We start from the raw sequence: 72,089 nt of genomic DNA, 5'->3' as shown, positions 1-72,089 counted from the left end.
GGTGTGTCATGTATTGCACTGGGAGCAGTACTGACACAGTCCATTGAAGGGGACTTGGATCATCCTATAGTTTTTGCAAGTAGGAAGTTGTCCAAAGTCGAGAAAAATCATTCCACGACAGAGCGTGAACAATTAGTTATGGTGTATGTGCTTCAGAAGTTTAGGCATTATCTGTTGGGTGGGCATTTTAAGATGTATACAGACCATTGCATTGAAATAACTAGTCAACAAGCTTGTGTTGGGGGGGAAGATATGCAGGTGGTTGTTGTTGTTCCAGGAATATGATTTTGATTTATTGTGAAACTAGGACGATTGAATGCAGGACCGAATCATCTATCACACATTGAAACTAGAGAAGAGCCTACTAATTTGGAGGAAGGACTACCTGAAGTGCAGCTCTTTGTAGTGCACATTGCAGATAGTCACTTTGAATATATTATACACTTCCTGATGACAAGAACAGATCCGGAAGGATATACAAGTCAACAGAAGAATGAATTGGTGGTGTGTGCGGCAGACTTTTCTATCATTGCAAGGCACTTGTACAAAATGGGATCAGATGAAATATTGTGACGTTATGTGCTAGAGTTTGAACGAAACAGCATCCTTGGTGAGGCTCATGGCGGAGTCACGGGAGGTCATTATGCAGGAAAAGCAACAACACAAAAGATTCTACATGTTGGGTTGTGGTGGCCGACCTTGCATAAGGATTCAAAAGCATATTGTAGGGCATGTGATGCATGCCAAAGGACTGGCAGACCCTCGCGGAGGGATGAGCTACCATTGAATCCATAGATATCATTACAACCATTCGAGAATGGGGTGATTAACTTTGTGGGACCGATTGAGCCTCCGAGAAAGAAGACGAGTGCATAGTACATCATCACCGTAACTGAGTATTTAACCAGATGGGTAGAGACACAGCCTGTGAAGGACTATACAGGTGCAACAGTAGTATTCATTTTTGAGTATCTACTGAAAAGGTTTGGGTGTCCGCATATTTTGATGAGTGATTGCAATACGCATTTTCATAATGAAACGATCAGCATGCTAGCGGAGGAACTTCAGGTTTACCATCAGAAAATTATGTCTTATCATCCGTAGGCTAATGGGATGGTGGAAGCGTTTAATAAAATATTGGATAGCGCGCTAACAAAGGTTTGCAATGCTCAAAGAAATGACTAGAATGTGCACGTACCCGTGGTGCTATGGGCTTATAGAACGACTTGCAAGAAGCTGACTGGACAAACGTTGTTTAGGCTGGTTTATGGCGTAGAAGCTCTGATGCCGATGGAGTACATTGTACCTAGTCTTCATATAGTGGCATTCACATCAATGGTGAATCGCGGAGCCTTGGAGGAGAGGCTTGCGCAACTAATAGAGCTTGAAGAGGATAGATTTCTAGCTGGATTCCATCAACAAGTTCAAAAGGAGCATGAAAAGGCATGGCACGATCGGCACATCAAACTGTGCACCTTCAAGGTAAATGATTTAGTTTTATTATATGATAGCAAGTTTGATAAATTTCCAGGAAAATTTAGGATGCATTGGTTGGGGCCATATGTCATCAAGGAGATTACCGATGGTGGAGCAGTTCAGTTGGTAAAATTGAATGGAGAGCCATTCCCAGGGAAGGTGAATGGTAGCCGATTGAAGCCATACATCGGCAATCCAGCTGGATGTCTACATGATGGAATCACAGTCTTACCACTCCAGAAAGCTGAAAGGAGGAGCAGAACTATAAACTACACTACCCGGGTTGTGGAGCTGCACGATTGGGCAACTGCGTGGAACAAAGGAATGTCACAGTGTCAGCAGAAACGCGCGGGGAGCTACGCTATCGAAGAAGGGACCACGCAGGGCAACCAGAAAATGACTGTTATGGTCACTATTCATGATTTGACAATGAAAAAATGGTTAAATGGAGCAGGGGGCAGCGTTTAAGTCAGAATTTAAGGGCAAGATCCTTCAAAATATGCCACCAATCTAGAATTTATGAACGAAATTTGGGGGGAAAGTTGGATTTGAATTCAAAAATGCCTATAAATTACAGGTGGCTTCCCAACGAAAAACACTTCGCATTTTGAGAATTGAGGTGTTGAGCTCTCAGGTGCATATAAACCATGAGAACTTTGATGCTTTGATAGCGAGTTCAGCATTTAAGAGGTTTTCGAACGAAACATAGGAGTTTTTTACTAGCATCATGTCGATGCCCACAGAAATCGTGAGTGCTAGAGAAGCAATGGCCACTGAGGGAGTTACCCCGGAGGTAGAAATGGTAGCTGAGGAAGCTGCCCCAGAGATAGCAAGTGTCGAAGTACCTGCAGAGGTACGCAAATCATCAAGATCGCCCAGGTCAAGGCCTACGCCGACCAAATAGGGTCTGAAAATGGAGAAAGATAAGCAGAAAGTGACACCTCCGGTGCACGCGTCACCCAGAAAACACCTGCAGAAGGAAAAGCCCACCGCATAGGAGAAGGGAAAGGTATTTGACCTAGAACATGAAGAAGATAGTGAAGAAATCAATATGGGTGGGGAAGACATTGACATGCGGGCAAAGGATGTTGATGTTGAAGGGTCTGACCCTATCTCTAAACTGTGCGAATACATTCCTCCATGTTGAGGCAAGGCAAAGGTCCCAAAGGACATTGATGAGAGCAAAGTCACACTACATACACTGTTGTTGTCGGACAAGATCGCATTTGAAGGACCACGCCTGATGCGTGTGTTATGTGGAATTTTTCATCTACGGGTAAATACAATTTTCCTAGGTGGGTAGCTACACCTAGAACAACAGATTTAAAGCATTTATACTTTTTCTATAGAAGATAAATAAGACAAGGGACCTACTTGTTATCTTTTGCTTTCCCTTTGTCTCCTTTGTATGGCTCTCATCACTCCTTCTCGAACTTAATCCACTCGATAAGTACCTGCAATCATAAACAAAGTACAAAAACAAATCAAAGCAAGAGATTTATCTATAATAAGCAAATGGAATCAGAAGCATTTACACATATAATCATCATACATAAAGACAAGAATATGGGAAAAGGTGTAAATAGCTTTATTAAGTAGAAGGAAGAGTTACAACCATGGAGTCCGATCCAATGTCACTCCTCCAGCTTGAGTTCCATCCAACATCCCATCAAAAGCACAACACTCTGGTAGCATAACAATACTTGCTTATAACATCAAACCTCACACCAACAGTATCTCCTTACAAATTCTCAAAGTCCAGCCCCTAATCACTATGATGAGTGCTCAATTTATAGGGAAATGGAGGTGGTTTTGTCATAAATTGGGCATTGAATGGCTTTCCAATTTGGGAGTTAGTTTCCATGGAGGAAGGGATGACAGGATAGGAGGTTATTTGATTCATTACCTATCCAATTTCGAGCTCATAGGAGCGGATAAGAGGTGGGAATATTCTAGAATGGTCTAGAATGCAGGAATATTCCCAGAACCTGGTGGGCTCCAGTATTGTAGCAATAATGCTACAACTCCTGGAGCTTCCTATCTCTAATTTTATCAACCCGGTAGTTCGTAACAAACTTGGAAGCGACGGTGATGTATGCACAAGTACTAGCTCTTGTCGCAGCTGTCACTTGGTCAGCTGGCACAAGTCCGCTAGGGCTCAAGCCAACTTCTATATGTTCTCAGAAGAAGCTTTCTAAATGATGGACGAAGGCTATCTCAAAGGAAATTAACCTACTTTGCAATAATGAACTGAAAGCCAACAAAACATGGAAACCCTAGTAAACCCTGATCTGACTAGTCTAATCTCTATGATGCAATGGTGGGAGTGCAAACTTCTAGAAATGATGCCATTACTTCTAGTGATATGAGATGGATGAATTTAAACTACTTCTACTGAAAAGAACATTGTTTTTATATTTTTGCTTAAGTGGTTGGAGTTATTATGATTTTGTTTCTTATTAGGGTTTGACTGTGCAGGGGTAGTTCAAAGGGAAAGAAAGCTTGGGAAAGGTCAGGAGGGCTAGGAGAGGTTCCAAGGGATCCAAAACATCATTCCACAGAAGTCCACAATGTTCAGGTGCTCGGCAACCGAGTTTGCAGGCTTCTACAGGATGTCTGCAGGGGATCCTACAGGAAGCTCGGGATTTCTACAGGAAGTCTGCTAACTTCTACAGGATGTTCTGTGGTTGGAGTTTTGGGTGATGGAGGAGTGGAGGAGTTGTATGGGTGGATAGGTAGAATGGAAAGGGAGCTTATGATGGCTCAGGGACAGAGAGATCAGATGGAGAAAGAGTGGGTAAAGTTGGTTGGTGGATAGAAGGGTGGAAGCAATGAAAAGTCCAAAAAGATGGAGCTACGTTAACAGTGGAAGTGTTGGAAGGCAAACGATCTGAACAGAAGTTGGGTAGGTGGCTTTAGGCGCGGTTGAGAAGAAGAAGAAGATAACAGAGTGATGCAACGCAGTGTAAAGGAAACAAATCTGCACAAAACCGAGAATTCATCAACCTATCCTAACTGTGTTATTAAATCAACGAACAGCAATGTAAACTTCAGAGAAAAATCGTGCATGGAGTTGGAATGAAGAAGTACTGCTCAAGATCAGAATGCATGGATGGATCTACAATTGAAATGACTGTGTTGCAGCTTGAATGAAAGTATAAGACTGCGTTTTTTGGTGGTTGGTACGGTCTACACCCCCAATCTCTAAACAAAGATGGCAGTGAGTGCACTGTCAACCTTTTCTTAGAGCTCTAATGAATGTTGATCCTCCTACTCTAATCTAAGCAACTAAAAGCACTTGAACCGTAAACTAATCCTACTCAATCACATAAAAGAAATCAAATCAGCAGACTGTAATTTCCAAATGCATGTCAAAACAGAGGAATAAAGTGCTGAAAAGAAAGACAAGTAACAATACAAGGAAGAGGAGGTCTATTGCTCTCAGGTTGGGCCCTAACCTGAGAGCTATAGCTCACTTAAAAACTCAGAATTGAATCCAAAGCTGCCTGCCTTTATTGAATAATCATGAGTCTAACATCATGCCAAAACTGGCTTACAAAAAGCAAAAACCGAGCTGTAGCTCGTGCTTAGAAATTGCAACAGTAGTTCAAAAGTTCAAAAAGATCCTATCAAAGGCCACGGCCTTAATATTTATACATGATGAGGATCAAGCTGGCTTCCTTAATTAGTGGAGCTCGGCTGTCCAACTAAAAGTAAACTGCTGTAAACTGCTGTTCCTGTAGAATCCGTTGGCTGCCTTTAAGCTTAGTGGGGAAAGTTGTTGGAGCTCGGAGTTAGGGTGGAGATCACGAGGGAGGTCATTTAAGGCTGTAGACAACCTCCCTATAAACCTGCAATGCCACCTTTGTTGTCTCCTTGTCTCCTTCTGCGTGGTCTTTGCTCCCTTTAATGCCAAAAAACTTGAAATCATCATGTATTAGCCACATAGATATAATGCCTGCCCTTCTTCCTACAAATAACACGAATATACCAAGAAATGAATGCATAAGTGATAAAAGATGAAGGGTTGAGCCAGGTAAGTAGGCCAAATGAGCCCAAATTGTTACCAAAAATTGGGGCTCATCATCACCCCCCAGCTAAAATATTTGCTCATCCTTGAGCAATTTTGCTCCAGCTCCTTGTCCTTGGCCGAGAACTAGGCTCCGGTATACGCTCTTTCTTTCCTACCTTTGGTGGCTCTGCCTGTTCTGCCCTGGGTGGCGATGAGGATGCCGTTCCTTCCCTCTTCTCTGTTTTCTTGACCTTGGGCTGGGCTTTTGAAGCCGATTGGTCTAACCTTCCTTTCCAAGTAGTTGTTTTTGGGCTCCCCCTCTCGTAGGTGACCGATATCTTCGAGGGGGACTTCTCACTGGGTGAAGTAGGGGCATCCCCTGTAGTGATTTGGCTGCTGGATGGGGGCTATGGCTTGCCCGTCTTTATTCTCGCACTTCTTCGAGCTTCAAAGTATAGAGGGGTCTCCCTCTTTCTCTTCTCTTTTGGCTTAGGTGGCGTGCTGAGGGCGGCCAGCACAGCTGCTGCCTCCCTTTCACGAATATCAACTTTCTTCTCCTTGGGTTTTACTTTTTCAGGGCTTCCTGTAGAAGACCCTGTTTTAGCCAATTTCGGGCTTCCTGTAGAAGACCCTTTTTCTGTTTTCGGGCTTCCTGTAGAAGACCCTTTTTCTGTTTTCGGGCTTCCTGTAGAAGCCTGTTTCTGCTTTCCTGTAGACACAGGTGTCACCACCTTGGCTTGCTTTACTGCATGGGTTTTGCTTTTTGGTTTGGTTGCGGGTGCTGACGAGGTACTTGTGCTGATGTGGACCTTCTCAGCTTTGTCCGTTCTGCTCTGTAACCTTTTCTCTCTTGCTGACAAGATGGGTGTGTCACCTTTTTCCTCAGTATCCTTTTTCTCGTGCTTCCTCCTTTGTTCTTTCTTCTGCACTGTGGTCGAGGTCTTCTAGCCTGTTTCTTTCTTTCCCGCGGCCACTGATTCTTTTTCCTCACTGTTGGAGGAACCATTTTCTTCAGTCAACATCCTTATGTCTCCGTCTCTTGTCAAATTTCTGAATGCTTCCCATGAGAGGGGAACCTTATATGAATGAAGCGCATCCTCCACTAGAAGTTTGATCAATCCATGGTGGGCTACCTGATCTGGTATGCTTTCTTTTAACTTTGTGGCACACTCAATTAGAGACTGTAGCAGGAAATAAGGGATGCTCAGTTTCTTTTCTACAGGAAGATCAATCTGGTGTCTCAATTCAGTGAGCAACCTGAAGTGATACACGTACACAATGCCAAAACGACCTTCACAGGTTATATACTTCATGATTTGCAGGCTAACTTCATTCCATGGTGGCAGCAAACTGGTTCTACGCACCCCATTTTTGTCCTCCGAGAATTCCTCCTCAGGTGGAAAGAATTCTTTCTTTGCCTGCTAGCTCAACTTCCTTTCTTCCTTATCCCATGGCAAACCCATTGGAAGTTCAGTAATTCGACTGATATATTGCGGGGTGAGCTTGAGGCTTAGGCCCCTGAAGTTCACGGTGGCCAATGTTTTGGATTTCGGCCTCAAAGCTTGTAAAAATTCTTCTGCCACTTCGTCGTCATAACCCTGCAACTTGTCACAAAAGGATATCCATTGCACCCGCATGAAGAGCTCCACCACCTCCTGGTTTTCTCTTAATTTTGATGAATCAGTGGGTTCCCGTCTAATAAACCCAACCGGCATGATAAAAACTGTTGCTAGAGGTGGCGAATGCGGAAGACGTTTAGCTTATTGGGACAGAGTGTAGAATTACGCTTCCGTCGTGCAAATAATCCACAAAACTTATCCCTGAGGACCTTAACACAGTTTGATTATACTGACATCCTGTAGGACGACAGTCTATGCACAGCAGACAATACTTGCAACAACTTTCTACGACCAGACTGTAGACGACGATTCTGCCACCTTTAAAAACCAATTGCATGGAGAGTTCAGGGTTACTTTTTTCTCTGCCACCTTTTTACGTGAGGAACCCGCCTTCCTGTAGAAACAGCTTTCCTGTAGGAGCAGCGCGTGATTCCTGGGGAAGACTGCAGTTGGTCTGCGCTCTCGGTGTTGCTTCACAGTCGTTCTGATAGCCAAAGGCTCGGAGTTTCGAACTGCAGAGGGATCCGAATGTTCACTCGAGTTTCAAATGGTGAATGATAAATGCATGCGGCCAATCTAGCCGATTAGATTTGAATCGGCGGAATCCGTGGCAGGGGGTGAGCTGTCCCCGCCGGACCGTTGGATGACGTCGTTCCATCATTTTCCTGCGAGTTCACTTACTACCGCATCATCCCTCCAGCAGATCCGCCGCCGTTTCTTCTGCTAAATCTGTTTTTCCCGACGGGGATTGCTCTCACGTGTGTGCTGCCCATTCCTTTTGTCACGGCCGCCACCCAAACATCCGACTGGACCCTTAACCGGTCGACGTGGCCAGTCAACTGGCCATACAGCCGCTCAACCCATTCACTTCACACTTTGCAAACAATTCAAAGTAAACTCATGCAATCTGACGGAAGAAAGGGTCGAGACACTTACCTGCGCGGCTGCAACACGATTTTTCGGGTTTTGGACGATGATGAATGGATCTATCTGCTGCTGGTGAATTTGCACAGGCCCGGAGGTTCATGTTTACAGGCTGCCGATGATGGAGTTGATGCTTGGCTGCATGCGTCCGCGTTTTCATTGCATATGGCCAGCGCTGTGAATAGTATACACTCTAGCGGGCTTAACTGTTACAGGACTCCCGCGGGATGTCTTGTAACAGTTCTTCCTCCTTGGGTGCATGCTGCATGACGAAGGATCTGGCCTCCCGATCACGCTCCCAGGGCTTCTGGATGACTGGGATGGATATGGTATGAGATCTCAGCATTTTTTTTTATTTAAAAATTTCTTTTCTTGATAACTCATCGATCTGCTTTGCTGGTGCAGGTAACTTCGTTGCATGTCGACAAGGATGGCAGGACGAGGTGACACCAATGTGCAAGGGAGATAACAATAGCTTGCATGCATCCAAACCGATCCTTAGTCGTTAGATCTCCTCATAAAATGGATTTTGGGCCGTCCTGAACTTATACAGGAAGTTTCCTGTAGAAATACAGATCTTCCTGTAGAAAGTTTGCGTTTCCTGTAGAGAGTCTGCACCTTCCTGTAGAAAATCTGTGTCTTCCTGTAGAAGACTCAAGCCATGATAAAATTGCACATACCTTGGAGAAAATGAGTATTCTTGGAGGAGGTGCTGGTGAGGTCTCCTGACAGCATGATAAGGATCCTTAGCTTTGAGTTGAGAGGCTTCCTCTCCTCCATAGTACACCTGCAACCTGCATGCAACTTTACATTATGAATTTGCTGACCTTGTTTTTTTTTTCTTTTTTTTTCTTTTTTCTCTTTTTTCTCTTTTTTTTTTTGAAAGATAACAGGGGCACCTCAATGAGGTTTTCACCCTTGCCATCTGCCTTAAGCGCCTCAGAGAGGTTTTCACTCAAGGATCTTTTTCAAATCTCTTTTCTTTTTTTTTCTTTTTTGAAAGACAATAGGGGCGCCTCAATGAGGTTTTCACCCCTACCACCTACCTTGGGCGCCTCAGAAAGGTTTTCACCCAAGGATATTTATTATTATTATTATTATTATTATTTATTTTTTTTTAGATCTTTCAGGGTATGCCCAAAGGAGAGGCAGAACCCTTCTCTATGACCAACACTGATTTCTCCATAGTTTTGATGAACTCTTGTCTTGAGAGAGGCTTCCTGTAGATCTTCAATCGATGCCCATTGACAAGCATGGGGATGGCTTCCTCATCAATGGTCCGAATAAGAACAGATGCATTGTCATGACATTTTTCCACTGCATATGGTCCTAGCCATCTGGTTCTTAGCTTCCCCTTGAAATCTTTGTATATGGAGTCATACAACAAGGCCCAATCTCCCGGCTGAAATTGCTTGTCATGGAGATGTTGGTCATGCCACACCTTTCTCTGAAGTTGAACCACTTACGAGTGAAGGAGGGCCTGCATCCGGTGCTCGTCCAGTCCATTCAGCTGCAATAACCTTTCTTGTTGTGCATGGTTGAGATCTAGATCTAGCTGAGCTGCCATCCTCAAAGTGTTGTACTCGAACTCAATGGACAGCAAAGCTTTCTTCCCATAGACCAGATCATAAGGTGTGAAGCCGGTGGTGGTCTTCCAGGTTGTGTTGTAAGCCCATGTGGCCTCAACCAGGCGATCTGCCCAGTCCTTTCTGCTGCTGCTCACCACCTTAGTCAAGATCCCTTCTAATGCTCTATGGGTGACTTCCACTTGCCCATTTGCTTGAGGGTGATAGGGGGTGGAAGTCCTATGCTTGATCTTCTGATGAGCTAGTAAGTCTTCAACTAGGTTGGATGTGAACTGGCTCCCTTGATCGGTGACCAGCTCTCTTGGGTAGCCAAACTTGTAGAAGATGTTTTCTCTTAAGAACTCGGCCACCTTTTCTTTTGTTGTTGCTTTCATTGCTTTAGTCTCTACCCACTTTGTCAGGTAGTCAGTACACACAATGATGTAAGACCTTTGCCTCGAAGGAGGGTTGATTGGACCCACAAAGTCCATACCCCACTTCTCAAATGGCTCAAGAGTCACTTGAGGTTGGAGAGGCATCTCATCCCTTTGAGTCGGTTTCCCCATTCTTTGGCATTGGTCACATTGGCTGATATATCTTCTGACATCTTGATGAAGTGTGGGCCAATAGTAGCCTGCCTGCAGGATCTTGAAGGCAGTTCTCTTTGCTGCAAAATGTCCTCCACAAGGCCCATCATGACAGGTGAGGAGGATATCAAAGACTTCCTCCTCCCTTACACAACGCCTTAAGATCTGATCAGGGCCAAGCTTGAACAGATTGCCCCCGATCCAAGTAAATGAGGCACTTTTTCTGATGATTCTGCTCTTCTCTCTTGAAGATAGGTGCGGAGGGAAATGTGCTGAAACAAGGTAGTTTGCTATATCAGCAAACCATGGAGAGAGTGCTGAGATAGCAAACAGATGTTCATCGGGCATCTGGTCATCCACTGTCCCATCCTCATCTGCAGACAAATCCAATCTAGATAAAAAGTCAGCAACAACATTTTCTTTACCTGGTTTGTCAACAATGGTCAAATCAAACTGCTGCAACAAAAGTAACCATCTAATAATATGAGCATTCACATCTGGTTTATTCATTAAATATCTAATTGCAGCATGGTCAGTATGTACAAATGTTTGATAGCCAGTGATATAATGTCGGAACTTGTTCAGTGCATGGACCACAGCCAAAAACTCTTTCTCGATTATAGTGTAATTCAGCTCAGCTTTGGACAAGTTTTTACTAACAAAGTAAATGGCATATGGAAGTTTTTGTTCAACTTGTCCTAAAGCTGCACCTATGGCTTTGTTCGAGGCATCAGTGTGTATGTGGAAAGGTAGGGCCCAGTTTGGACCTCTCAAGATTGGGGCTGACACCAACTTGTCCTTCAATTCATTCAAAGCCCTCTGACAATCATCAGTCCACTTAAACTCCACATCTTTTGCCAACAGGCCAAACAATGGCGAGGCTAGCTTGCTGAAGTCCTTGATGAATCTCCTGTAATACCCTGCTAATCCTAAGAAACTCCAAACATCCCTTACCTTTTGAGGAGGTGGAACCTTCTTGATGAGAGCAATTTTGTTAGGATCCACCTGTAACCCTTGGCAAGAAATGGTATGGCCTAGCACGGTCCCTTCAGTCATCAGGAATTCACATTTTTCAGGACTAAGGGACAGGTTCATCTCAATGCATTTGGTTAGGACTTTTCCCAGATTGGACAATGCTTCCTGGAAATTGGCCCCATAAGGAGTGAAGTCATCCATATAGATTTCCACTGCATCATGGACCAGCTCCGAGAAGATGCTCAAGACAGCTCTCTGGAAGGTAGCAGGAGCATTGCATAGCCCAAAGGGAAGAACTCGGTAGGAAAAGGTACCCCAAGGACAAGTGAAGGTGGTCTTATCTTGGTCTTCCGGGCTGATTTGAATCTGGTTGTACCCGCTAAACCCATCCAGGAAAGAGAAGAACTTCTTTCCTGCCAGTCCATCCAACACTTGATCTATGAAAGGTAGAGGGAAATGGTCTTTCTTGGTAGCTTTGTTCAGTTCTCGGTAGTCCACACAGATTCTCCATTTCCCATTTTTCTTGGGAACCAACACCAGAGGGGACACCCATTCACTATCTGAGATGGGGTAAATGAATCCGGCATCCAACATTTTTTGCAATTCTTCCTTGACAATGTCCTTAAGGGCTGGATTCATTCTCCTCTGAGGTTGCCTAACCGGTTTACAATCCTCCTTGATGTATATGTGATGGGTACAAACCGAGGGATGGACTCCTTTCATCTCCTTATAGCTCCAAGCAAAAGCATCTAGGTGACTGGCCAACAGGCTACACAGCTCCTTTTCCTAGGAAGGAGATAGGGAGGAGCTGATCTTTAACGTTCTCTCAGGGCCGAACTCCACATTCTTGACTCTGGGAGTGACAGGGTTGGTTGTACAAAGATCCACTAAGGTGCTGGCTTGGGCATCCTCCACCAATTTTTCTAAGGATAGTGCACTGGAAGGTGGATTCTGGATCAAGGTCTCAATCAAGTCATCCTCGGTTGGGGGGTCTCTTCTAGTGGTATCTAGGATGCACAAAGATGTTGAGTACACCTCATCTTCTTCTCCTTCCTCCAACCAAAGTGGTAGGTCATGCTCTAAGGAAGGTTGGGCAGGAGGGTATAGGACTAGCTGCTTGGACATAGGACCATTTTTAATGGTCATATTTCCTGCACGACAACTTATGTAAGCATCTGCAGTGGCTAACCAAGGCCTTGCCAAAATAAGAGGATATCCGTAAGCTTTGCCTTGGGTTGCAGAACCAAGAAATTTGCAGGGTATTCCCAAGAGTCGACAGAGACCAAGACATCCTCCACAATCCCTTCGGGAGTCACAGTGGAGCGATCTGCAAATTGCAGAACTGTCGGGGTCTTCCTCAAGGAACCCTGAAGATTGAGTTTGAGCATGGTATCCCTGGTCATCACATTAATGGCAGCCCCCAAATCAATCAAAGTGTGAGGTATGATGATGCCATTGATGTGGACACTACTACAGGACTCCTAGGATCTAGATACTTTGGGCAGATGACTTGTCCTAACATAAGGTCAGACAGTTGTCCTAAGACATTGATGGTTGAAGCATCTCTCTTTCGCCTGCCTGGGTGTTTAAAACACTTTTCCTTAACCAGTTTTTTGTATATTGGCACATCCTTGATGGCTTGGAGAAGTGGTATTTTCACACACAACTGCTTGAGCTCACCCATGAGCTCATCCTCCTCTGGGTTGGGTTGTGTGGTGGTTGTTAGTCTCTTAGGAAAGGGTGGAATAGCCTTTGGTTCACTTTCCTGTTTATCTTCCTCATCCTCTGGGGGAGGAGGTTGACGATCCGGAAGAGTCTTTCCAGATCGAAGATTGATCTCCTGGATCTCCACAGCATAAGTAGGGCATGATGTTTCCCCAGTGTATACCTGCTGGGCCTGTCTATTGTTGGGGTTTGGGTTCGGTTGAGCAGGTATTTGAGGTGCCTCGGAGGAGCAGGAGGTAAGGGTTGAGGTTGAACTGGTGGTGGAGGAAAAATGGTAGGAGGAGTGTTGTACTGGTGCCTCCACCCCGACTGAGGTGCATTCCACTGAGACTGTGGCTGGGCATGTGAATGATAAGAATGAGTAGTGGGTTGAGTAGGGTACTGAGGTGGGTAAGACCATGGAGGAGGCATAGACCAAGAACGATGAGCAGGGGGACCCCAGGAAGGCATAGGAGTCGATTGGTTGGGGCTGTAATAAGCTTGAGGTGCCCCTTGCATCCCCTGCTGGTAAGGTCTAGGTCCTTGTGGCCTCCTTTGGTTGAGGTAATAGAGAGGTTTAGTGGGAGCTTCTGTCCCTTGGTACATGGCTTTAAATCCAGGTAAGGTTGGACATTGGTTTGTGGGATGGTCCTACTCACAAACGAAACACACTCCAACCGAATCCAATGGACATTCGTTCTTAGGGTGTCTCCTGGTACATCTAGGGCAGAAGGTAGTCAGTCCATGGAAGTGAGGTAAAGCAGAGGGGCTAATGTTCTTCATTTTCATCTCTCCATTGGTCTCCCAGATGGGGAAGGCACCTTCTATTCTCTCATCTTCTCTTCTATTGTCAGCCATAGCTTCAGATGGGATGGTCTCTAATTCTTCTTCTGCTATAGGATCTTCGTATATCTCAGGAGGTTCACATATAGGTTCTTCTGGATCACTGTCACCGAAGAAGAGAGAAGGGTGACTCAGTGATGTGGTGGGGGTTTTGGGTAGGAATTTGCCTATTTTATCTCGTTTCCTACGAGGCATGAAATGAAAAGACTTTTTTTGATTGCTTTTGTTTTTTTTTTCTTTGGTACCTGCAAAACTGAAACAGATTGATCTACAACTAACTATCTTACTGAAATAAAGATGCAGAATTAAATTGAAAGCAGGAAAGAACTAATCTACTTTGCTCAAATGAAATTGCAGGAATGGAAACACTAATCTACGCTTGCAGAAATGAAATGGCATAATTGAAATGCTAATCTATGAAAGCAGGAAATGCTAATCTATGAAAGCAGGAAATGTCTATGCTACTTTTGCAGAATGGAAATGAAATAAACTACTTAGCAGAAGGCAAGAGTAAGAAAATAGAATAAAAGCAACAATTACTAATACTCTGATGCTTCCCCGTCAACGGCGCCAAAAAGATGGTGGGCTCCAGTATTGTAGCAATAATGCTACAACTCCTGGAGCTTCCTATCTCTAATTTTATCAACCCGGTAGTTCGTAACAAACTTGGAAGCGACGGTGCTGTATGCACAAGTACTAGCTCTTGTCACAGCTGTCACTTGGTCAGCTGGCACAAGTCTGCTAGGGCTCAAGCCAACTTCTATATGTTCTCAGAAGAAGCTTTCTAAATTATGGACGAAGGCTATCTCAAAGGAAATTAACCTACTTTGCAATAATGAACTGAAAGCCAACAAAACATGGAAACCCTAGTAAACCCTGATTTGACTAGTCTAATCTCTATGATGCAATGGTGGGAGTGCAAACTTCTAGAAATGATGCCATTACTTCTAGTGATATGAGATGCATGAATTTAAACTACTTCTACTGAAAAGAACATTGTTTTTATATTTTTTCTTAAGTGGTTGGAGTTATTATGATTTTGTTTCTTATTAGGGTTTGACTGTGCAGGGGTAGTTCGAAGGGAAAGAAAGCTTGGGAAAGGTCAGGAGGGCTAGGAGAGGTTCCAGGGGATCCAAAACATCATTCCACAGAAGTCCACAATGTTCAGGTGCTCGACAACCGAGTTTGCAGGCTTCTACAGGATGTATGCAGGGGATCCTACAGGAAGCTCGGGATTTCTACAGGAAGTCTGCTAACTTCTACAGGATGTTCTGTGGTTGGAGTTTTGGGTGATGGAGGAGTGGAGGAGTTGTATGGGTGGATAGGTAGAATGGAAAGGGAGATTATGATGGCTCAAGGACAGAGAGATTAGATGGAGAAAAGTGGGTAAAGTTGGTTGGTGGATAGAAGGGTGGAAGCAATGAAAAGTCCAAAAAGATGGAGCTACGTGAACAGAAGAAGTGTTGGAAGGCAAACGAGCTGAACAGAGGTTGGGTAGGTGGATTTAGGCGCGGTTGAGAAGAAGAAGAAGATAACAGAGTGATGCAACGCAGTGTAAAGGAAACAAATCTGCACAAAACCGAGAATTCATCAACCTATCCTAACTATGTTATTAAATCAACGAACAACAATGTAAACTTCAGAGAAAAATCGTCCATGGAGTTGGAATGAAGAAGTACTGCTCAAGATCAGAATGCATGGATGGATCTACAATTGAAATGACTGTGTTGCAGCTTGAATGAAAGTATAAGACTGCGTTTTTTGGTGGTTGGTACGGTCTACACCCCCAATCTCTAAATAGAGATGGCAGTGAGTGCACTGTCAACCTTTTCTTGGAGCTCTAATGAATGCTGATCCTCCTACTCTAATCTAAGCAACTAAAAGCACTTGAACCGTAAACTAATCCTACTCAATCACATAAAAGAAATCAAATCAGCAGACTGTAATTTCCAAATGCATGTCAAAACAGAGGAATAAAGTGCTGAAAGGAAAGACAAGTAACAATACAAGGAAGAGGAGGTCTATTTCTCTCAGGTTGGGCCCTAACCTGAGAGCTATAGCTCACTTAAAAACTTAGAATTGAATCCAAAGCTGCCTGCCTTTATTGAATAATCATGAGTCTAACATCATGCCAAAACTGGCTTACAAAAAGCAAAAATCGAGCTGTAGCTCGTGCTTAGAAATTGCAACAGTAGTTCAAAAGTTCAAAAAGCTCCTATCAAAGGCCACGACCTTAATATTTATACATGATGAGGATCAAGCTGGCTTCCTCAATTAGTGGAGCTCGGCTGTCCAACTAAAAGTAAACTGTTGTTCCTGTAGAATCCATTGGCTGCCTTTAAGCTTGGTGGGGAAAGCTGTTGGAGCTCGGAGTTAGGGTGGAGATCACGAGGGAGGTCATTTAAGGTTGTAGACAACCTCCCTATAAACCTGCAATGCCACCTTTGCTGTCTCCTTCTGCGTGGTCTTTGCTCCCTTTAATGCCAAAAAACCTGAAATCATCATGTATTAGCCACATAGATATAATGCCTGCCCTTCTTCCTACAAATAACACGAATATACCAAGAAATGAATGCATAAGTGATAAAAGATGAAGGGTTGAGCCAGGTAAGTAGGCCAAATGAGCCCAAATTGTTACCAAAAATTGGGGCTCATCAGAACCTTATGAAGATTTTGCTCAATCTCCCTCAGCACAAGTCAAAGTGGGCCTAGGTGCTCTGTAGAGTAGGCTTGAATGGGCCTAAGTGCTCTGCAGTGCACTTACCGCTGACCAAGGCTGCGTCGGTCCCTCAAGGAGTCATTTCAGGACGTCTTCAGGCCATGAAACTCTTAGGAATGATGGCATTCAATGTGATGACTTGTCTAAGGCATGTAGCAACATAATTAGGGTTTGATGATCCCTAAAAGTACAGATCTGAATGATGGGAGTGATGTGCCCAAATAGACCTATAACATTTTCCCCCTAAAGCATGAAGTCGAAAATGATAATGTCGAGTGATATGCTTTACGATGTGATGAGGAGGTTCTGAAGCGGATGGTAACCTACATCAATTACAATACATAATATCATGATACTTTGGATTTTTTCATGAATCGCTAAGGGAAGGCATACCCATGCTCAGCATATAAACTTTTGTTACATGTACATAGGTAGTCATCTACAGATATAGACCCTTGATGGGATGACCATCAGTGTAAAGCCATCATACAGATGATTTGGTACTTTCCTGAGATCGCAGCCTGGATGGATGAAACTAGATTCGGGGCCTTCTATCTTGTCCTTTCGTTCGCTCAAGTACGAGTCTAACCATGTGAATATATGATCTGGAGATGAACATGGGAATACACCGTCTGATTACCAGCCAATGATGTAATTCATTAACAGACGCGAGAGAAATCATCGATAATGATAATGATCCTCAAGGTACTACAGTACATTTTTCATGGTGTGAATGGATTTTTTGATGTCAAACACCATACAAAGTCTTTTGGTCGAAGGCCAATGATGTCAACCTATCGCCGGAAGTGAGAAACTTGCCATTGATGTATGCAAACCACAAGGTACTGAAAGGGTGTTTCTAAGTCAACTTCTTGGATAATGAGCTGATGTTGATAAGAAGCGACTTGTCACAGGAGGGCCTTTATGTATTCCACATCATGGACATGAAATGAGTGTAGTGATTTTTTAGAGACGGAATGTGACTAACGACACAAGGTTCAGGAATGGCGGTCATGAAAATGAAGGTTTATGAATATTGCAAAGGAAGAATTTTAATTGAGTGACTTCTCTTGAACATGTCGGTGACATTGAATGAATTGGCAGCATTGACCCAAAACCAAAGTAATGGATGGTATGATAGACCATTGGTATGATAACCATCAAGTAAATAACCCAACCCAAATAGTCACAGAGATGAAGTTAAAGTGTCATGTTCAAGAGCGACCTGTTGCCATAAAGTGGTTTACCCCTTTTCCCATTTTCCCCAGTAATTGTTAACCAATACCTCTTTATTTTTTATCAATCTTGAGGAGAATAGCATATGCTTGTTGTATAATTCCACCCTTCAGGTGAATCTATCGCTATGTGATGTTTTAACGAGTCTAGCGAAGGTGAAACTCAGTCTTGTCATGATGGACAAGTTTGTCGCTATTTGATGTTTTAACGAGTTTTGACGGCAATGATAACACAGTCCTTTTCATGTTTAGAGAGTTTGAAAAGGGACAAAAAGAAAACTCCACAAGTTCTTTTTTGTAATTTTGTCTCTCAAGTCCGAAAAAAGCATAAAATAATATGAGAGAGAACCTATTAACCATGTTCGATCAACATATTCCTTTTTCGTAAATAATATATCTCAATCTGGAAAAGGGTTAAACTTATACTAAGTAGATGTCGTTTCCAATCCATTAACGAGATGAAAAGGACAAGCGCTCAGCAATATTTTCATATTTCGAGAGTCTGAAAAGAGCTTAAGGAGGGCTCCAATTAGAGGAACGAGTGGTGTCTAGGATAGCAATTGGTTCTGCTAATGTTGGAACTTCTCAAAACATGTTGATTTATGTGAAGATGCTGGCTAATAAGACCACTCATTGCAACTGTTCCTCAAAAAGGGTAAAACAGCCAAGTGAAAGTGTATGATCGGCCAAGCAGATAGTGACGATGGAAGGAAAAAAAACAAGGCTCATTTGACAGAAGAGGCTGATAGAATGGCAATCATGGGGGTTAAAATGGAGATAGGTTCATTTCTACACAGGCTTGAACCATAGGGAACTATGCTTGGATTCAATTTCATGTTTACACAAGCTTGAAATGAAAAACTATGCTTGGATTCAGTTTCATTTTTACACAAGCTTGAAACGAAAAAACTATGCTTGAAATTGGTTTACATGCCCCCAGCATGATGACTCAATTCTAGGTGCATGCCCCCAAGCTTCATTGCATTCACCTAAGTAGACTACTCATGGCTATCAGGTGGATAGAATGAAGGTTCATTTATGAGATCAAGTGAAAGACTCGACTGGGAGTTTACGAGATCTAATCAAAGACTCGAATTGGAACTTTGCTCTAGGGGACCTTGTTTCATTTTTTAACGAGCCTGACACAAGACAAGGAATTCTAATTAGATTCCTTGTTTCATTTTTTTACGAGCTTGACACAAGACAAGGAACTCTGCTCTGATTCTTTGTTTCATTTTTTAACGAGCTTGAAACAACACAAGGAACTCTGCTCTGGGACCTGTTTCATTTTTTCATGAGGTTGACACAGTAAAAGAACTATCCTCATATTCCTCGTTTCATTTTTTAATGAGGTTGACACAAGACAAGGAACTATCCTCATATTCCTTGTTTCATTTTTTAATGAGGTTGACACAAGACAAGGAACTATCCTCATACCCTTCGTTTCATTTTTTAATGAGATTGACACAAGACCAGGAACTATCCTCATATTCCTTGTTTAATTTTTTAATGAGGTTGAAAAAATACAAGGAACTATCCTCATATTCCTTGTTCACGACCCATAAGAGGTCATGACTTCCATGAGGTTCTCATCAAATGGAAGAACAATGCTCTGGAAGGGATACAAAGCAAGGAATTGATTAGAGAGATCCAGTTCCAATGCCCCCAATACATAATGCACAACATCATGGAATTGATCATCAATTGATGTAGGCATGGAATGGGTTGCCACATAATTGACCCGTGGCAGGGAAGATACCATTAGGACAAAAGGACCATTTAGGGAAGATGGTTGACTGGAAGCCATATTTGAAACAGGAAATGAAAGCTGGTAAATGGTGACAATTCTTCCTTCATGCGAGAAACACATCACTCAAAAGAGTGTTGAAACAATAGCTCCCATGTCATAAACATAGTCATGCCCAAGAAGTAAATTGTAATCTAAAGGGCCTGGGACTACAATCACATTGAGATAAACAATTTTTCCTCCCAAAGTAATAAGCAACTGACGAAGGATCCCTAATGGTTGGTTGGTTCCTCTGTTAAAATCCAATGGATTCTAGGTAATAGGCACAAGTGGCGGTGAACTGAGTGCTTGACAAGCAATGGAGGAAAGGATACTCACTGATGCACCTTCATCTATAATAGTGCCATGTACAATCATAGTACAAACCTATACTATGATCTGAAAAGGCACATAAGAAGGAAGACAACATCCTACCAGTTGATTCCAATCAAAGGAAATGACCAGACTACTTGGAGGGGGTACCGTAAGAATGGGAGAATTACCCCTAGTTACGAGAACAGGAGGATTTTCCTCCTGTCTTGATGGAACAGGAGGATTGCCCCCAAGCTCATTGGAATCTGAAGAAATGAAAAGAACCTGAGTGGTATCATGTTCACTCTCTTTGGGAAAGGTACGATTAATTAAAGGTGAAATCGGGTCAACTATTTCCTCAATCTATGATTGGTCATGTATAGAATCATGGGATTCACATTTAGAGAGAGTAGGTTTAACCGACGATTGATTTGAGTCAGTCACTTTATCAACTATTGTAGGATTAAGGGAGATTCTCATGTAACCAAATGGAAGTAGCTGCGAAGAAGCAGGACGGTTATCCAACAATTTTTTGGCTTCATCCAGATAGGGACAAAGGTGAATGGGGTGATTCCCTTCACATAACTTATAGGGAAACTTAACTTTACCCTTCTTTCCATGAACTTTACTACCACTAGTTGATGGTGTGTCACCAGCATGATCTCCAAAAGTTAATGACACAGGACAATGTGAACGAGAAGACCATTCTTTTAAGATCTGAGGAATATCAAGACAATTTTGAAGAAGATGGTCTCCCGTACAAGTTTGCATGGATATCGAACTTTGTGAGGCTTATCGGACGGTTTCTCATTAGAAGTTGCATTCGACGCAATGGTTGCTTGGTTGCCCCCTGCTGAATTTTCTTCTTCTTCTTCTTCTTCTTCTTCTTCTTCTTCTTCCCTTTCTTCTTCTTCGTAGCCACCTGGTTACTAGTACCAATACTTTCACCAGGCGAAGAGGAAGGAGGGGAGGAAGAAACAACCGAGGAAGAAGGCAAAGGGTCAACTTTAGGATCAATTGGAGGTTGATTTTGTCCAATTGGAGGAGTACTCGATTGTGGAGAAATCATGACATTTTGAACCAAGGAGGTTTAAAACAACCATACTGGCAAGCCAGTGGTAAATCCTCGAAGGGATAATGTAGCCATACAAGGAGCACCAATATTTCCGAAAGGAGGTGTGAAGTAGGAAAGTGTTCCCTCTACATATAGAGGCAACTCCTATAGCCCTAGAGTGGGTCTAGTTACAACAAAGACAAAACAACAATTAATTCCCTTAAATAGTCATCGTTGGATGCCTACCTCAAACCGGTGGTTGATGAAATTCCATTACGCTGCTCCAGCTTCCGTTTCCTTCTCCTTAATGAGCAATCAACCCGAAACACCACAAGAGAACAACAGAGCACGTAACCGAGAACAAAAATGATCTATTTACTCATAAAGTCAAGAAGTCATGAGCTACCAAGTAAATTACATACAAGACATAGGAAATCATCATTGATTGTATTAATAATAAATCAAGAGCAAAGCTTACAACCAAGTCTTGAAGTCACAAACCTTCTCAGAGGGTCCAGCCAGTATGTTTCTTCAAGCATTCACTCTCAAAGATAGGTCTCCCAAACAACAATATCTCTCTCTCACTCACAAGCTTTAATACAAGGTTAAGGGCACTCCACAACCTCTTGCAAACTATTTAGCAATCCCACACTTGTCACACTCACACCAAAGCTATCTATCAAACTCAAATGCACTAGCAGCACTATACAACCAAAAGAACTAAAAGAGTTAAAAGAGCTATCAAATCATAGTAATGGTGAGTGATTTTATAGGAGAAGGAGTCTCCATGAAATGAGGGAGAGGGAGCTTATCCTCAAGGAAAGTTGCACAAGAGGCGGAACCACCATCCTAGAGGCGGAAAGGTGACCCAAACTGACCCAACAACCAGCTCTAGAAACATCCAGAAGGCCGACTGTTTGAACTAATTCGCCAAATCTGGATCGTCGCAAGTCATGAACTGGGGACTAGTGATGACGTCGCAATGATACAGTGCATGATAGAGAACCATCGCAGATTTTAAGGGTTTACTAGTGATGATGCAAGAACTTAGTAAAAAAGGGTCAATCTTCAGCATCAGAGAGCATTTGCTTAATCTTCTTACATGAGTGGGAAGATATGAACATGTTTATTTGACACATGACACAGCAGAGGGACTGAGATGAGGATAGTGACAAATTACTGTGTAACAGATTCCCCCTAAAGCATGAAGCCCGAGAGAGTGGGAGGGGTGAAATACTTTATGAAACTGTCTGAACTAGAATATCACCGGGAAGAACCTGCAGGTGCAAGTACAACTGATATCTTTGATAGTGAAATACATGTATTCTAGGCATGGGTGCAGCCATCCAAAAGACATATGAAACTTGGTCTATGGTATGGACATAGCCACCCAATTGACAAGACCATGATAATGATAAAGGTATGGTCACAGCCATCCATGAAGACTCAGGTATGGTCACAGCCATCCATCTAAGAGTCATGTATGTAATCACGAACCAATCCACGCAACCCGAACATATGTAATATTAGTCTGAGGTCTTGAAACCCAACCGATCATAGTACAAATTCTAGCATGCGAACAAATGTGCTGAGGTCGAGCATGATAGAAAGTCACTTGAGTACCGGTCAGTGATGAAAACTGTTAATAAGCGCAAGAGAAACCACCAATAATGCAAATGGCTCTCAAGGTACTGTCCAGTACAATACACTAAGTGTGAAAAATGAGCTGAGGTCGAACACTCGTAGAATCACCCAATCGAATACCAATGATGAAAGTCTATAATTAGGCACGAAGAACTTGCCATTGAGGCATGCAATCTCCAAGGTACCGAAGGGGATCTCTAGACCAACCGCTTGGATAATGAGCTGGTGTCGACAGGAGGCGATCCATCACAGGAGGGCCATAATGTTTCCCCCATCAACGACATGAGATAAGGAACAAGTGGTAGATGGTGAAACAGAGTATCAGAGGAGGAGGTAAGGGTGTAAACTACAGAAGGATTATACTCTTGAACATATCGGCGACACGACTCCAGAATGTGGCAGCATTTTGGTACCAAGGGATTGGAGGCTTGATGGAAACAACATGGATCAGATGGAATGAGGCAAAATGGCAACCCAAAAAACCTCGGAAGGCCAAATGACGATGTGTGGATATCCCAACCTGACAAGAAGCAAAAGTGTCAATGTTCAAGAGTGACTAGCTGCCGCAGGTAACCAATGATGACTTCCAAATTTCCCCCCACCATTGCTGGCGAGTACCCCAATTATTTTTGAAAACAAGCTTGAAGGGGATAGCATATGCTTGTAATATAAGTTTGACCTTCAGACGAATCCAACCTAGTGATAGTTTAACGAGCCCTAGGGAGGAGAAGCTCGAGTCTTGTCATGGTGATGAGTCCAATGTCATCAGGGTTTAACGAGTCCGACATAGGGAAAACTCGGAGTCTTTTTCATGTTTAGAGAGTTTGAAAAAGACACGGAAAAGAAAACTCCAGGGGGGTCCTTTTTCGTAAATTTGTGTCCCTCGAGCCTAAAAAAGTATAAAATAATACTCGAGAGAACCGCTTGACCATTACGATCAAGGAGTACTTTTCGTAATTAGTGGCCTCGATCCGAAAAAGTAAAAAAGTGATCGAAGACAAGTCATTTCGTGGCCAGTATCAAACCTGAAATGACAAAATTCCGATGAGCTTTTCATGTTTATACGGTCAGAAAAGAGCTCAAAGTGGACTGCCTTTTTAATTCCATTTAACAAGTTAAAAAGGAAAACTCGGCAATCTTTCCATTTTTTACGAGTCAGAAAAAGAGCTTAAAGGTGACTTGTCCTAGAGGAACGAGTGGTATAAAGGATAGCAACTGGTTTCGACAGTGGTGGAACTGCTCAAAACATGTAATGGTCAAGAGGCTAGCTAATAAAACCACTCATCACTGCGGTTCCTCAGGAAAGGAAAAACAACCAAGTGAAATCATATGATCAGCCAAAGAGATGGTAGCGATGGAATGAAACAACCAAGGCTCATCTAGAAGAATTTAGTGGATAAAAGCGACAATCACGAGATGTAAATCGGGTATGGGTTCATTTTTACACAAGCTTGAATCATAGAGAACTCTGCTTGGATTTGGTTTCATGTTTACACAAGCTTGAAACAAAAAACTATGCTTGTTATAAGTTCGCATGCCCCCGGCATAACGACACAAATCAAGGTGCACGCCCCCCAAGCTTCATTGCATTCAACGAGGTGGATGGAATGAAGGTTCACTTTCGAGATCTTGGAAAGACTCGACTTGGATTTTATGAGATCTTAATCAAAGACTCAATTTGGAAAAGGAGTGGTTTCATTTTTTAATGAGGTTAACACGGTAAAAAAACTATCCTCATAACCCTTGTTTCATTTTTTAACAAGGTTGACATAAGATCAAGAACTTTCCTCAAGACTCCTTGTTTCATTTTTTAACAAGATTGACACAAGATCGGGAACTATGCTCGTCACTTCTTGTTTCATTTTTTGACGAGGTTGACACAGGAACAAACTATCCTCGTACTCTTGTTCATGGGCCATATGAGAACATGGCTCCCAAGAGGTCTTCGCGGGAGGGAAGAAACGCACTCTGGGAGAAATACATGTCATGAGGTACTAACGACAGATCAGGTTCCAATGACCCCAGTACATGATGTACAAGACCATCTGCATGATCATCAGCAGAGGCAGAGACGGAACGGGTAGCCACATAATTGACTTACGGCTGGGAAGGCACTGCTTGCGAGTAAGAACCGAGAGGGGATGACAACGGGAGGCATCGGGGGACTAAAGAACAATAATTGATCTATGGTCACCATTCTTTCGTCGTGTGGAAAACAAACCACAAGGAAAAGTGAAGAGACGAGGGCCCCCATGGCATAAACATAGTCACGGCCAAGGAGAAGACTGAAATCTAAAGCACCTTGGACAACCATTACGTCTATATAGACGATTTTTCCCCCCAAAGTAATAGGAAGCTTTGGGAGGATCCCTAAAGGTTGACTGGTTCCTCTGTCAAACGCCAACAGATTCTACGTGATTGGCACAAGCTATGGGGAGCCCAAAGCTTGCCAAGTAGTGAAAGGCATGAGGCTAACCGACACACCCTCATCCAAGACAGTGTCTGGTACTGCCTTATCATAGGCGTGTATGGTAATCTGGAAAGGCACATAGGATGGAAGGCGGAAAGTAGTCAAATGACTCCAGTCGAAGGAAACAACTGAACTACTTGGTGGGGGTATCATATGATTTCCCCCATGCTCTACAGGAATCGAAGAAGGACCCTCTGAATCAGCGGGGATAGGAGGGTCATTCTCGGACTCTGGAGAATCTGATGAGACGAGAAGAACATAAGCAGTATAATCATGATGCTCTTCTGGAACAGAGTGATCAACAGGTGGTGAATCCAAGTCGACACTCTTTTCGACCAATGGTTGGTCAAGAACAGGCTGATCACAGCCAGGTTTAGGAAGAGAAGGGTGGACAAGAGAAGAATCTAAGTTAAACTCATTGTCAACCGGGAGAGGGTCTAAAGAGAGCCTTTGATAACCAACGGGAAGTCAGGGTGAAGAAGCTGTAAGACTTTCCAAAATGGCGGAAGGTTTATCCATGAGCGAACAAAGGTGAAGGGGATGGTTTCCTTTACACAGTCTACAGGGGAATCAAATCTTCCATTTCTTATGAGTGCTGCCAGTTGATAGGGTAGCATCGTCATGAGGTTCAGAGGATGACAAGGGGTGAGCTGGATTGTGAGACCAAACTTCTAAGATCCTAGGAATGCCAGGACAATCACGAAGAAGATGGTCGCCCTTGCACAACTTACAAGGAAACTTAACCTTCCGCAGAGGAGCAGAAGTTGTTCCAACTTGAGATGTACTTGGAGAAATAGTTGCACAGGTGGCCTCACGCTTATCAGAATTCTTCTTCTTCTTTTCCTTCTTCTTCTTCTTCTTAGTCTCCTGGTTACTAGATGTGGAACTTTCACCAGGCGAAGTAGGAGATGAAGATGAAGGAACAGGGGAAGAAGGCGCAGGCTCAACCTTAGAATCATCATGTCATGATTCAAATGAAGGAGACGGTGGAACAGGGGTCATGACGCTTGGGACCACCGAGGTTGAAAACAACCACACGGGCAAACCGATGGTTAACCCAGGCAAGGATAGTGTTGCCATATACGGAGCATCGAAATTTCCAAAAAGTGGAAATGGACCAGGATTCCCATCTGGGGGAAGACCTTGGCCGGTAGACTCGGGGAATGTTGCCATCGGGAACGAGCCTGAGAAACACTCATACAAGAACTCAAACTATTACCAGGAATATTTCGTGGGCAATAAATTTTATGACGCAGGAACAAAACTTGACCTTTTCATGTTTCAAGAGTCGAGAAAAGGACGAAAAGGTGACTCTATCTCTTTCGAGGTTTAATGAGCCTGAAAGGATAAGTGCTCAGATGGACCTTTTCTTTTAAGGAGTCTGAAAAGGAATGAAAGTGACTACTCTGGAGAAACTAGGCAAAAGGTTTACCAAACAACCCGTAAAACTGCATATACACCTTGGCGATCATATGAAAACCAAGGACTTCCCGTACGGCAGTCAATCTTCCCGAATGTTGTGTTCGGTGCGTTACGGTTTGCAAGGTGGCAGACACAGCTTCCTAAGGATATAGGATGATAACCTAGTGGGGTCTCCCAACATATACTTGACGATACTGGGAGCACAAGTCTGTACTAGGCAGCTATTGAGTCACAGAAGGAGGAATCACCCAACCTTAAGTGAAAGCAATAGTGACTAGGTTTAACGACGCCGGAGCACATCTCTAGCCTAGACCTCTAAATAATGTGTGTTATGTTCCAATGTGTTGTTAAGTTCATTCAGTTCATTTTAGAGTTGATCTTGAATTATGTTTCAGTTTCCAGGCCTTACCGTATGTATATCAAAAAAACCTAGGATGCAGCTAGAATGAGTAAAGCATCTTTTATTTCAATGAACACCTACCTACAGGAGGGTAGAGAGATCATTCCCAAACCAAGACAAAACCAAGATCAGCTAAGAGACACAATGCATAAACACATCAATCCTACAGTGCATCGATACTACTGATGATAGATTTTAAATTTGCTTTCCAATTTCTCAAACATGAAAACTTGAAATGCAAATATACTTTCACTTTCGTATACTAAATGAATGCAGTCTTTTGATTTTGATTGTTTTGAATTTAAAGAGACAAACAAGCAAGTGTGAACCGATCGATCCAAACAATTGTGATCTATGTTTGGTAGTGAAAAGAAATCGAATCAATATCAAAAATTGGTTCAATAATTGTCACTAAAAATCAACCAGCAAGAAACAAGCAATGAAGAAGCCTCAAACAGATCAACAAGACGGTTGCAGATGAACCTTGGACAGACAAGCAACCAAGCCAAGTAATTCAAAATTTTGAAAAAACTAGGTCACAAAGCCAAAAATGCAAGATCCACTCAATGAAACCAAAGAGAGAGTATCTTAACCAGAAGAAATTAAAAACAAACTAATGGGCAAGAGAAAGATAATAGGGGATTAACAAGACCGGTGAATTCAGGAGGTAGAATTGAAAAAACAACTCTACAGGAATCGTCGCGGGCATAACACCAAAAACTAGGGATGATCAGCCACTAGCTGTAGCAATAGAGCAACGTCATCGCGAGAGTACACGTCTCTTCTGCAACAGGCTGATTTCAAGAATTATCGCGACTGTACGACAGGATTCAGCGATGCACAGAACTTTAAAACAGAGACAGGGCAACGCCGGCGCGACTGTTAAGCTTTTTCCAGCGACGAACTTAAAAATAATGAAAGACGAACAAAAACTCCCAAACAAAGACCAGTCTATCCTTACAGATAATAAAGGGACTTCCCAAATTGACCCAGGTAACCCAAAATACTGATAGTTTAACCCCAAAATTCAAGAGACACTAAATCAAAACCAAACAAGAGCAAACAAGAGAAAAACATACGAAGGACTCCCTAGCGAAGTCACCAACTTGTGAAGTAGGAAAGTGTTCCCTCTGTGGACAGAGGCAACCCCTCTAGCCCTAGAGTGGGTCTAGTCACAGCAAAGACAAAACAACAATTGATTCCCTTAAATATTCATCGTTGGAGGCCTACCTCAAACCGGTGGTTGATGAAATTCCGTTGCACTGCTCCAACTTCCGTTTCCTTCTCCTTGATGAGAAATCAACCTAAAACACCACAAGAGAATAGCAGATCACGTAACCGAGAACAACAATGATATATTTACTCATAAGTCAAGAAGTCATGAGCTACCAAGTAAATTACATACAAGACATAGGAAATCATCATTGATTGTATTAATAATAAATCAAGAGAAAAGCTTACAACCAAGTCTTGACGTCGCAAGCCTTCTCAGAGGGTCCAGCCAGTATGTTTCTTCAAGCATTCACTCTCAAAGATAGGTCTCCCAAACAACAATATATCTCTCTCACTCACAAGCTTTAATGCAAGGGTAAGGGCACTCCACAACCTCTTTCAAACTATTTAGTAATCCCACACTTGTCACACTCACACCAAAGCTATCTATCAAACTCAAATGCACTAGCAGCACTATATAACCAAAAGAACTAAAAGAGTTAAAATAGCTAGCAGATCATAGCAATGGTGAGTGATTTTATAGGAGAAGGAGTCTCCATGAAATGAGGGAGAGGGAGCTTATCCTCAAGGAAGGTTGCACAAGAGGCGGAACCACCATCCTAGAGGCGGAAAGGCGACCCAAACTGACCCAACAACCAGCTCTAGAAACATCCAGAAGGCTGACTGTTTGAACTAATTCGCCAAATCTGGATCGTCGCAAGTCATGAACTGGGGACTAGCGATGACATCGTAACGATACAGTGCATGATAGAGAATTGTTGCAGATTTTAAGGGTTTACTAGTGACGATGCAGGAACTTAGTAAAAAAGGGTCAATCTTCAGCATCAGAGAGCATTTGCTTAATCTTCTTACATGAGTGGGAAGATATGAACATGTTTATTTGACACATGACACAACAGAGGGACTGAGATGAGGACAGTGACAAATTATTGTGTAACAGGAGGAAAAGGACTAGGATTCCCATCAAAAGGAATTTCTTAATTGTTGGACTTCAGATTTGTTGCCATATGTCTCAACCTAGGATCAACTAAGGAGTGAGCGTGGAGGATTTTATCCATGGTCAATTAATTTTATTTTAATCAAAATAACATAACAAAACAAAAGAGGGATAATGTAGGCAAAAGGACTACCAAGCAACTGTGAACTGCAGAATACCTCCGGCAAACTGAGAAGTACGAGCAGGAAATCTCCCTGAATGTTGTGTTCGGTGTATCACAGTGTACAAGGCATATGACTTGGTTACCTAAGGATAGATGGCAACCTAATGTAGTCCTCCCATATATACCCAAAAGTACGTGGAGACCCAATCCGTGTTAGTGTTGTCTAATGTGAAACCGCACAGTGAGAGCATTCCTTTATACTTTACGTACAGTAACACCACCCTATATACCCGAAGGTACCTGGATGAGCTATGATATACTTACGTACGTGGAATGAGGTATCACACTTGGAATCTATCGCAGACAAGTTAGTGACAGCTGTTATGTTTTACGACATCGGAACATGTCTCTAGACTAGAACCTACAAATGTTTTGCGTTAAGTTACAATGCTCCATTAGGCTAATTGAGATAACTTTTACGTTGATATTCTTAAGAATTTTCCTTTCAAGGTTCACCATGCGATGTATGTTTGCAATTCCTAGAATGAAACTAACATGAGAAACATTCTTTCATTCAATTAACAATGAAAATCGTAGCTAGTAAGGGATAGAGCAATCATATCTTTGACAAAGAGCAAAGAGCACACCTAATGAAAATTCCCTAGCTATTCCTATCAAGCATTCACAAACTACAATATGCAAAATGCAAGTTTTTCTTTTCAATTCCCTTAATGTTTAGATGAACAAAAGGAAACTAAATGCACATACAATCAATCAATCTTTTTGCAAGAAACGAAGACTTTATGATAGTTCCTTTTCAAAATAAAAGAAGACTTTACGACACTTTATTTTTAGCAAAGATTAATCGACTATAAGCTAACTTTGAAAATGAATTGATAATGATAAAGAAATAATTTAATAAACACTAAACAATCAAGGTCAAAGTAGTCTGGGAGAAGAGATACAAGTTGATTTCAGAACCATAGAAACATTGTTCTTTAAATAAACAACTTCAGAAGTAAAATTGGAAATATCCAAGCCAAAGATTGGTTTTTAAGATTAAGGAGGATCAGTGTAGGTTAGATTTGGAGTAACTGCACTGCAGAGCACTGTCTCTAAGCCAAGGGTGCTCTGCAGAGCATTGTCCCCTAACCAAGCCTACGTTGGTGCCAGAGAGGCCAATCAAAAGACATATAACCTCAATTTTTTGTCCAAAAACACTTCAAAAAGACTGAAATAAGATCAATGAAAGTAAGTAAAGTCTACTAGGGTGTACTGTGATGAGGATAAAATACCTGGAACGATGGTCAATCCCTAGTGGATTCGCTAATTTGTTATGTGGAATTCTGCATCTACAGGTAAATACAATTTCCCTAGGTGGGTAGCTACACCTAGAACAACAGATTTAAATCGTTTATCCTTTTTCTATAGAAGATAAATAAGACAAGGGACCTACTTGTTATCTTTCACTTTCCCTTTGTCTCCTTTGTATGGCTCCCATCGCTCCTTCTCGAACTTAATCCGCTTGACAAGTTCCTACAATCATAAACAGAGGACAAAAACCAATCAAAGCAAGAGATCTATCTACTATAAGCAAATGGAATTGAAATAATTACACATATAATCATCATACATAAAGACAAGAATATGGGAAAAGGTGTAAACAACTTTATTAAGTAGAAGGAAGATTTACAACCATAAATTCCAATCCAATGTCACTCCTCTATCTTGAGTTCCATCCAACATCACATCAAAAGCACAACACTCTGGAAACATAACAATACTTGCTTACAATCTCAAACCTCACACCAACAATATCTCCTTACAAATTCTCAAAGTCAATCCCCTAATCACTATGATGAGTGCTCAATTTATAGGGAAATGGAGGTGGTTTTGCCGTAAATTGGGCATTGAATGGCTTTCCAATTTGGGAGTTAGTTTCCATGGAGGAAGGGATGAGAGGATAGATGCTTATTTGCTTCATTCCCTATCAAATTTCGAGCTCATAGGAGAGGATAAGAGGTGGGAATATTCTAGACTGGTCTAGAATGCAGGAATATTCCCAGAACCTTATAAAGATTTCACTCAATCTCAGTTAAAGTGGGCCTAAGTGATCTGCAAAGCAGGCTTGAATGGGCCTAAGTGATCTACAGCACACTTACCCCTGACCAAGGTTGCACTGGTCCCTCAAGGAGTCATTTCAGGATGTCTTTAGGCCAGGAATGTTGGGTGTGGAGCCTGATTATCTTCTGTATTCAAAGGTATTGTCGCATTGGACCCCAGCTCGAAATGGGGCGGAAATGTCGCCCGTAGAATATTCGTTGCAGGAGGGGGGCGACTGCGACCTTTTGGGAACCCCTCCCTGGTGGGGGGATTAGGGGCAGTGCCCCCGAAGCTAAGAATAGATGTAAAATTACCTTGTAAAATGTTGTAATTTTGTAGTCAATCTGGGTCGTTCATTAGGCGGAGATCTGACAGTAGAAGTTATGTTTAATTTAGGGTTTTTTGCCCTAGAAGGAAACCCCTCGCTATATATGAGGGGATTGTATTGCGTCTATATATATCTATATTCTGAGTGAGGAAGAGAGAGGAGATTGAGAGCGAAGAGGGAGTTACAGCAGATCTCCTGTAGGTTGTATCTCTTAAGTTTGTTGGATAATATAATAAAAGAATGACTGGATGTTTCTCCGTGGACGTAGCCCAAACTGGGTGAACCATGTATATCTGTGTCTCTCTTGTTTTATGTGTTTTCTGTGTTTATATTTCTGCAATATAATATGTGTTCCATTGCTCTGCAATATATAATTTTCTAACAACTGGTATCAGAGCCAAAGGTCTATTTGGCTGATAAACTCACAGGAGAGAAGGGTTCCTGGTTCGAGTGGGAGCAATGGCGGAAGATGGTAGGTTTAGGGTCGAAAAATTCGACGGCCAAAACTACCAGCTGTGGAAGATGCTGATGGAATATTATCTGTATCAGAGAGATCTGTACCTACCATTGAGCGGAAAGACAAAGAAGCCGACGAGAATGACAGACACAGAATGGGATATTCTTAACAGAAAGGCACTTGGAACAATACGGCTGTGCCTAGCAGCGTCAGTAGCATTTAATATTTCAAAGGAAACGAAAACAGAGGATTTAATGTCGGCATTGGCCAAACTATATGAAAAACCCTCGGCCTCAAATAAGGTATTCCTTATGAAGCATTTATTTAATATGAAGATGTCAAAAGGTGGATCTGTTGCAGACCATTTAAAATATTTTAATACAGTTACAAGTCAGTTAAGCTCTGTAGGGGTAACTTTTGATGATGAAGTAAGGGCTCTGTTATTTTTGTGCTCATTTCCAGAAATTTGGAATGGTTTAGTTATGGCCATTAGTAACTTTGTCTCTGTATTATTTTATCCTTTTTCGGACCTGAGGGATTACTTTACAAAAAGAACTTATGGAGTTTTCTTTTCGTCCCTTTTCAAACTCTCTAAGCATGAAAAGGACCGAGTTATCCTTGTCATTAAACTCGTTAAAACAATAGTGACAAACTTTTCCATCTATATGAGACCGAGTTTCACTGTTGCTAGACTCGTTAAAATGTTAAATAACGACAGGTTTGCTCGAAGGGTGAATTATAGAACAAGCATATGTTATCCTCCTCAAGATTGACAAAAATAAAGAGGTACTGATCAGCAATGACTGGGGAAAAAAGGGAAAAAACTTGAAGAATTTGTGGTAGTAGGTCTCTCTTGAACATGACACTTTCACTTCATCTCCATTACTGAGTTGGGTTGGGTTATTCCGTTCACCGGTCATCACACCATTGGTCTTTCATACCATCCATCTTTTGGGGTTAATGCTACCAATTCATCTCAGTGTCGCCGACATGTTCAAGAGAAGTCATTCAGTTGAGAAACCACCATCCAGTTAATGTCTCATGCACTGCAATACCTTCAACCTTCATTTTTTTCATGACTGCCATTCCTGAACCTTGTGTCGTCAATCCATTTTTCACCTCCAGAAATCATTTGCTTCATTTCATGTCATAGATGTGAGATACATCAAGGCCCTCCTACGACGAGTCACTTCTTGTCGACATTAGCTCATTATCCAAGAAGTTGACTTATAAACAGCCCTTTCAGTGCTTTGAAGCTTGCATACATCAATGGCAAGTTTCTCACTTCTGGCGACAAGTTGACATCAATGGCCTTAGATCGAAAGATTTTGTGTGGTGTTTGACATCGAATCATTGTATTCACACCAGGTGAATTGTACTATAGTACCTTGAGGATCATTATCATTATCGGTGATTCCTCTCGCATCTGTCAACAGCTCACATCATTGGCTAGTAATCAGGCGATGTCTTTCCATGTTCGACTTCAAAACATCTCTTCACATGGATTGACTTGTACATCGAGCAAAGATTGAACGAGTTTGAAGACCCCGGATCTATTTTCATCCATCCGGGCTGTGATATATTTAGGGATATAAAAACTTCAAATGTACAAAGGCTCTGCACAGATGGTCATCCAAATCATGGATGTTAACTCTATATCTGAAGAATCACTAGTCTGTATCTACAGACGACTATCTGATCTATGAACATGAAATGAAATTTATAAAGCTAAGCGTGGGAATGCCTCCCTCAGCTAGATCATGAAAATCATATTATGATAATGTATCGTATTGTAACTGATGCAGGTCACCTTCCAGTTCGAGACTTCGGATCCTCATGATAAAGCATTTCACCCAACATGAATATTTACGACCTCATGCTTTAGGGGGCAACTGTTATAGACATATTTGGGCACATCAACCCCAAACTTATATTTCAATGTATTAAGGCTCATCAAACCCTAAGAGAGTTGTTTCATACCCTAAAGCATCATAGTCATCTGAATACATCATTCCCCAAAAGTTCCATCTGAGAAACCATCAAGAAATTTCCTAAATTGAACCATACTGACTGCTCCACTGGAAAAGTGCGATGCATACTGAGTGGTACACTGCCAAGGTGTGATGCATGTTGTTTAGGCCTTCTATAGGGTGCGATGGGTAAGTATGGACAAATGTTCGGGACAGTTTGCTAGGTGGATGCTCATGGAATCTTCAAGAAACTTCTCTTATGCCACTTGCCTCTCTGAATTCGCCCAAGGATGAATAAGGGATCTAAAACCATCTGTTATCCCTTCTCTTATGGAACCAATTGTAACAAGTGAAATGACACTAATCAAACCCCATGGATGACTCACACCCTTGCATACATCTATAAATGGATCCATCATCCAAGAGATCTAGAGGCTGGAATATTGTGAATTGCAAGGAAGTGTTGATAGTTTGTAATTGAGGAAAAGAGCATGGTATTCTTGTTGGTATGATCTTGCTATTTCATGAGGTGAAGAAGGATTGAAGCTGGGAGGATGATGCTGGATCAGACAACTGGGTTGTAATTCTCCCTTCTATTAATAAAGCTCTTCAAGTTTTCTTCCATATGATTGTGCAATTGTGAATGTTATTATTTTTTAATGTTATCACTTGTTCATTATATATCTGATTCTGTAATGTTTATGTTGTAATAGATCACAATGCTTTGACAGTTCTTTGTTGTTGTACTTGTGCAGGTACTCTCCAAGCGTGTTAAGTACGGGGAGGAGTTGCAGGATCTGTCAAATGGGAGAGAGATCAAGCAAGGGATTAAGCGGAAGTTCCATGTGGGTTCCATTGTCTTTCTCTTATCTATTACACATATAAGAAATCATTGAATTGCTTTAAATTGTTGTTTCTAGGGTAGCTGCCAAACCTAGAGGGTTAACATTCTTTAGGAATACTAGTTTTCCCAGAAACAAATTGGCGACTCCGCTGGGGAATCAATAGATGTTTGTTTGTTGTTATTGTTTGATTTATGTTCAATTTGATAAACTATAGACAGAACCTAAAGTTAGCCAGGTAGCTTTCGAACTGCTCTTGCTTTGAAATTGCATAGTAGATGAATGCTACTTGAGTCAATCTTTGGTTTAGTTTATGAATTAAACATTTGACTTGCAAGCACATCTAGATGCCCTTTTGGCAGCTCAGTAACCTCTCAAGACATTCCATCATACTTTGCTCATCATTGTTCATCAAAACCCACCTTAACTCATTGAAAATAGCTCCACATTTGAGCCAAAACCCATTTCAGTTGCGCTCCCTGAACCATCGCACTGTCCTCCACTATGACTCAGTATGCATAGCACCTCCCGAGTGCAGTAAGTATGATGCATCTCATATTCAATGAATCCTAGGTGAGATGATTGACTGAACTCTTTTTCCATCTAGAAATTGAAGGTTTTTGACCATGTTTTTCATTTTTGTTTGGTTGTTTTGCTGCAAATGAACAGTGCCTCTTTACTGAAACTTACTTGTATCACTTATATCAACCTCAATTACATTAGGATTAGTGAATGTTTTTGTGTATGTTTTCCTCATTTACAATCCTTTGTCAAAAAGTTGTTTAAATTGATTTGACGCTTTGGTACAAAAAGTGTCGTAATTGTCGTTTTGTGTTGAAAACAGAAGTGTCGTAAATTCTTCCTTCCCTTGATAATCGATTGAACTTTTCTTGATGCATTTGATTTGATTTGATTATATTCGAAGTGTTGAAAGAATTTTTATTCAAAATTGAAAGTGTCGTTTAGAGTCTTCCTTTCTCTTTTGAAGAAAAAATTGTCGAAAATGTCATTTTGAGTGAAATATTTCAGATCTTTGCTACATTTAGTTTTCCTTTTGGCATTTTACACATTAAGGAGAACGAAAACAAATACATGCATTTTCATTTATCATTTTTGGTTTGTGTGTGAAAAGATGATTTAGGGAAATGCACTAGTGTGTGCTCTTTGCTCTTTGCTTAAAAGCACTGTTATCTTCTTTCCCTAGTAGCTAGGATTTTCATTGCTCAAATAAACAAAGATTGTTTATCATTGTAGATTGCATCTTAGGAATTTCAGATCATCATCACACGGTGAACCATTGAAAGGAAAACTCTAAACAAGATCAACTTTAAAATGAATTTCAATGAACCTAACAACACTTTGGAACTTAACGCAACATATCTAGAGGTCTAGGCTAGTGACGTGTTCCGGCGTCATTAAAACTAGTGGCTATCATTTTCATTGAAGGTTGGGTGATTCCTCCTCCTTGATATGACAAGTGCTAGCATGGACTTGTGCTCCCTATATCGTCACATATATATTGGGAGACCACAATAGGCTTAAATCCTTTATCCATAGGAAACTGAGTTTACCGCCTTATTGATCGCAATGCACTGAACACAGCATTCGGGAAGATTGATTGTCGTACATAAGTCCTTGGTAATTTCTTTTTAATTTATCACCAAGGTGTATATTGCAGTTTTGCGATTGGTTTGGTAATCCATCTGTCTAGATTTTCCAAAGTAGTCACTTTCATTCCTTTTCGACTCTTTAAAAGAAAAGGTCCATCTAACCACTTGTCCGTTCAGGCTCATTAAAAATCGAAGGAGACTAGAGTCATCTTTAGATTTTTCTCGACTCTTAAAAACTGAAAAAGCAAAGTTGTGTCCAAAGTGTCGTTAAAATTAATTGATCGCGAATAACATCCTAATTCCTTAGTTGATCTTAGGTTGAGACATATGGCGACAAATCCAAAGTCTACTGATCAAGGATCCCTTTTGATGGGAATCCTAGTATTTTTCCTTCTTTCAGAAATATTGGTGCTCCTTATATGGCTACATTGTCCCTTCCAGGATTTACCATTGCCCTACCAGTATGGTTGTTTTCAACCTCCTTGGTTAAAAATGTCGAGAGTTCTTTGAAATCGAGTACACCTCCAACTGGACAAAATCAACCTCTAGTTGATCTTGAAGTTGACCCTTTGCCTTCTTCCTCGTTTGTTTCTCCCTCCCCCTCTTCCTCTTCACTTGGTGAAAGTATTGATACTAGTAACCAGGTGGCTAAGAAGAAGAAGAAGAAGAAGCCAATTCAGCAAGGGGGCAACCAAGCAACCATTGCTCTGAATGCAACATCTGATGAAAATCTGTCCATTAAGCCTCACAAAGTCAAATATCCATGCATAATTTGTGCGGAAGACCATTTTCATCGAAATTGTCCTTACTTTCCTCGGATCTTCAAAGAATGGTCTTCCGTTCACACCATCCCGTGTCATCAACCTCTGGAGATCATGTTGGTAACACACCATTAACTAGTGATAGTAAAGTTCATGGACAGAAGGGAAAACTCAAGCTTCCATGTAGGTTATGTGAAGGTATACACCCCTTTCACCTTTGTCCCTATTTGGATGAAGCCAAAATATTGTTGGATAACCGTCCTACTTCACCGCAACGACTTCCATCTGGTTACAGGAAACTCTCCCTGAATCCTTCACTAGTTGATGAACCAACTGACCAAAATCAACCGTCGGTCGAAACCACTCTCTCTGAAAGTGAATCCTATGAGTCTATACCCGACCAAAATCAATAGGTCGAGGTAACAGTTGACCTGATTTCACCTTCAGCTAATCATATCTTTCCCAAAGAGAGTGAAAATGATAGCGATCAAGTTCTTTTTGTTACTTCGGATTCTAACAACCTTGGGGGAAATCCACCTGTTCCATCAAGACAGGAGGAAAATCCTCCAGTTCTTGTAACTCAAGGGGTTAATTATCTCATTTCTACGGTACCCCCTCTAAGTAATCTAGTCACTTCCTTTGATTGGAATTGACTGGCAGGACCCTGCCTTCCTTCTTATGTGCCTTTCCAGATCATAGTACAAGTTTGTAAAATGATTGTACCTAGAACTATTATAGACGAAGTTGCATCAGTGAGTATCCTTTCCTCAACTGCTTGGCAAGCCCTCAGTTCGCCACCGCTTGTGCCTGTTACACAAAATATGTTGGGCTTTAACAAAGAAACCAGTCGACCGTTAGGGATCCTTCTTCAGCTACCTATCACTTTGGGAGAAAAAATTGTTTATCTGAATGTGATGGTAATCCCAAGACCTTTAGATTAAAATTTACTTCTTGGGCATGACTATGTTTATCACATGGGAGCTATTGTTTCAACACTCTTTCGAGTCATTTGTTTCCCGCATGAAGGCAGGATTGTCACTGTTGTCCAGCTTTCATTTCCCGGTCCAAATATGGCTCCTAGTCAACTATCTTCCCTAAATGGTCCTTTTCTACCAATGGTATCATCCCCGCCACGAGTTAATTAAGTGGCAACATGTTCCATACCTACATCAACTGACGATCAATTCAGTGATGTTGTACAACATGTACTAGGGGCATTGGTACCAGATCTCTCCTTCATGACCACCTATGAGTTGTGATACAACGAGTATGAGGATGGTTCATTGTCTTGTGTTAACCTCGTTAAAAAATGAAAACAAGAAGTCTGAGGATAGTTTGTTGTCTTGTGTCAACCTCGTTAAAAAATGAAACCAAGGGTCCCAGAGGATAGTTCGTTATCTTGGATCAACCTCATTAAAAAATGAAACCAAGGGTCTTCGAGCATAGTTCCTTGTCTTGTGTCAAGCACTTTTAAAAATGAAACAAGGTCCCAAGTTCAAAGTTGAGTCTTTCACTTGATCTTGTAAAAGAACCTTCATTCCATCCACCTGATAGCCATGAGAAGTCTACTTAGGTGAATGTAATGAAGCTTAGGGGGCATGCACCTTGTGGTAAAGATAAGTCTCCCTATAGATTATGTGATTGGTCTTTCACACCATTCACCTTTGTCTATCTGAACGAAGCCAAAGAGGAGTAGGATAACCGTCCTGCTTCACCGCATTGATTGCCATCTGGTTACAAGAGACTCTCCTTTTCATCATGCTGGAGGCATGTAAACCAATTCAAGCATATTTTTTCCGTTTTAAGCTTGTGTAAAAAAGAAACTAAAACCAAGCATAGTTTGTTCATTTCAAGCTTGTGTAAACATGAAACTGAATCCAAGCATAGTTCCCTATTGTTCAAGCTTGTCTAAAAAATGAACCCTTTTTCAATTTTTAAGCCCTTGTGATTGCCATTCTATCAACCTTTTGAGCCTTGGTTGTTTTCATCTCATCACCACCATCTTTTCGGCCGATCATACACTTTCACTTGATTGTTTTACCCTTTTTGAGGAACAGTTGCAATGAGTGGTCTTATTAGCCAGCCTCTTCACATAAATCAACATGTTTTGAGAAGTTCCAACATCACCAGAACCAGTTGCTACCCTAGACACCACTCGTTCCTCAAAATAGAGTCCTCTTTAAACCCTTTTCAGACTCGTTAAATATGAAAATATTGTCGAGTGCTTGTCCTTTCCAACTCATTAAAGTATTGGAAATATCATCCCTCCTATATTATTTTATCCTTTTTCAGACCTGAGGGATTACTTTACAAAAAAGAACTTATGGAGTTTTCTTTTCGTCCCTTTTCAAACTCTCTAAACATGAAAGGACCGAGTTATCCTTGTCATTAAACTTTTTAAAACAATAGTGACAAACTTGTCCATCTAGACGAGACCAAGTTTCATTGTTGCTAGACTCGTTAAAACGTTAAATAACAACAGGTTCACCCAAAGGGTGAATTATAGAACAAGCATATGTTATCCTCCTCAAGCTTGACAAAAATAAAGAGGTACTGGTCAACAATGACTGGGGAAAAAGGGGAAAAATCTTGAAGAATTTATGGTAGCAGGTCGCTCTTGAACATGACACTTTCACTTCATCTCCATTACTGAGTTGGGTTGGGTTATTCCGTTCACTGGTAATCACACCATTGGTCTTTCATACCATCCATATTTTGGGGTTAACGGTACCAATTCATCTCAGTGTCACCGACATGTTCAAGAGAAGCCATTCAGTTGAGAAACCACCATCCAGTTAATGTCTCATACACTGCAATACCTTCAACCTTCATTTTTTTCATGACCGCCATTCCTGAACCTTGTGTCGTCAGCTCATTTTTCACCTCCAGAAATCATTTTCTTTGTTTCATGTTGTAGATGTGGGATACATCAAGGCCCTCCTATAACGAGTCGCTTCTTGTCAACATCAGCTCATTATGATCCAAGAAGTTGACTTAGAAACGACCCTTTCAGTGCTTTGAAGCTTGCATACATCAATGGCAAGTTTCTCACTTCCGGCAACAGGTTGACATCAATGGCCTTCGACCGAAAGATTTTGCGTGGTGTTCAACATCGGATCATTGTATTCACACCATGTGAATTGTACTATAATACCTTGAGAATCATTATCATTATCGGTGATTCCTCTTGCGTCTGTTAATAGCTCACATCATTGGCTGGTAATCAGGCGATGTCTTTCCATGTTCGACTTCAGAACGTCTCTTCACATGGATTGACTTGTACATTGAGTGAAGATTGAACGAGTTTGAAGACCCTAGATCTAGTTTCATCCATCTGGGCTACGATATATTCAGGGATATAAAGACATCAAATGTACAAAAGCTCTGCACAGATGGTCATCCAAATCATGGATGATGACTCTATATCTGAAGAATCACGAGTCTGTATCTACAGACGACTATCTGATCTATGTACATGAAATGAAATTTATAAAGCTGAGCATGGGAATGCCTCCCTCAGCTAGATCATGAAAATCATATTATGATAATGTATTGCATTGTAACTGATGCAGGTCACCTTCCAGTTCGAGACTTTGGATCCCCATGATAAAGCATTTCACCCGACATGAATATTTATGACCTCATGCTTTAGGGGGTAACTATTATAGACATATTTGGGCACATCAACCCCAAAATTATATGTCAATGTATTAAGGCTCATCAACCCCTAAAATAGTTGTTTCATACCCTCAAGGAACATAGTCATCTGAATACATCATTCCCCAAAAGTTCCATCTAAGAAACCATCCAGAAATTGTCTAAATTGAACGATACTGACTGCTCCACTGGCAAAGTGCGATGCATACTGAGTGGTACACTGCCAGGGTGTGATGCATGCTGTTTAGGCCTTATATAGGGTGCGATGGGCAAGGATGGACAAATGTCCGGGACAGTTTGCTAGGTGGATGCTCATGGAATCTTCTAGAAACTTCTCCTATGCCACTTGCCTCTTTGAATTCGCCCAAGGATGAATAAGGGATCTAAAACCATCTACTGTTACACTAAATTTTGTCACCATGACTATTTGCAGTCAGTATGGCTCCATCAATAACCATACTGTCCTCCTTGGCAAGTCTTATACCTCTGCTCCTCATGTCAAACTCCAAAAAAGAGAGAAAGCCTTTAAAAACTCAATATAACTCTGGTTCCGCACTTTCTCTTACTCTTACCTGCGTGCACGCACCTCAAGTATATAATACCTGCGTACTTGTACGCTCTGTCTGTAAAGGGGTGGGTGCATACCCCTATAAAAGTCAAAAGGCGCAAGTTTTACTTCAAAAAACTTACTTGCGGTCGATTCTAGAGCATTCTAGAAGATGGTTTGACGTGTATTGAGCGCCTCCAGATGGTTCATGCATCCCAATGAAAGAGGAACTTATCCCATGAAGAAGGGAGCTATCCCTTTGAAAGAGGGGCTTATCCATTGATGGTGGACCTATTTAACCTCCTCCAAAGCATTATAAATACAGGCATTTGGCCAGAGGGAGGAGAGGTTGAAAGCTGAACATTCCTAAGGGTAGATGCTGCTGAAATTAGGACTCCCTTATAGAGCTTGAGAGGAGAGATTCCATTCCTTTCTTAGCTTCATTTGGAAGTGGGTGAGCTGATCAAAGTAGAGGAGAACTCTTGCTGGACCCTGGGAGGGACCTGCACAACACCAAGGCACTGGTTGTAAGGTTTCTTTTGTTTCCAATTAATACAATTAAGTTCATTTTTCTCAACAAGTTGTTATATATAATTTGTTTCATAAACTCCTTGGTCTTTATGATGAATATGTTTTATTATATGAGTTATTCAAGTGCTATGTAATCATTTGCTTGTTATTGTATGCAGGCTTCAAGGAGAAAGAGCTCATCTGGATCGGAGAGACTTGGCTGCTACAAACAGCATTGGACTAGAGGTAAGCCTTAAACACCTGGTTGCTTTTATTTTAAATGCATGTTTAGGGAAAGATAGTGCTTGATTGTTTTGTTTGTCACTAGAAAACGCCTTAGTTTCTAGGGAGGTCGGTTTTGTCCGCAAAATTGACTCTTTCCGCATGACAAAATGGTGACTCCACTGGGGAATCCATGGATTTGATTGATTTCTCTTTTGATTGATACTTTGATTTGAGAAACCTTGATTTCTTTCTAGTTTTTGACTGATTGACTGTGAATTTGGGTGGAATATCTTAGGATTGAGTTAGTTTTTATTTTTCTTGTTTTTGAGAGAAGTACGCACCCTCTGGGTTAAGCACAGTGCGTACCTCTACGCACTTCTGCTTTGCACACAGAGCGTGGCCGCACCTGTGCAAACGGGCTGCCTGCGTACCCTGTCAAAAGTTTAGAAAATTTCAAGTTTTTCCTTTTTTACCTATTAGATTTTGTTTATAGTTTATTTGTTGCTGCCCGGATCCACTGGTTACCTGTCAGAAGCTTTCATCTAGACTTGTTTCATTATCATCAAGGGTTTTAGTGAATTTCATAGAAATTCTAGCCCTAGGTTTGATTTTTGTATTGGTCTTGTAGTGACTCTGGATTTAGAAGTTGTAGAAACCTTGGATATCCCTAGTCTTTTCAGTCTTCTTAGGAGTCAGACCATTCGTAAAATCCACCTGTGTGAGAAACCTATCGTTGTGTTGTCTCTTTGCGGAATTTCGAGAAGGCTTGTTTGTTAAGCTGTGAATTTCATTCTTAAGAAAAAGAACAAAAGCTTTTTATTTTTGTTTTTGACTGATTTATGATTCTGCATGAATTAGTCCTTGGTTGAATTGTAACTGAGTAAAACAACCTGGAATTATATTTTGTAGGCTTTTACCTCATTAGATTTGTTTTTAAGTAAATTTATCTTAGATTTTCATAGATCTTAAAATTGATTTTTGTTAAGTAGCTTTACATGCTTTGTTAAAATAGAAAAAATACAAAATCTCTTTTGAAAAAAGTTTGTTTTAGTAGCGTTTGAAGTCTTTGAAAAGAGAAAGGAAGTTTTCGTGAAATGATTAGTGGTCTTGTGTTGTGTGCTTTGGAAAAGAAAAAGAGATTTTTTCTTTGATTTTCATTGCTAAGAAAGTTGTCTTTATAAATTTTTCATTCTCCAACTCTCTTAGCTAAGGAATTCATTGAAAAGGAAAGATTGTTTTTTCATCCTAGGTGCATCTTTTTAGTGGATTTGAGTTGAGTCTACACATCATCAGTTTCATCTCCGCTACCTACTGTCCTAAAGAAAAGCCATAAAAATAATGCTTAAAGTAAAATTAACTTAGTAACTTTTTATTTACTAGGGCTCTGATACACCAACATAGATCAGGCTAGTGTCTTGGAGTAGGAGAGTAATTAACTCTCCAAGACAGTAAAAACAAACAAGTAGCTTATCTTGCGGTAGGATAAATCCAATTGTTACATTTATGCTCTGGGAAAGCTCCTCTTAAAGGAGAAGCACGAGATCGTGTCCGAACCAGTGAGGGAATCAATCCTCCTTCATTGGGAACGATGCCAGATATGCACGTACTACAAACGGTAAACCTCGGATTAACCATTGTCGAGGAGCCTGGGGTCACTTGTCGGTAAACCTTGGATTATTGTCAAGGAGCCGACAAGGGGATTGAGCTTGTTACTCTACCCTTGCGTGCGTATCAGATCGTAGACTGTTCCCCCAGGTATATTTGTTGCTGTTGGTGACCTTAGTGACTATTATCTTTAGGATTCTACCCAAGGTGACGGTGGAGGGAAGATCCCACTGTACCTGGAGTAGACGTCGGCTAGACTCACTTGGATTTTCTGGGGGGTTCACTTCACTCGAGACGGTTAAAGTGGAGGAACTTGGTCCAGTCTATTCATTAAGCAGGTTGTCGGGGTAACTGTTCCACCCGCCATTTCTGTACTGAATTCTGCGATGTTGGATTTCATCACCAACTAGTGTTTTCGGTCCGGAAAGTTACTGTTTGTGTGTGGTTTGACGCCCTAGATTCTTTAGGCGTGTGATTCGAATTTGTTTGGTTCTTTAGAGACTTTAGGCAGTTTGCTTTGAGATTTTACTTTGTTTGCGTGTGCAGTAGTTAAAAGTTTTAACTGTGGCTGAATTACTGAGACAGTCCCGTAGACTTCGGGGCCAGTCTCCTGAGGTTGTAACCATGGCCGATTTGTTGAGGAAGTCCCATAGACTTCAGGGCCAACCTCCTGAAGAAGTCCCAGGTCATTACGAAGGTTTGAAAGTCCTCGTAACTCCTAGTGGCAGTAAAGTAGGGTCACCTGAAGAAGGAGAGTCTTCGTTGGTTGTTCATCCTGATTACCAAACTCTAGAAACAGGTTATAATCTTGAAGCTATTTCGGTTTCGGAACTTGCTGGTAGCTTTTCATCTACTAGTGATATAGGCAAAGAACCTGAGATTTATGAACCTGTTACTCCAACATCGAGGTTAGTCTCTCCAACTTCTAGTGCTCCTGATTCACCTAGGGTAGAAAGAGTAATCACCGAAAATCTTCCTTCTGGTTTGATAGCTATTGAAGAACTTGCTCCAGAAGAAGAAATAGGCATCCCTATCCCTGAAAATCAACCTACTATTGATCTAAGGGAGCGTGAATCAATTTTTTACAGTCCACCTAGAAGTACTACTTGGTATCTTTCTCTAACTAATTATTTGGACAACTCAGGGTTAAGTTTTTCACCACCTCGTGCTCCTTATCCACCTAGGGGTATTTATACTCCCGTAAATATGTCAGGTCAGTCGTCCATGTTTACTCAATCGCCTGAATCCTTTTTGTACGGCGGTCCTTCTGTTCCCTCTGGGTATCAGTCACTTTCTGGTACTTTTGCGGGAGCATCTCCTCAACCCATTGAACATGGGTTATTAACTGGAAACAATGGTAATAAACCGTTGAGCGTAGAAAACATTCTCATGATGTCAGGTTCTATTCCCAATTCTCAACCTCAAGGTGGCCAGTTACCGCCTGGGGGGCAGCCTCAATTAACGCTTGGGGGGCAACCTCAAGGTACACAAATTGTGTCTGGGGGGCAACCTCAAGGACAGTATGTACCCATGGTGCAGTACATTCCTCAAGGTCAACCCCAGCCTCAATATGTACCCCAAGGTCAACCTCAGTATCAATTTATACCTCAAGGTCAACCCCAGTATCAGTACATGCCTCAAGGGTATCTACCCCAAGGTCAGTACTCGAACCAAGGTTTCCAACCACCCCAAGGTCAATCTTATGTTCAAGGAATGGGAAATGTACCTTTCAATTATCAATCCTACCCTCAACCTGGTTATGGTCCCCCATATCCTCAACCTGTTATGGGTCAGTACCCCGGAATGAACATAGTGTGGGATCCATCGCAAATTCAACAGGTGTTGCAGCCAAATGTACAGTTGTCATCTCAAACTGGACAACCCTTAGTTTCTGGTTCACCCCAGCAACCAGTCCAGTCTAATATTCAAACTTCTGTACCTTCGGTAGTTTCTCAGTCTGGGCCTGTTTCGCCTCGTACTCCATCTCAAACGACTGCTGCAACTGCCGCAACATCTGTTCAATCTACCCCACCTACTTCTGGAGTATCGACAGCTCCGGTTTCTACTGTCTCTATATCTACTCCTCAGACATCTTTACCATCATCTGGATCCACGATTCAAACTATGGTTCAGATGCCTGTAGGACAACCTGGTTTAAGTACGGTTGTCACAAGTCAACCACAATTCACTTATCAACCGTACCAGGGACAGTACCAATTCGGTCCTGCTGTCCAGCAGCCAGTTTATCAGTATCAACCGTATCCTGGGTACACTTATCAACAACCTCAACAACCCCAGTACGGTCCGGTTAATCCTGGTTTTCCAGGAGGATACAATATCCCGAACGCAATTCCTATTCCAAGTTATCCCGGATATCCTCCTCCTGGGGCTGGTCTCGTGACCCAGAGTTTTAGGGATCCTAATCGGCAATTACCGTTTATCGCAACTTTGGATCTACCAGACTTGTCGTGCCTAACGAATGATCCAATTAATTATCTTCCGTTTTGGCCGCCAATGCCGAATAAGTTGCCCAGTGACATTCCCAAGTTCGAAGGTAAATCTGGAGAGGACCCGTCAAATCATGTGATGACTTACCACCTCTGGTGTGCCTCTAATTCCATCTCGGATGATTCGATCCGCTTACGTCTTTTCCAGTGCACTCTCATTGGTCTTGCGGCCAAGTGGTACATTGAGTTACCACGGGCCTCTTTTTATAATTTTAGCCAGTTAGCTACCTCGTTTTTAACTCATTTTCAGTTGCCGGTCAGATATGATAATGGAACGGAGTTACTAACTTCATTAAAGCAATCGACGTCCACATATATTTCCGATCATATTCATGAATGGAGACGTCGAAGGCGGTTAGTGAAAGTTTTTATCCCGGACCAGATCTTAGCTGAATGGTTTGTTAAATCATTGTTACTGAAGATTACTGAAGACGTAGCTAATGCCGGAGTAGTTACTGAGGAGCAAGTGATTGCTCAAGCACAGTACCTTGACTTAGTTTATACTCAGTCAGGTACGTTACACGAAAAGATCCCCGATCTTCCCAAGTCAAATCAAATAGCTGCTACTCCGTTAGGGTCTCATGCTGCTGATGGCATGATTGGTACGGTGAACACTAAAAGCAAGAAGAAATCCTCCAAGAATTCTTCTCCTATCATAACCTTGACTGATTCCCCGACAGGAGATTCTTCTGCAGAGGTTTCCGCCGATGTTCACGTTGTACAGTCATCTACAGCTAAATCAAAATCCGGTGGAAAGAAGAAAGGAAAGAAGAAGAATAAAGCAGACAAAACTTCAAAGGAGAAAACTGAAAAATCGGAAACCAATGACGAAAAACGCAAACCTCGATATCCTTGTCTTATTTGTGAAGAGGAACACTTTACAAGATACTGCCCTCATCGAGCAGAGGTTGCGAAGATTGTCAAAGGTTCCCAAACTCCTATTGTTTTGAGGGATCCATTTCCAAATCAAGATAGCAAGATGATAGGTTCTTCCTCGAATGCCAATGAAGAACCCATATTGATGATGTCCCATGTAAGGATTGCGACTCGATTGCAAGGTTATGGTAGTAAAAGTCCTGTTGATGGCAAAGAAGTAGAATCTTCTCATTCTAATCCATCAACCTCAGCTCCTGGTTCCTATCCACTACAGATCGAGAAGCCTAATCCAGACTTAGTAATCAAACTGCCCGCCAAGGGTATACTTCGAAAGTCTGCTTTCAATCCACATGCGAGAGCGGCCCAGAATTATAACATTGTTGAGGACTTAGTTGTTTCACCCTCAGCAATGTCGGCTTTGGAAGTGCTGCAATCATGCCCAGCATAGCATAAATTACTTTTGTCGGCTATAGGAGCTGTTGATGTTCAGGACCCGAACCTAATAATCTTTGATCTAGAAAATAGTACACCGTGTTTGCCTCATCAAATGGCTTTCCAGATCCCAGTGATAGTCAAAAACAGGCCTATTCATCGGATTGTAATTGATGAGGGAGCCTCAACGTGTATTATGTCGATACAGTGTTGGAGATCGCTTGGTTCTCCTTCACTAAATCAATCCCCGACAATTCTTAAGGCCTTTGATGGCCGTGGGTTTCATCCTTTTGGCATTTTACAGGATTTGCCTATAGGGGTTGAAGGAAAAACCGTTAGTCTAGATGTGGAGGTGGTTGATGCCCCTCTAGACTACAACCTTCTCTTGGGTCGAAGTTGGTCTTATGCTATGACAGCGGTCGTTTCATCGGTCTTCCGAGTAATAAAGTTTCCACATAATGGAAAGATCGTAACAATAGACCAGCTGGCTTACTTTTCATCCGACCTAGCCTCTTCAGAGAGTATTCAGCATGTTGGTAAAACGACTATCCCATATAAGGATGTTGGCGTAGGATTAGTTAAAGATGTCGGTTTACTGGGAACTTTTCCTTTTCCTCCAATCAATGCATTGTCTTCGTTTGCATCCATTCATATGATTACATCAGACACCATTGTTTATGATGATCCTTGGATCATTCCTTCTGAATCTAAGATAGACTCATTTGGTGATACTATGCCGTTGAGTCCATATGAAATTGCCTATGAAGCCGTGCAGTCTTTTACCGACCCGCGTTCAACCGAAAAAGACTTAATGAATGTGGTCTGTGAGGAATCACTTTTCACATCAACCTCGGAGTTAATAGCGTTTCCCGAAGTTGTTTCATCTGACGAGCAACTTCGTGAAATCCTATGTGTAGATGATTTACCATGGGAAGATCTCCATCACAGATCTTTGTTTTTACCTGAGGATGATCATTTTGAAAATGATTTCTCATCAATCTTTACAGTTGAATATGTCAAAGAAGCTCAGAATCCAATGAAACATCCTGATTCAGAGCTGAATTTGGGAAACATCTCTCGAACTATTCCCATTGACATTTCGGTTAAGCCTAGAATTGTTGAGAACATTCATATAGGTGCCTCGTGTACAGATGACGACATTCAGACATACAAGGCCCTATTTCAAGAATTCTGCGACGTGTTTGCCTGGTCCTATGAGGAAATGCCAGGAATTGATCCCGCGATTGTTGTTCATGAGATCAAGACTTACCCAGATGCTAAACCTGTCCGGCAACGTTTGCATCAGATTCACCCAAGAAAAGCTGCTGCAATCAAAGAAGAAGTTGAAAAACTGTTGAAAGCAGGTTTCATTTATCCGATCCCGTTAACGGATTGGGTATCGAATATTGTTCCGGTTAACAAAAAACAGGGAACAATAAGAATATGCATCGAATATAGGGAAATTAATCGAGCTTGTCCAAAAGACAACTATCCAACACCCTATATCGATCAAATCATTGATGATTGTGCCGGCAGTGAAATATTTTCCTTTATGGACGGTTTTTCCGGTTACAATCAAATCAATATTCTACCTGCTGATCAACCAAAAACGGCTTTCATTTGTCCATGGGGGACATTTGCTTATTGCAAATTACCTTTTGGGCTTAAGAATGCCGGGGCAAATTTTCAAAGGGCGATGTCTTATGCGTTTCATGACATCAAACACATTGTGCAACCGTATCTTGATGATTTGCCTACTCATTCATTACATCGAGCTGATCACCTTGTCCACTTACGAGCAATATTTATGAGGTGTAGGCATTATCGAATTCGGTTGAACCCACACAAATGTGTCTTCTATATAGAAACGGGTCGATTGCTGGGGTTTGTAGTTTCAAAAGCCGGCATTCGCGTTGATCTCTCGAAGGTCGAAGCTATCATCAAATTGCCTCCTCCTTCGAGTCTTCGCCAACTGCAAAGTTTGCAGGGGAAAGCAAATTTTTTACGACGATTCATTCCTAACTACGCCGAGGTTGCAAAGGGTTTTACACGGTTGTTGAAACAGAACGCTCAATTCTCTTGGGATGAGATAGCTCAGAAATCTTTTGATGCACTCAAGCACGCGTTGACCCATGCACCGTTGCTGCATCTTCCCAACTACAACCAGGATTACTTTTTGTATCTCGCTGCCTCCCATTCCACCATTGGAATGGTCTTAGATCAGGAAGATGAATTCGAAACGGAACATGTGATATATTACCTTAGTCAAACGTTAAACCCAACTGAGCTAAAATACTCACATGTGGAGAAATTGGCATTGGCAGCCGTTCAGGCTGTCCAACGTTTCCGTCACTACATTTTACTCCGTAAAACTACAGTCATTTCATATTGCAACCCTATGATCTACATTTTGACTAAACAATTGCTAGGGGGCAAGTACTCTAAATGGATTGTTATCCTGCAGGAGTTCGACTTGGAGTTTGAGAAATCTAAGTCTAAGAAATCTTTAGTTTTTGCAGAGTTAATGTGTGACTTCCCGCGTGCTGACACGGAAACTGTGGCAGAGGAGCCCATTGCGGACGAATATTTGTTTCTAATCAGCACTTTAGATCCGTGGTATGGGGATATCATTGTCTATCTCCAGACCCCAATCCTTTCGGCTCGAAGTTTCAAAGTCGGAACGTCGGAAAATTTGATTCCAGTCCCAACAATACAAAATTATTGGAGATACTCTTTATCAACGTGGAGCGGACTTGGTTTTTCGACGTTGCTTAACACATGAGGAAGCTGAAAGGGTTTTGAATGACTGTCACTCTGGAGCGTGTGGCGGTCATATGTCTGGGTATGCCACAGCCCAAAAGATATTGCGCGCTAGCTACTTCTGGCCGTCCTTGTTTAAAGATTGTATTATTGCGGTCCGAAAATGCCACAATTGTCAAGTGTTTGATCGAAAGATGCATGCTCCACCTGCTCCTCTCCACCCTATAATTGTCGTTGGTCCTTTTGCCAAATGGGGTATCGATTTTATTACATGTAACCCTCACTCGGCCGGGGGGCATCCGTATATCATCCTTGCGGTAGATTATTTTACTAAGTGGGCCGAGGCGATGCCTACATTCGAGGCAGACGGAAAGACAGCTGCAATTTTTGTGTTCAATCATATAATTGCTAGGTTTGGTGTCCCACAAGCGATAATCACTGACCATGGGCGCCATTTTCGAAACGTTATGATGACAGAACTTACAGGCCAGCTTGGTTTGCGTCACGATAGCTCAACTCCTTATTATCCACAAGCAAATGGTCTGGTTGAGTCCATCAACAAAGTTTTAGTTATCATGATCCGACGAATCATTGGTATTCATCAGTCGAATTGGCACAACATGTTATTTTCAGCGCTTTGGGCGTACCGAACCTTAGTGAAAACATCAACATGGTTCACTCCTTTCCAACTAGTTTATGGTTTGGAAGTTGTGCTACCCATTGAATGCGAAATCTCGTCACTGCAAATGGCCATCGAGTTACTTCCAGCTACTTCCGAAGAGGAAAAGCATTTATTATACTTAGCTCAATTAGATGAGAATCGACGTGATGCTGCATTGGCGATCGAGACTCACGCAAAACGTATGAAAGCTCAGTATGATCGAAATGTGACCCCTCGAAATTTTTCAGAAGGAGACCTAGTGTTATTATATGATCAAGCTAATGACAAATTAGGTGCTGGAAAATTCATTCCTATGTGGCATGGGCCCTATATTGTCAAGCGAAAGCTAGCAAAAGGGGCCTATGAGTTGGTAGACTTTGACGGGGACTCTTTAGGTAAACCCAGAAATGGTCTTTACTTGAAGAGGTATTATGCTTAAAAGATGGGTATGGAGATTTTTAGTTAGGTTAGTTTTTCTTTCTAGCTGGTGTGTTTGTTAGTTTAGACAGTGTGTTAGCTTAGAGAGTGTGTTTTCGTCGTTATTCTGGCTCATCTTGGTTTTACTCTTGATATTGCAGATGTCGATGCCTCTCCAAACATACATTGGATTTGCTGATGGTGCTTGTCGTAGTACACGGAATATCTCTTCCGCAGCTTGGGTTATCTATTCACCCTCTGACGAGTTAGTTTTTATGCATGGGGTAAGCCTCGGTCAAACAACAAACAACATTGCCGAATACAGTGCAGTGATTGAGTTATTGTCTGAATCTATTTCATTTGGGATTCGGAGTTTGATAGTGAGGTTAGATTCTGAACTCGTTGTATTACAGCTTAATAGAGTGTATGCCATTAGAAATCCAGTGTTATTAAGGTTATTTTTGAGAGTGCGTCTCTTGGAACGTGAATTTGATTACATTGAATATCAGCATATTCCAAGGTATTTAAATACATTAGCAGATGCAATTGCTTCTCGAATGTTAAATAAACATTTGCAATAATCATACATGTAAATTTAAAAACATTTCATCACACATGTTTAACAAGATAAGCCGGTAATAATGATATATATATATAGGAGTGTGTCAAAAAATACATCGTCTTCGATCATAGGTTGAAAAACACCTTATGATCGGCAAAAATGATAAGTACAAAAAACCAAAATGTCACATGTGTCTACAAAACGACCATCCAATCACTGGTGATGATCTCTATATGACACCACTGCACGGGCCACCCTACACAAGAACCTCCTAAAAGGTCCTGGGACCCCGACTACATAGCGCTGAAGCCTGATTGGAATGTCATCTATGGTAGTCTCCGGTATATCTGCTGTAAGACACTCCAGGTCACTTTCCAACTCAACCAAAGTCTCTTTGGCCTCGTCCTGTGGGGTCGGTGCCGCTACAACTGGTAGTCTCCTCTCGTAAGGCCGGAGATTGGCTGGACGACGTGGGCCAACATCTGCATTTTGAAAATTATTACTATCAGTTTTGAGGCGATATAAAACAAACAAAAATAATAGATAGTTTAAAAAACTTGTGAAAAATGAATTACCTGTATCATCCCATTGTTCTCCCGGTGGAAGAACCATGTCCAGATCTCCACGAAAATCAACTCCGGCATAAGGAAAATCCTGTATAGAAAAGACCTGGTCTTCTAACCAGTGAAAGTACTCCGGAGTAAATCGGACAACCTCCGTCCCCTCATCAGGATGACGGGCCATAACCGCAACCCATCGCATCAATTTGGGCTCTCGAGGAAGCCCAACCTCAACAGTGAGCTGCTGTGGGATCAGCATCGGAACCCTCTCTAAGCCAAAACTCACAACTAAAGCCCCATAACCAAAGGTATTTAGCTATCCGTTTTTGGCTCTAGTCAGTTGGCCTTTTACATTGGCCAACACGGCATCACACCAGTTGAAAATTGTACCTCGATAGTAATCAATCGCCATCCGCATCTGGGATCCAGTGGCAATGTGTAAAGCGGCAGCCCCGCAAAGTCTGGTAACTGTAAAGGCAATCACCATAAGTTCAGGAAGGGATATAGTTTTGATATCTATCCCTTTCTCCTGAGACTGAGTGTTACGCCACTCTTGTCGGAGACTAGCGATAGACTGGCCACCTGCCCTAGTCCCGAACAGAGTCAAGTGTTCACCTCTCTTGGGAAAACCAATGAGAAAGTAGATATCTACCGGCTCCATCTCAAGCTGGTGCCCTCCAATATAAAAACACTGGTCCTGAACGTTCCATCTTTCTACCAGCCACTCTAGAAAGCTCACTTGGGCCCTCATGCCAGATATGGCCCAGTATTTATAAAGGCCGCATGCCTTCAAAGCATCAATTGACGGTTGATGATTAATGGTGGCCAAATCAACATCTTCGTGCTCTCTCTCATGCCAATCAAGCATGGTGAACAATCTACAAGCCAAAAAACATCCATTAGATTCCATAAAATCAAAAAAAAGTGGTCCATTTTGGAGAATTTGGGGTTTAGAAACTTGTTGCGCGGAGTACGCACCCCGCCTTTAGGAACAGAGCGTGGGTACATAGGGTCCCTGAAGGCAAGGTGCGTACCCCCGACATTTTTCCAATTGAGAAAATGTCGGGGTATGCGGGTCCCTAGTGTGGTGCCTACGTACGCCGAGAGGCGGTCTTTGAAACCCCAAAACCTCCCAAAAATGAAATCTGGGGCCATAAAAAGAATTCTAAATGGATGAAATTAAAGAGGAGGATGTTGAAAATTACCTGGAAGAGACGGCGTTCGGTTTCAACGGTCGGATTCTCCGCAATGTCCACGGGAAGTTTCTTGCCAAAAGCCCTTTTTCTCTCCTCAACAGTAAAATGATAAAAATGAATTGGTAAAAGCCCTTTTTATAGGTTTTTTGGGTAAATAAATGGTAAATTTGTTTATTTTTCACCATGAAAAGGTATTTTTCAAAGTATTTTTATCTATCTTCAACAGGTATGAGTAATGTGTTGGTTTTGTGCAGGATAAAGGATTTTCAGGGAAAATTGTCATTTTTTTACAAACAAAAACATCAGAGTCATCTTTAAGCCCTTTTCTGACTCCTAAAACATGAAAAGATTGCCGAGAATTTCTTTTACACTCGTTAAAATGGAATTAAAAGATGATCCTCTTACAGCCCTTTTCTGACCGTAAAAACATGAAAAGATTGCTGGATTTTTGTCGTTTCAAATTCGATATTGGAAATAAAATGACGTGTCCTTGATCGCTTTTTACTTTTCAGATCAGAGACACTAATCATGAAAGTACTCCTTGGTCGTAAAGATCAAGCGGTTCTCTCAAGTATTATTTTATACTTTTTCGGGCTTGGGAGACACAAATTTACGAAAAAGGTCAACCTTGGAGTCTTCTTGAGTTTTTCAGACTCTCTAAAATTGAAAAACACCGAGTTTTTCCTATACTGGACTCGTTAAAATTTCACAGTAAAGGACCTGTTCGATTACAAACAGGAACGGACCACTCCTTCTTAGGGTTCGAATCTAAACTAAGTTGGACTCATCCAAAGGATGAGCTTATAATCAAGCAAATGTTATCCTCCTCAAGCTTGTAAAAAATAAAGAGGTACTTGCCAGAAATGGTGGGGGAAAAGAGAGAAAAATGAGCCTATTTGTTATCCTTTGTCTCGGAAAAACCTTATCACCACTCTTGAACACGACACTTTTCATTCACCTGGGTTGGGAAATCCTTTGCCTAACAGTTGATCAAACCACATTGAAAGTCTTCAGCCAGTTTCTGGGTATTAACTTTGGGTCAATTGTCACCAAGCCATCTGTTGTGTCGTTATGTGTTCAAGAGGTCACTGCAAATAAACCATTCATCTGCAAAATATCTGTCATCCATCTTGACCATCCCTGAGTCAGTCCTTACAGCTACATTTCTTCAACTTGATCTATGATTTCGTGTTGTGGGCTTGCCTGCAACGGGTCACTTTCTATCGACATCAGCACATTATCTATAAAGATGATCTAGGAATCATCAGTACCTTGAAATCTGCATGCCTCAATCGCAGGTTTCTCGCCTTTGACGACAGGTTACATCAATGACCTTCGATCAAGGGATTCTGTGACATGTTTGACATCAACACATTCATTCACATCTCATGGATTGTACTAGGTACTTTGAGAACCATTGACATCACTGGTGGTCTCTCTCACACTTGTTAACAGTTTACATCATTGACTAGTAATCAAGTGGTTTCTACCATGTTCGACATCAACTCATTTATTCGCATGGATAGAATCGTACTATTTCGGGAAGTAGAAATGAAGACCCTGGATCTAGTTGCCGCCATCCAGGCTGCGATTCATTATACATTAGACTAATTATAAATAGATGGCTGCGTCCATACTGTGTCTACATGTGTCTATGATTATGATGTATTGCGAAATCATTCCTATATCAGAGCAGTAGTTAGTTTGTTAGTTAAGTTTTTGATCTGAGTATGGGAATGCCTACCTCAGCGATGATATGATTTCATATATGTATTTTGTGTTGAATATTTGCAGGTTCCGACTGGGCTCTCCACAAGATAATCCTCGAAATGATAAAGTGCTTCACCCTTTCTAGATGATATAAAACCCTAATCTACTATAGACTTCGCACTTTAGGGGGCAAGCTGTTACACTAAAATTTGTCACCATGACTATTTGCAGTCAGTATGGCTCCATCAATAACCATACTGTCCTCCTTGGCAAATCTTATACCTCTGCTCCTCATGTCAAACTCCAAAAAAGAGAGAAAGCCTTTAAAAACTCAATATAACTCTGGTTCCGCACTTTCTCTTACTCTTACCTGCGTGCACGCACCTCAAGTATATAATACCTGCGTACTTGTACGCTCTGTCTGTAAAGGGGTGGGTGCGTACCCCTGTAAAAGTCAAAAGGCGCAAGTTTTACTTCAAAAAACTTACTTGTGGTCGATTCTAGAGCATTCTAGAAGATGGTTTGACGTGTATTGAGCGCCTCCAGATGGTTCATGCATCCCAATGAAAGAGGAACTTATCCCATGAAGAAGGGAGCTATCCCTTTGAAAGAGGGGCTTATCCATTGATGGTGGACCTCGTTTAACTTCCTCCAAAGCATTATAAATACAGGCATTGGGCCAGAGGGAGGAGAGGTTGAAAGCTGAACATTCCTAAGGGTAGATGCTGCTGAAAGTAGGACTCCCTTATAGAGCTTGAGAGGAGAGATTCCATTCCTTTCTTAGCTTCATTTGGAAGTGGGTGAGCTGATCAAAGTAGAGGAGAACTCTTGCTGGACCCTGGGAGGGACCTGCACAACACCAAGGCACTGGTTGTAAGGTTTCTTTTGTTTCCAATTAATACAATTAAGTTCATTTTTCTCAACAAGTTGTTATATATAATTTGTTTCATAAACTCCTTGGTCTTTATGATGAATATGTTTTATTATATGAGTTATTCAGGTGCTATGTAATTGTTTGCTTGTTAGTGTATGCAGGCTTCAAGGAGAAGGAGCTCATCTGGATCGGAGAGGCTTGGCTGCTATGAACAGCGTTGGACTAGAGGTAAGCCTTAAACACCTGGTTGCTTTTATTTTAAATGCATATTTAGGGAAAGATAGTGCTTGATTGTTTTGTTTGTCACTAGAAAACGCCTTAGTTTCTAGGGAGGTCGGCTTTGTCCGCAAAATTGACTCTTTCCGCATGACAATAGACATATTTGGGCACATCAACCCCAAAATTATATGTCAATGTATTAAGGCTCATCAACCCCTAAAAGAGTTGTTTCATACCCTCAAGGAACATAGTCATCTGAATACATCATTCCCCAAAAGTTCCATCTAAGAAACCATCCAGAAATTGTCTAAATTGAACGATACTGACTACTCCACTGGCAAAGTGCGATGCATACTGAGTGGTACACTGCCAGGGTGTGATGCATGTTGTTTAGGCCTTATATAGGGTGCGATGGGAAAGGATGGACAAATGTCTGGGACAGTTTGCTAGGTGGATGCTCATGGAATCTTCTAGAAACTTCTCCTATGCCACTTGCCTCTTTGAATTCGCCCAAGGATGAATAAGGGATGTAAAACCATCTGTTATCCCTTCTCTTATGGAACCAATTGTAACAAGTGGAATGACACTAATCAAACCCCATGGATGACTCACACCCTTGCATACATCTATAAATGGATCCTTCATCCAAGAGATCTAGAGGCTGGAATATTGTGAATTGCAAGGAAGTGTTGATAGTTTGTAATTGAGGAAAAGAGCATGGTATTCTTGTTGGTATGATCTTGCTATTTCATGAGGTGAAGAAGGATTGAATCTGGGAGGATGATGCTGGATCAGACAACTGGGTTGTAATTCTCCCTTCTATTAATAAATCTCTTCAAGTTTTCTTCCATATGATTGTGCAATTTTGAATGCTATCATTTGTGAATGCTATCATTTGTTCATTATATATCTAATTCTATAATGTTTATGTTGTAATAGATCACAATGCTTTGACGGTTCTTTGTTGCTATACTTGTGCAGGTACTCTCCAAGCGTGTTAAGTACAAAAAGGAGTTGCAGGATCTGTCAAAGGGGAGAGAGATCACTCAAGGGATTAAGTGGAAGTTCCAGGTTGGTTCCATTGTCTTTCTCTTATCTGTTACACATAGAAGAAATCATTGAATTACTTTAAACTGTTGTTTCTAGGGTAGCTGCCAAACCTAGAGGGCTAGCATTCTTTAGGAATAATAGCGCATCCCCCATTTAAAGCTGGAGGATTGGGATTTGTCCGATACGGAGTGCTTTCCCCACTTAGTGACTAATCATTTCATGCATCATGTCTTCTATAAGGACACTAGTGTGACCGCGCTGGAGCCAAGGAAGTGGATAAAAGGGGTGGACAAGGCAAGACTGCTAAACATGCTATGGGTGCCGCATTACAACCGTGCACCCATAACCATGATAGTGATCAAACAGCTACTATGCTTGGTGCACGATGGGTGCCTGTGGTTGGAAGAACCAATATCGATCACTAACATGCTGATCCATAGGATCACTCGAAGTTTCCGCATTCAGGACTAAATCCGGCCATGGAATTTGGTGGAAAGACAAGTGAGCGCGACCTCACCAAGAAAATGAAGGATAAATTTAAGCTCGTCAAGAAGCCACGTGGCTACTCCATTTCTAGTATAACTGACCCCGTGGTCAAAGTAGCCACCCAGATCTTGGCTAGGAAAATTATGAGGAAGTGTCGCGCAGATGAAGTGTTGTAACTAATCGTATCATTAGCATCCCAGTGCGTGGGGAGTGTAGAATTCAACTGGGCATACTACCTCTGCAGCGAGTTCCTCGCGAACTGTAGAGAGGCACAGGATCAGAGCAAACTTTTCACTATGCGTGGATGCTGCTATCCATAATACTGGTTGCATGGGAGTTACTCGAGGATAGTCAGTTTCCTCCAGTCGTGCAGGATCTATCGGAAGCAGTGAAGTTCATTTCGCTTCGAGCCACCAAGGACCCCCAATGGTCAAGGATAGCAAGATATTTTAGATCTTGATGGAGATGAGTATCAACATGGCCATCAACCACAAACCGTGGTTATCACTGACTGTCTTTGAACAGTTGGCAAAGTATGTGGAGTTGAAGGCGGACTTCCACTGTGTCTCCATGCGAGCATGGAAGAACCCTGATCAAAAGTGGTATGACTTTCCATACCTAGCCACAGACGACGCAATCATGGTGGTCCTCGACTTCTGGCCAGCAGAGTGACAAACAGCCTCAAACTTGATAGTTGGGTTAAGAAATTCTATAGCGAAGCATAAGAAGGAAGAGGCTAGACTAAAAATGGAATAGTTGACCGAGAAGAGGAAGAAAGAGGCTAAGGACAAAGCCAAAGCAGAGCGCACTACCAAAAAAACAAACAAAAGGGCAGGAAGAAGAGGATGAGCGTGACTCTGACGGGAGTTAGAAATCTCCTTCCCCAGAGACAGAAGAGGAAGAGCAGAGATCTGAATAGGGAGGAGCACACCCAGAGACTACTCCATTTTGGGTTAAGCACCACAAGGAGCAGGATAAATTAGGGCCACGAAAGAATTCCAAGGCCAACAAAACTTCCCGCGACCCAATCACCTTGACATAAGGTGATTTCAAAGACATTGGCGATGCAGTGAGGGATGCGACCATGGAACTACTACAGCAGTTTGAGTAGCAGCAACAATAGGCCTTGAGTTCCATTCAAACAGGTCTACACGAGCTATAGATCTAGGCATCATAGGTACAGAACAGTGTGGGGCGAAGCAACACGGCGTCAACTAGTTTGGCGCCTGGAACTTTAGAGGCAACAGAAATGGTGCGCACACTGGATCCCCGGGCCATAGTGCTGCCGGATGGAGTGCTGACTACAGAAGCAGAAGCTGACAGGGCCACTGTTAGTGCCCTCAAGAGGGTTGGGCTAAATTTGGTTGTGCTTCCAAGTGAATCCCTTCACACCTTGAAAGATGGTGTGATCGTGGAACTCCGGGCTCGGGAATAGTGCACCCTGAATGATATCAGTGAGAAAAAGGTGAACAACACTCAATTGGCTATACAGAAGAATTCTTCCATTGATCTTCTTAAGGCCACCATGGAAAAGAATGAGCACATGACCAAGTTGGTGGCTGAGGCATGTAGGACTGTTCCATAGCTGGATATTCTTGAAGATGCGTGAGTGGATGTGATAATTCGAAAGCTCGCTACTGGAGTGCATGAAGCAAGAACAGAGCTGGCTAAGGTTCAGTTTGAACTAAACCTTAAAATTACAGAGCTCGAGTTAAGGACCCAGCCTTCGACTCCACCGGAGGTTAGAGAGCAGTACGCAGCCGCTGTCAAAGATGCAGTAGTAGATGTAGATGTCGTCATGAAGGAATGCACTGCACTCTTCGAGTAGTCGCTCGAAGTAGTCACTAGCCGCTGTCAAAGATGCAGTAGCATTTGTAGATGTCGTCATGAAGGAATGAATTGCGCTCTTCGAGTAGTCGCTCGAAGTAGTCACTAGCCTATAGGAGGATCCCAATGTGCAGAGGTTGGAAACAGAGGCACGAGAGCTGCAACAGAGATATGATGAGGTTAAAGCAGCGGCACGCATCACCATTACACAAAGGTTAGCAAAGCTGTAGGAAGCAAAGGTGCTTAAAGAACAGGTGGATGCAGCTCAGCACAAGGAGGCAGTACTGAAGGCCAGATTGGGGCCTTGGCTAGAGGAAGCCTATGTATTCACTATGTCCATTAAAGGGAAATTGGCCAGTCTACAGGAAACACAGTAGAAAATAAAGGCAGACAGTGTGGTGCTAGCGATGGAGCAGCTGGTCGAGCAAGTAACACAGGTGGAAACACAATGCACCGCCAAAGTTGCAGTGGTATAGGTGGAGCTGGGAGGACTTCACGACAAGATCTTCGTGTCAGCAGAGTGACTCGAGGACGAGTCACTAGATTCGTGTTGGGGGCATGTTGGGAACAGGTCCCTTGGGGTCAATTTTGGGGTTAAAACCCCAAGTTTTGGGTCTAAAGGCCCAAGTTTTGTATAAAGAATGTAAAGTATCTGCATTTTGTGGGTGTGGAGCGTGAAGATGTAAATAGAAAAAAAGGGTTTCCGCCCTTATTTTAGATAGTTTGTGTTAGCTTGATGAGATCCGCCCTTGGTCTGCGGACCATGGGAATGTATAAAAAGGGAGTCTTAGAAGAGTCTAAGGCAAGTTTTTGGTAGAGTTATAAGTAAGTTTTTAGGTCTAGGAGAGATAAGAGCAAAGAGTCTTACGTAGGAAGAGGCTCTGCAACTAAGTGCACAGAGGCCTAGGGTAGAAGTCTGCAGCTGAGTGCGTGGACCCCTGCAGTTGTGTGCGCATGGCAGTTAGAGTTTGTATTGGATATCTAAACCATCAATAAAGAGAATTATTTTGGAGATATATGTGTATGAGTTATTTTACTTCTGTTATGAATGTTGCAATTATGTTATGTTGAATACTGGGTTTATGTTTTAATGTTATTCTGATGCGCGAATCTATATGGTTCTCTTTGTTATATGAATGCAAGTAAAGATATATGTTTACACGAATCATAATTACATGTTAAGACTGTACAAAACTAAGATAATATGAGTAAATACAGAAGTAAGAGTAATTACAGAGGCGCGTAAGTGCCTGATCTATCTATCCAGGGTATGCAAAGGACAGTCGTAGACTTTCATAGAGGCTTCAAGGACGAATAAGAGAAGTACATTAATAAGCCCTGAAAGGCTTATCCATCTACGTGAAGGCGGAGTGAAGGTCTAAAAGCGACATCGCTACCATCTCAGGGTGTGGAAACTTGGTTCCTACATCCCCCCATACTGCTCCAGGTGATACTTCAACCCGCACTCCGCGAGTTGATGCCGAAAGGGACAGTAGTGTAGGTATTTGCTTGGCTACTTAACGTTGAACCTGGGTCAGGGCCCATAAAGCCAACACACAATGACCAGTTCTTTGGCACATCATAATGGCAGTGGCTAGGGAAAATTTTAAGGATATAAATGTATTTGAAAGTTTAGAAACCTTAGTGAATTTTACTAGCCCCTAATATGCAAACTGTAAAATTCTTGGTGAAATTTTAGTGAAAATATTCAAATTTCTAATTATTTTATATAATCTCTATAAATTTTTGGTGATTTTTAAGGTAAAACATTTTTATAATGTAAAATTTGGGCGAATGATGTTTAGAAGAAATGGAAATTCACAAATCTATTTTTTTTACAAAACATGGAAAATTAGTCCACCTGTGAATATTAGCCCCAAAAATTTTCCCTGGCAGTGGCCACCACTGGTCCTATTTTAGCACCTAATGTGGAGGTTGGACCTCAAGAGAGGGGGTGAGCGCCCCATCCCTAGATGAAGACTATATGATGTAAGTACCAGGGCAAGCACCCATTATGAGGATGATCCCCTATTTTTGAGGACTTATTTTACCTGGCCATGAGCCAGTGCATGTACAACTATTTTTTGTACAAGATGAGATTTTTTGGCAGATATTATGGTGTATCTTATGCTTCTATACATTTGATTTATTTATGCATTTTTTGAGATGGATATTATGCTCATGGTTTATGTATCTTGATGGTTATATATATGTGATGCATGCCAATCTAGGACTTTATTAGCTATGAAATCAATTGTATGATTTTGATACCTTGGTATATGTGTAAATGTGATATGAGAAAAATTTCAAGCTAACCATTGTGGATCATGAACTTGAAAGGTTTTATTCAACTGTGATACAACAAGCTAGGAATAAAGGAATACATGCAGGTGGCGGATACCTAAGTGGGAGGCATCATCCAAGATACCTATGATAGCATCATTGTAATATTCCTAAGGAAAACTAACAATAAATATGCAAAGAAAACGTAAACAAAAAACCCATAAACAGTGAACACACAACCAGACCATAAAATTGCACCAAAAATTGTATTGTTGAGCTCTTTTTATTAATAAAGATGGGTGTACAATAAGGTGTGGGAAGGAATGCACCTGGGCTTGCTCAAGGCAAGCTAGAAAAGCTCCAAATGACAAATAAGACACCCTTCACTAAAATTCTGCTATGATGCTCAAGCTCTATGTTGAAGATGCCTAGAAATACGTTATTGGTTGAATGGATCTATTTCTAGGGCCCTCTCTGGTGCTCAAAACATTCTGGGAAATTAATCTCAGCCTCTCCACCAAATACCCAAAATAAACCATGAAAGAATTGGCCAATGATAGACTTTGTAAATTCGACCCTATTTCCCCTAGCTCCTCTAGCTACTAGCTGAAATGGGACCCATGTTTTACCCCTCAAATCTGCCCATAAAATTGTGCCAAATTATTTATGAGTTCCTTGTCAAAAACCCAGAAAAACCCAAAAACGCTTTGTCCTAGTTTTGATGCTCCAAAATTGACCCCAAATGCTTGGCCCTCCTCCACAATCCAAAGATGTAGCCTATAGCAGATGTTGTGTTTCTTTCCCCGCAAAAATGCTGGAAAATCCCCCACAATACTTCCCCGGAATCCACCTCATGTTTCAGCCCCTAATTCTCTTCACTCCACAAACTCCCAACGTGCCTCCTCCAGGAACTGCACAATCCCTACACTGTTATAGCTTTCCCTGCTATTGCAACTCAGCTTCCCTGCTGCTACTTCCCTGTTGTTGTAACTCGACCTTCCTACTGCTACTTTCCCTACTACTATAACTCGCTCTTCTTGCTGCTACTTTCCTTGCTATTGTAACTCGACTTATTGCTACTGTAACTCGACTCACTGCTACTCATATGACTGGGACAAAGTAGAACTCCCTCCTTGCATTGGCACTCGAAGTCCACTGAAGCAAGGGTTGAGATCTCCGCTCGAAGACACTCATGTGCTAAACAGCACTGTAGACTTGGATTTAGCTCCAACTTGCTATGTCAAAGACGCAATTTCTAAATAGATGAATGAATGCCCAAAATGAGTGCTTCTTTCTCTATTTATAATTCACATCTCCTTCTCTCCTTGTGGTCCCCACTCTCTCTCTCTCTTCCTAATTAGCACTCCCTTCTCTTCCCTCTCTTTTCCAAGAGTTTGAGCTCCATCCTTAGGTCTAATTTATCTTTCTTATGGTCCCCACTTTCCACTAGAGACACAATATTCTCTTTTCCTCCTAAGTCTCGATGCCAGAATTGCATCTTATACCCAAACTCATCTCTAATGCTGAAAACCAAAATTGGGGATATTATAGTCCTCCATGCCAAAAATTGCTTGTCCTCAAGCAATGCCTAAACTAGTTCCTCCTCTATCTGCTAATCACCCCTACCGCCATCATTGATACCAGGGTCCCAAACGTGTCATTGAGTCATCCTAGTTCCCTGCACTGTCTTGACATGAAATAATCCCTCAATACCAAGATCCCAATCCATCATGTCGCACCTAAATCTCCCCTTGCTCCACTCACTGTCATGTCTGGTATAAATACTAGAAGTCCCCCACGCCATTGGTGACTCAATAAATCCAAAAGGAATATTAGAGTGACCTCCCCCTATAGCAGCCATCTCACCCCTAATGGTCGCTAAGTTATCTAGTACTGTGATGCTTGGGTCCCATGCTAGCCATAGAAGAGTGCCACCATGTTGTCATTGCGCCACTCTAGCTCTAACAGACTTCCCATCATGCATACATTGTATCCTCCTCCCTTGGAACCCAATGGTGGAACACTAATAGAGGCGAGACACATCCTACCTAGACATCTCCATGATGCCAAATTCTACCCATCTAAATCTAACTTTGAACCTATGCAGCAACAAAGAAATCCTACCTCACCATCCGATGAAGGCCTCTGCGAACCCCCATGTGTCAACCCAAGAGTGAACTAGGTCACTCTCTTCCATGGCTCCGTTGATTGTGAGACAAAGTGATCTATCAGCTAACTGGATCCCCATATCCCATAGCCATACTTGTTGCAACATATCTCTAACAACCATTGGAATCCATCCATGCCTCATCTCTAGTCCCTGCATGCAATCAATATATATGCTCCATATATCATGAACTAATCTGATGCTGGCTAAATTTCCCTGTTCCTGCCACTGCGTAGTACTGATGACCACCGGAATCCACATGTGCAAAATAGATACCCCCTGAATGCAACCAATAGATGGGTTTCTAATACTTGCAATCGACACAATGTATGTGGATACATCTTGCTCTTTCCAACAATCACCACTAAGTCTTCCATCCACCCTGTCGTTAATGTGCCAAAACAATGTCTAGAGCTCGGACACCCACTGGAAAATTGTCTCAATCACACATGGTATCCCCTGCTCATGCAGGATCCCGACATGCCCTGTGGAAAGAGTGGCACATGTCTCCAGTATGACCATCTCCCCAGGTATAGGCTTAGTGATCAACAATATTCCACCCCTGATGGAGATCACCTCATCTCCCATCTTGTGGTTGTTAACTCGAGCATTGACCCTACTCCTCCATTAGAGAATATCTATCATGCCCCTGAGGCACTGAATCACATAGTATCGTCTCAGAAAAATCTCCCAAGTCTTGTTATCCACATTGTGGGCCTAGATCGAACACAAGGCTCCCCTCAACTACACGTGGTTCCAACAAGTGGAAGATTTGTGGGTTCTGACAGGTATGATCAAGAACTCATGTGGATGCTCCTATCCCATCTCATGACCGATCCGCTCTCCCAAACTGGGTATGTCCACCCTAATGACATGCCTGACATCCTCGTCAAGGAATCTCACTGATAGTAGCACTCCCTTAGTCTGTAGTGAAACCTCGCACACTATTGCATATAACCATGTATCCTCGTGTCTCCTAACATACAACTGCACCCAATCGTACATCTATGTTCATAATTGAACACCTTTTTGCTCCTTTGCATATTTTTCTGCACCACTGCATAACCCTATACACCCCTGGATATCAAGGTCTAAGACTGCGTCCATAAGAAATATCTCTCATCCTGTCAGGATCACCATCTCTACTACCACTTTTTTGGTAAGCCCTTCATGATGTGACATATACCTCCTCATCTGCCCAGCTACACCTAAGTAGCCTAATTCCTCACATGCTAATGGGAATGATACTATTGTGCTTGGCCTCAGTATCCCCTTCATCCCATATGCCAATAAGAGAGCATTGTCTCCAAACAATGCCCTGCCTGATAGCCAGTTGATTCCACCTCCTCCTACCAGCTCCTACGAGAGTAAGCTAATCACCCTAGGACTCCACACACAGTCAATATGCCAACACAACTCATGAAATCTTTATGCTCGCCCATCAAACCATCCTAACACTAGTGTTGACTGGGGATCTGATGGAGATCTGAAAATGTGTGTGTGCCCAAGTGTCAAATCCATCATGTAGCTACTACCATCACCTACTGTCACTATGTTGTGATGGGAAATCCCACCTAGATCCCAAAAGTAGTATGGCCCTCGAGTCCCTTTGTTGGGTGTGGGATCCCCCAAGGGAAGTTTTGGGCACCGAGCGTGAAGTTGTAAAAGAGTCATAGGGTTGTCCGCCCTCAATTTTTTAATGTAATGTCAGCTATAGAGATCTACCCATGGTCCACGGACCATGGGATTGTATAAATAGAGCGAGGCTCTAAGTTGTAGAGTAATCAATTGAATGATCATGGAATAGAAGCATAGCAGAAGATCTAAGGGAAAAGTCAAGTCTTTGGGTCGTAGGGTAGGAGAAGGCTCTATAGCTGAGTGCGCAGAGGCCTAGTAGTCCACAGCTGAGTGCGCGAACCCCTACAGTTGAGTGCGCAGAGGCCTAGTAGTCCGCAACTGAGTGTGTGGACCCCTGCAGATGAGTGCGCAGGGCGAGTCGAGTTTATAACTATTGAATCATTAATAAAGAGAATTTTTACATCAATTCTGTGTATTTATTTTCTATTTTTTCTATCGAATATATTGGGTATAAATTGCATTTTTGTTTTATATATGGTGCGCGAACATATATAATTGTGTAGATTAAGTGAACGTGAGTTAAAGTATCTAGTTACCTAAATTTGGCTAACATCTATAAGAGGATAAGTAAGATATGCGATGTAACTTTGCGAAATAGTGCAGATCGCTGCCATAGCAGTGCGAAATCACCTCAGCCCCTGGTTAGGGTTGCGTGAAGGACAATTATAACAGATCGCGAAGGTATCGCAGGTCATAATAGTGCGCGAAGTAACCTACATGAAGGTAGGCACAGTTGGACTAAATCGACCCCTCAAACATCTCAAGGGTGCGGAAACTTAGTTCCAGCATCCCCCCATATTGCTCGGGTGAGACTTCAGTTCGTGCTCTGTGGGCTGATGTCGAAAGGGCTAGTAGTGTTGGGATTTGTTTGGCTAGTTAACTCTGAGCCTGGGTCAGGCCCCATCAAGCCAACACCCTTTGGTAATCCTTGGCCTCTGTTGAACTATGGCCATGGATGTATCCAACTGCCTAGCCTGGTCCATCGGATACCAGCTCAATACCTCTCGCCATCCAATCCCAAAGGAGGGATTGAATGTGTAATCCATGTGGAAGGAACAAGCCCTCTAATATGATGTGGTGTCATACTCAGCTCATGTCTCTCAATCATGCTAACCTGGCCATCCCCTCAAGTGTGTCTAGAAAACTTTGCCTCCCGCAACCTAATGCGTAAGGGTGGGATAATAACATTGTAGATCCCATCAATTTGCCTCTGAAGCGAACTGTGCTGAAAACCCAACGCGTGGCCTCTCTTCTACCCCTCATCAATGGCTATCCCAAAGTATGGCTACACATCCTCCTCCATTATGGTGTCAAGTTGAGCCTCCAACTACTCCTCCATAGACAACCCAACACGCAAGGCATGCTCATCAGTCAGCTACAAATAATTGTTGTCCAGAAACTCTGTCATGGACCTAGAGACCTATGTATCTATCGGATCCTCAATAATGGTGGAGTTGTCTTCCGACACCTCATCAACCTGTGGTGCGTTTCTATCACATGAGAACTCGGTCACAACCCCAAATACCTCATCAATGGATACCTCAATAATGGATGATGCCTCATCAATGGGTGTACTCTGAACTATATCCTTTCCAACCATGGCCCCTTCAACTACGATTTCATCTTCTTCCTTAACACTCCTCATCATCCCTGCAAAATCCCATTGAATCTCCATTGGTTTGTGCATGCCCCTTAGTTCACAGAATTCCCAAAAAGAAAGGGACACCTGAATGCCCTAACCGAGTGATTGGTATGCCCTCCAATTTTCTCCCAATAACTCCACATGATTTGCAATCATGGATGGATTCCCAACTGTGGAATGAATCAACTTCTCCCCCACATCAATCATCATTTGTTGCATCCTAATCACCTCATTCAAGGTTACCACCATTTTGTTTGATTCTAATCTTTCCCATAGGTTGAGCCAATATTACGACTCTGATACCACTGTAATATTCCTAAGGAAAATTAATTGTAAACCCCATAAAAATTGAACACACAACTAGACCATAAAATTGCACCAAAAATTGCGTTGCTAAGTTGTTTTTATTAATAAAGATGCGTGTACAATAAGGTGCTAGAAGGAATGCACCTAGTCTTGCTCAAGGCAAGCTAGCAGAGCCCCAAATGACAAATAAGACACCCTCCACCAAAATGTTGCTATACTTCTCAAGCTCTGTGTCGAAGAAGCCCATAAATACGCTACTGTCTGAATGGATCTATTGATAGGGCCCTCTCCGGTGCTCAAAAAATTCTGGGAAATTAATCTCGGCCTCTCCACCAAATACCTAGAATAACACACGAAGGAATTGGACAATGCTTGACTTTGGGAATTCAGCCCTATTTCCCCTAGCTCCTCTAGCTTCTTGCTGAACTTGGACCCCTATTTGACCCCTCAAATTTGCCAAGAAAATTTTGCCAAATTATTTTTGAGGCCCTTGTCAAAAACCCAGAAAGGGTTTTTCCTAGTTTTGAAGCTCCAAAATTGACCCCAAATTCTCGGCCCTCCTCTGCAAGCCAAAGATGTAGCCTGTACCAGATGTTGTGTTTGTTGCCCCACCAAAATGCTGTAAAATCCCCCACAACACTTCCTCAGACTCCATCTCATGTTTCAACCCCTAACTCTCTTCACTCCTCAACCTCCCAATGTGCCTCCCCCGAGAACTGCACAGTCCTTGAGCTGCTACAGCTTTCCCTGTTGTTGCAACTCAACCTCCCTACTGCTACCTCCCTACTGATGTAACTCAGCCTTCCTGTTGCTACTTTCCCTATTGTTGTAACTCGACCTCCTTACTGTTACTTTCCCTATTATTGTAACTTGACTCACTACTGTTGGTATGACTTGAGATGAAGTAGAACTCCCTCCTTGGGCTGGCACTCGAATTCCACCGAAGGGTTCAGATCTACGCTCAGAGACACTCGTGTTCTAAACAGCACTGCAGACTTGGCTTTAGCTTAAGCATTCTATGTCAAAGATACAATTTCTGAATAGATGAATGAATGCCCAAAATAAGTGCCTCTTTCTCTATTTATAATTCGTGGCTCCCTCTCTCCTTTCAGTCCCCACTCTCTTTCTCTCTTCCTAATTCGCACTCCCTTCTCTTTCCCCTCTCTTCCAAAAGTTTGAGTTCATTCCTTGGGTCAAATTTCTCTTTCTTATGGTCCCCACTTTCCACTAGAGCGGCAATATTCTCTTTTCCTCCTAAGTCTCGGTGTCGGAATTATGTCCTATCTCCAAACTCATCTCTAATGCTGAAAAAAAATGGGGATATTACAATCGTATTTAGTTTGATTGTTGATGGCTCACCCAATACAAATTCCATTGAAGATATGGGGTGTCTAGTCAGGAGATTATTTGGCAGAGGCTGCGGCAGTGAAGTTTTTCTACCATCGAGAAGCACCATCAATAAATCCATAATGATAGACTAGCAGATGATCCATATGTGACACATGATGAGAGAGTGATTTTAGAGTGGGTCCATGATGAGGTGATCATCATAAAAAATAAGCCATGGTGCATACTTGTACATTCTAGGGTTACTCGAGAATTCTTATGGGTGAAATTTGTTGAGGTAGAGTCCATTAACAGGATTTTTTAGGCAAGTCCCATTGAGCTATGATAAGATATATTCCCCCTTAAGGAGACAATGTTTGGTAATGTATGGACCCTTCCATAATGTATCAAACTTCCCAAGCCCTACTGCCTCTTGGGAAACATCGTAACGGATGACTAACTCACCTTCGATAAATTTCCGAGGGGTGATGTTGTAATCAAATGAAGATTTGACCCTCTTTTTGTGTTCTTCATTATGCTGGAGAGATTCTCGTCGAATTTCATCAACTAGCTCCAGCTATACCAACCTTTGTTCCAAAGGTTTGGTGTCGGTGAGAAGTTCAATGGTTGAGTGTAAGGTCAGGATCTCACACTCAATTGGGAGAACATCTTCAACCCCATATACTAATTGGAAGGGTGTGAACCCTGTAGATGCTTTGACTATTGTGTTGTACACCCATAGGGTGGACAACACCATGTTGTGCCAATTTGTTTTGTGATTGTTCACCATACCTTGCAAAATTGCTTTGAGCACTTTGTTGATAGCTTCTACTTGAACATTGAATTGAGGGTAGTATGGGGAACCGAGCTTGTGACAAAAACCAAGGTGTTAGGATAACTCCTGAAAATTTTCATTTTTGAAATGTTGACCATGGTCAGAAACCAACTCCTTGGGAACACAGAACTGTGTTATGACATGGTTAAACAAAAACCGTGTAGCATTTTTTGCGGTGTTATTATATGTGGGAATTTCTTCTACCCATTTGGTAAAATAATCAATGGCAACCGCAATGTACTTATGGTTGTCAAATGATGGGGGCTTATAGGTCATGAAGTATATGCCCCATTCGTAGAAGGGGGTGGAAACAATGATTGGACGTAGGGGAGCGAGTGGGGATTATGCCTTATGAGCATATCGTTGGCACTACTCACATCTTTTGACATTGTATATGCAATGATGGAAAAGGGTGGGCCATAAATAACCAGCACCAAGGATTTTCTAAGTGGTGGCCATCCCCGAGAGGTGGTCGCCGCAAGCCCCACTGTGGCAATCATTTAAGGTTTTCTAAATTTTTTCGAGTGAGTAACTGACGAAGGATATTGTCATTTCCCCATCAATAGAGGACATCACCCATAAGGAGGTAACGGATATGCATCTCTGATCGTCGCAGGTGAGCTGGGGTTTGAAATTTTTTGTTTGTAAAAAGAGGAGGATATCATTGTACCGGGGGTCATCCATTGATACTAAAAATATATATTCATCAGGAAGAGCATCATTAACGGGAGATCCTTGGGTCTTTGTTGGGAGATTAGTGATGAAATCAATGAGGATGAGCACCTTTTTACTTTTAGGATAATTAAATTGTAGATTGAATTCTTGCAGTATAATAATCCATCAAGCATATTTGTGGTTTATCATATGGCGAGCGAGCAGTTATCACATGGGGTTAATGACTACTATTATGGTAGTGGCTGAAGGATGATATAATGTCGAAGCTTATGAACTTAATGTACTAGGGCTAAGGTTGTTTTTTCTTCTAGTTCATACTTCAATGCAGGCCTAGATAGGTTCTTGCTGATGTAATAAATTACATGCTCCTTGTTATCTGGTTTGTCCTGGACTAATAATTCAGTGATGGCTACATCTGATGTTGATAGATATAGGGTATACTCTTTATTGTGGTCGGCCGGGCTAATCAAAGGAGCTTGAGATAATGTATATTTCAAGGCTTCAAATGATTTTTGATACTCATCATCCCAATGGAAGGGAATATCCTAATGAAGGAGGCGCAAAAAGCATTGTGCGCAAGTAGCATAATCAAGGACAAAGCATCGTAAGAAATTGGTCTTACCTTGCAAGCTTTTTAGCTGTTTCAATGTTCTTGAAGGTGGTACTTCCTTAATGGCTTGGACTTTGAGAGGGTCAACTCTAATACCTTTTTGGGAAATTATAAATCCCAATAGTCTTCTGGCATTGACACAGAACACACAATTGAGGGAGTTCAGTCGTAGGTTATATTGTCGACATCTCTGAAAAACCATGCAGAGATCCTCCAAATGGTTAGCACGCTTCTTGGATCGTACTATAAAGTCATCCAAATAGGTAAGGATAAGATGAGACAAATCGTGGAAGATGTAATTCATGGCATGATGGAAGGTGGCGCCAGTGTTTTTAAGACCAAAAGGCATAACTTGGCATGTGAATGTACCCCAAGGGGTTGTGAATGTGGTTTTGTACTGATATGTATGGTAAATCTAGATCTAGTTATAACAAGAGAACTTGTCCATGAAGGATAGGGCCTCGTGATTAGCGCAAGCATCGATGACTTGGTCGATGAATGGTGTAGGGCAATTGTATTTGGTACAATATTTGTTTAGATCTCGTAAATCAGCACAAACATAGATGGTGCCCTATTTTTTCATCATGGGTACAGGGTCAGAAACCCAAGATGTGTAAGCGATAGGATAGATGAATCCAGCTTTGTGGAGTTTATCGATTTCTTGTTTGATTGCTTCTGCGTTAGAAGGATGTAACTGACGTTGTTTCTACCTAATGGGATGGGTGTCAAGCCATGTGTCAATATGGTGTTCCATAATGGTGGGATTGATGCCTGG

The sequence above is a fragment of the Pinus tabuliformis genome, chromosome 2_2 (assembly GCF_031772625.1).
Source record: "Pinus tabuliformis cultivar Carrire ecotype Pingquan chromosome 2_2, CPIR1, whole genome shotgun sequence".
Lineage (NCBI taxonomy): Eukaryota > Viridiplantae > Streptophyta > Pinopsida > Pinales > Pinaceae > Pinus > Pinus tabuliformis.
Note: the sequence above shows the minus strand (reverse complement) of the source record.